The following is a 69,645-nucleotide window of genomic DNA, read 5'->3' as shown; positions in this document are numbered from 1 at the left end:
GAGGGAATGAGGGGGGTTTTACTTTGAAGGTGGAAGGGAAATAGAACATATGCAGCTCTGATGAAATATCCCTCCCTTTATCCTCTGTCTACGAGGGTTGGGGCATATATATTAACTTATTAGTACAGCTTCTTCCTCTATTGGTCAAGGTGCGCCCTATGAACATTTGGGTCTGTCACTGTCAAACCTATTGTCCTTCATCGACTTGTCTCATATTCTTAGGAATTATTCTTCCCCGGACCCTAAGATGTTTATATCTCGGCTGGTAATCAATGAAATACCAACGATCTACTAGACAGACATTCACCCACTAAAGTTCCCACTAACTCTGGGCAGTCACACTCACCGTCTCTTACACCTACAGCCATACTCAAGCCTTAAAAAAGAAAAAGGTTTCAATAAACTGAAAAACCATTTTTATTAATGCGTTTTAATAATGCTTTTACGGGGGGGGGGGCGGGGGGCGATCACGTGTCTACAGAGACCGCATAAACCCCGTTAACTACCACAAGAAAAAAAAAAAAATTTTTTCTTGGTCCCCCCCGGGGGCGGGGTTTACCATGCAACTCGCGCCCCCTCTGCTCTTAAGGCCGGCTCATTGTTTTGCCTTTTGTAGATCTTTCAGGCCCTGCAACATTTTTATCAATGAGTTTCTTAATTATGGATGAAATTTGTAATTCTGCTCTTAGGCCGCTCCATTTTTGATGAATAAGATTTTTCAGGCCCTGCCAACAATTTTTATTAATGAAGTTCTTAATATCGGAATTGAAATCGACTTTTCTTCTCTTAGGCCCGGCAACATTTTTTGCTTGGTAAGATCTTTCCAGGTCTGACAAACGTTTTTATTTAATGTTTTCTTAATCATGGATGAAACGTCTTCTGCTCTTTGCCGGCTTCCAATTTTGGCAGGTAAAGATATTTCAGGCCCGTGCAACGTTTATTAATGTTTTCTTAACATGGATTGAAAACGTCTTCTGTCTCTTATGCCGGCTCCAATTTTTGAGGTAAGATCTTGTCCGGCCCTGCACTGTTTTATTAAGCGTTTTCTTAAGCATGGATGAAACTTCTCTGCCTCTCTATGCCAGGCCTCCATTTTTGCAGTAAGATTTATAGGCCCTGCACACTTTATATCAATGAGTTCTTTGAAATATGGACGACAATCCGTGTTTCTGCCTTAGGCTCGGCTCCATTTTCCGCTGGTAAGAGCTTTCAAGGCCCTGCAACAATAAGTACATTGCTTTAGTAGTAAATACAGACAACTTTCAAGGCATATATTTATAACTACATGGTTGTTTCCCATTACCTCCCGCATACTTCTTGTCTTCTTTTTCACCCTCCCTTTTATAACCATGCACCATAAACAGATCAGCAAACCCTAATGTATTATAAGGAATAATGTTCCTCTTTCAAAAATATCATATATATGGTAAATAATCATATTTGACACAAACACACACAACTATTATAATTATATAATGTATACCACAGGGCCCGGAACATAAGGGTGTAGTCAGAAGAGGCAACTGCCTAGGCGCAACAATTTCGGGGCGCAGGGCTAGACCTTACCTCTTCTGCCCTACCCCCTAGACGCTGCTGGCTGCGCTCCTCTAACAAGGCACTTATGCGTGCATCCGCTTGGCCCTGTGAATGCACACAATTCATGTCATTGATCAATGCGCACACATAAGCAACACGCTCGCGGCGGCGTCGCGCATGTGCACACAGCCAGCGTCTCCACAAGCGTGCGTTCGCCAGCGTCAGCTCATGTCTGTGTTGCGCTAGCGTCACCACGCATCTACGAACGAGCAGGGGAAGGAGGGGGCGAGCTGGCCAGCTGGGTTGCCTAGGGAGCTCAGCCAGCCTGGCCCGCCTCTGTATATATATATATATAATTATTATTACAGAACCCCTTGGTGCCTTTGAATATCATAGAGGACACTTACTCATTTCTATTCTGACTTGAATAGTTGGCTCATTCCAAGTAAAGAATCCTAAAATGAAAAACAACAGTTAGGGTATAATACACATTCTAATAACTAGTCTGTTCAGAGATTTATTTTCATAAAATTCAGAAGAGGCATGAATATGTAAATTATATCCTCATAAATGGTGCAGAGTTATATTATCAGCTATAATCAGCGCTTAGTGATAAAATTTGTGTCAGGTGACTTATTAAAATTTGTGTATAGGTATGAGACCTATTATCCAGAATACTTGGGACCTGGGGTGTTCCGGATAATGGATCTTTCTATAATTTAGATCTTCATACCTTAAGTGTACTATAAAATCATGTAAACATTGATTAAACCCAATAGGCTGGTTTTGCTCCCAATAATGATTAAATATATCTTAGATAGGATCAAATACAAGTTACTATTTTATTATTACATAGAAAAAGGAAATCATTTAAATAATTTTGTATAAAATGGAGTCTATGGGAGATGGCTTTCCCGTAATTTGGAGCTTTCTGGATAACAGATTTCCAGATAACGGATCCCATATCTGTATTATAAAAAAATATTGAGTATATTAATAGTCATTTTGAGGTTCTATTCCTATAAAAAAGATACAGAAAAAACATTGTACCATTATTTAGGCATTGCTTGTCTCTCTTCCACCTGCCAGTGTGATTTCGAACGGCTGAAAAAAGCAAGAAATTATAGTTTCAGTAAAAATAATAAAATAATGATAAAATAGGAATAAAGTTTATAACCATTCCATTGATCTAAACAAGGGTATTGCCCTACTGTGTTAGATATAATCTGGTATTGTGTAAAGTAGATGCAATCATTAACATGATTGCCCTAAATATCTGCTATCTACGTATAAAATTCAAGATATCAGGGGTTCCTCATATATTTACTAATTTAAGTTTCACAAGACCTACATATAGAACATTCATTGTAACTACTCCTCTGCTTCACATAACGAAAAACTTAAAATATCTCACCATGGTCCAAACATTGTTGCTTCTCTCTCTTCCACTTTGGGGGGAAATCTTCAAAGGCTAAAACATCACAAGATAGTAATACAGTGTGAAATAAATGTTATTTCTGGCATATAAGCTTGTTTTAAGTTGTGGTCCAAGAACATTATAACATCAACTGGTACAGGCATGGACTGTAATACAGGAATGCTTTGGGACCTGGGGGTTTTCAGGATAATATTGTTATATAGTATGTGTCCATTTACCCTGCAGATATATCGCCTCTCTAGGGCTTTATCAAGTTAATCTACCCCCATGTGTTATTGTTCATTGGAACCTCATGCTAGGGACCTGAGGCGATTATAATCCCTGTACAGGAGTAGTAGTCCAGTAGTTACATGTCCAGAGTCCAAACAAGGATATAGTGCTGCAAGTCAACAATCCCAATCCCAATACGCCAGTTCCAATAGTTATGTGTATAGGAGGGTCATAGAGCATTAACGTCCATAATATTAAACCGTCAAGCTTTCAAATGTTTTTAGATTCTTGAAAGAAAGTGAACTATGAATTATTTAACAGTCAACAAACTTACTTATTTTTCTCCTTTTAGGCACGTCGCCTCTTTCATCCATAATCTTAGGCATACCCCCTCTTTTGTCTTTGTTTTAGGCATGCCGCCTCTTTCATCCATATTAATGTGGCCTAAAAGATAAATAAAGATATATATTATATATAACTATACATATTGAAATACTATTCAAATGTCAAGCTTCCAAATGATTTAAATTCTCTGAAGAATGTGAACTGTGAATTATCAACATCCAAGAGCTTACTCTCTTTCTCTTTTAGGCAGGGAGCTTCTTTCTTTCTATATTGATGTTGTCTAGAAGACAGATAAATATATATATGTTTATTTAGAGAATACAATGACCTATCACCACTCTAGGGTCACTATGATAAAAAGCTAATTAAAATGAGTGTAATCATGCTTGGGATCAAAACCCCCAAAAAACAATATGATAACATACAGACTACCTGCAGAAGTTTTAGGATTTAAACCCAGAACCCTCAAATCTAGTAATAGCAATCAACCTGGGTGCTATGTAGTAGTCAGTGTCATTTTTAACAGAATATCTTCTATCTTCTATAACATGATGTATTTTATAACTTATGGGGTCATTTACTATGCAGAACGCAGTGTGCAAACAAAAATACCACAATCTGCCGACATTTTTTGCCACTTTGCACACTATGTTCTGCCTTAACGGAATGGCACAGGCCTCAAACACTCAGGTCCTGGTAAAATTGGGGAGGGGCACTTTTTTGCAGGACTGGATATACTTGTAACTAAAGAATGATACTTGGTATAAATCTATTAATCCCTTACAGTCAGGCTTAAAACAAACAATGGTAAAATAGTAAAAAAAATCTACAAGACTAACTAAAAGCTTACCCATGTTTCTTTTTCTGTTCACAGGCCCATAGTCTGCTTTGGTGGTATCTAGTAGGAAAAAATAGATAGAATTAATTTAAAGAGCTCAGTACACTTAGCATATAATATAAATATCATTATGTACATGGAAGGGTATAATAATAGTATAACTTACTAGCAGTGGGGCGATGCAGCTGATCTTTTTTCCACCTTGGGGTGATATTGACAGGCCCCTTGTCTGCTTTGGTGGTATCTAGTATGAAAAAATAGATATAATTAATTTAAAGAGCTTAGTACACTTGGCATACAATATGAATATAATTATGTACATGGAAGCGTATTATAATAGTATAACTTACCAGCAGTTGGGCGATGTAACTCATATTTTTTTGCCCTTGGTGTGACATTGGCAGGCCCCATCATCTGCTTTGCTGGTATCTAGTAGGAAAATATAGATATAATTAATGTAAAGAGCTCAGTACACTTGGCATACAATATTAATATCATTATTTACATGGAAGGGTATAATAATGGTATAACTTACCAGCAGTTGGGCGCTCTAACTCTTCTTCTTTCAACCTTGGCATGATGTTTTTGGTTGACTGGATAAAAAGAAATATTTTCCCATAAAAATCATGGATAATGATTAAAATTGGAAATTATAGATTGTAAAGCTAAACATCTAACAGGGTATAATGTCAATGTTATAGGCACATGGGCAGTGAATTTGAATGCAATTCCCATTACAGCTCACTGGGGTACCACAAGCCTACACTGACATTGTCCCTATAGACAGATCAATGAAATTCCACTTACCAAAAACAAAAGTTGGGCGCCGCAACTTGGGCTTCCACAGTCGAGTGGTGTTCTGCCAAGACTGGGGAAAACATATTTATTATAAAGATCATATTTATAATGGATAAACAGGAGAAATATTATTTTATATAAACACAACGTAATCTGTATTTCTTTCACCCTCATTCAGATTATCTGGCCAGGATCCCAGGACAACCAATCAGATCACTAGCAAGCCAGTTGAAAAAAGGATTGGTTTGCTATGGGTTAATTGCCAGGTGCCAAATTTGCCCAATATTTAAATAATAAGAAACATAGGCCCAAAATCAATTGATGGAAGGGCAGACTGGTGGCGTTTAAGGTGGATATTTATCTATCTGCAGTTTTTTTTTTGTAAAAGTGCAGGCTAATGGGATAATTGGGACTCTTTGACTCTTCTGGATATTCTTAATATCTTTTTATGGGTCAAAGGGAAAGGGATGTGAGATTATGTTTGAGGCAGGTAGGGATGCACCGAATCCCACTATTTTGATTCGGGCCGAACCCCCGAATCCTTCAAGAAAAGATTTGGTGAATACCGAACCGAATCCTAAATTGCATATGCAGATTTAGGGTGGGAAGGGAAAATTATTTTTTACTTTCCTTGTTTTGTGACAAAAAAGTCATGTCATTTCCCTCCCGCCCTTAATTTGCATATGCAAATTAGGATTCGGTTCGGCCGGGGCAAAAGGATCGGACCGAATCGAATCCTGCTGAGAAAGGCTGAATCCTGCCCGAATCCCAAACCAAATCCTGATTCAGTGCATCCCTAGATATAAGAAGCAAATATTACTCTAGTAATAGCAACCAATAAACAGGTTGAATTTACTTGTCACACGTTTAAAAAGCAAACACCTCCTTCAATGCTATTGAACCTCGGCAAACCCTGCCCAATAGGCGGTACAAAGATGCCTGGCGCACACAGGTGGAGATTCGGCCACCTCTTAGCAATAGTCCAGTAAAAAAACCCAATGGCACACGTCTGTGAAACACTTTAAGGGGCAGATTTACTTAGGGTTGAAGTGAATTTCGAAGGTAAAAATGTAGAATTTCTAACTATTTTTTGGGTAATTCGACCATCAAATAGGCCTAAATTCGACTTCGATTCGAATTGAAAATACTTCGAATATTCGACCGTTCCATAATCGAAGTACTGTCTCTTCGACTTCGACATTTCACCATCTTAAACCTGCCGAATTGCTATGTTAGCCTATGACCTCCTAGAACCTATAGCCAACATTTGGCTAAATCTTTAGAAGTCGAAGTAAAATCGTTTGATCGATCGATCGATGAAATCGTTCGATACAAAGGATTTCATCAAACATTTTGACTTCGACCCTAAAACGGCCAAAATTCGATTAAAAAAAAACTTCGACTTCAAAATTCTAAGTAATCCAATTCGGTGGTCGAATTTCGAAGTATTTTCCACTTCGAAATTCGACCCTTGATAAATCTGCCCCTAAGTGTTTATTACGGAGTGCAGAGCAACTCCATAGGGAAGCCATAATGGATGTGGCTTATTCAAACCAGACAACCTAAGGGATTGAACGAAGTATACAATATGTCTTGTTTCTTGTAAAAAACATTTTTGTTAATGGATTTATTATGCATTTTTTTTCTTGCAGATAAGCAAAGTCCAACTAACAAATTAATCAGGGTCAGTTATTATATTCTTCTGCTGTCCTCATAAAGGGTAAGATTAATTATATATACCTCCTAATTTATGTGATGTTATTTATGCGGGAAATGTCGTGTTGGGGTTTCAGTTTAAAATAAACGGGTACTGTTATGGGCTTTTTATGCTATTAGCAGCTATTTTTTACTATGTTGCATCACTGATTTTTACTACTTTTTATCACCTTTTTGGACTCTATTACTTTATTTGGACACATCTCGCTTGATGGAACTATGGTGGATCAAGATTGAATATTTTACACTGCTAGTTCTTTATGCTTTTCTATGCTTTTAGATGTTCTGGTTTGTAAGGGAGGATGTTCTTCTCTGAAATCTACACTTTACTAATTGGTGGATCATTTAATTGGATGATTGTTAGCCTATTTATATGCACTACTTTGTATGTTCTGTATACTTGACAAAGGGGTACGCCCAAAAGTGTTGTACTGCACTCTGTAATAAACACTTAAAGTGTTTCAACAGACCTGTGGGTTTTCTACTCCCTACTAGAAGTCACACCAGGGACACCTGGGAAGAAGAAAAAGATGGTGGCCTAGAACTAAGTGAACATTAACTAAAGCTGATGTGCCAGCCAGGGGTAAGAAGTATGTGATTGAATTCACAGAAGTACTTAACAACTTGGCACCTCCCAGTAATAGTAATTATGAAATTTATAATAGCCAACGCTTACCAGTGTTGCCTTTTGTTGGAAGGACATCTGCTTTCTCCTTATTGATGTTATCTAGAAGATAGAAATGTATAAAACGTCAATGCTGTTTAGAAGCTGAACACACATGACAAAAACTACCATCATACAATAAATACATACCAGCATCAATGGTATATATAGAGAACCATGGGCAAGGGGGAAAATATAAACCCTATACTATAGACAGGGAGGTGCAAAACGTAGACACAACCCCCGATATGCATAGGCCCCAATACATGTAACTACTCCAATAAATGGCATTTGAATAGTCCAAAACTACCAATGAACCCACATAACCTTTCCTAATCAACTGGATCGTATGCTAAAGGATTAGACGAGCAAAGCACAATACATTAAATTATGATTCAGACCTGTCTCAACTTCCTGCTCTTTTTCTTGTATCAGATCGGTAACAGATCCCGAGCTCCTAACTGAGGCTGGGTCTAAAAAAGAAAAAGTGAAAGAATGGGTAAGTTCTCCTTATGTCTAATAGATATACCTTTGTATGAAACATTTATATATACTTGTACAGGTATGGGACCTGTTATCCAGAATGCTCCAGACCAGGGGATTTCCAGATAACAGATCTCTCCGTAATTTGGAACTTCATACCTAAACTCTACTAGAAAATCATGTGAACATTAAAAAAACCCAACAGGCTGGTTTTGCTTCCAATAAGGATAAAATATATCTTAGTTTGGATCAAGTGCAAGGTACAGTTTTATTATTACAGAGAAAAGAGAAATCAATGTTAAAAATATGGATTATTTGGAAAATAGGGAGTCTATGGGAGATATCCTTTCAATAATGCTGAGCTTTCTGGATAACAGGTTTCTGGATAATTGATCCTATACCTGTATATATAAATATAGATTATTAATTATACCTGGTTTATCATCATTCTCCTTCTCTTCCACTTTAGAATCTAGGAGATCCATTTCTGGTCTCTTGTCCTTTGCTGATAAAAAAAAGAGAGAACGAAGGGTTAGTTTTCCTTTGATCTGACGCCATATCAGCCACAGAGCCAATCATAGTATTGAAACTGAAACAATACAAATCTAAACAAAGCTCTTTTCAGCAAATAATATTATGATTTCTACCTGATGATTCTCTTTCTGCCTTCTCTCCATCCCGAGAACCTCCAAGATTTCATCACTGGGGCTTGATCTGTCAAGGAAAAGTTGAATAAAAGATTTTTAGTTGAATGAAAGTATGTTTATCTAAATTATGGGGGGAAAACTCCGGATAAGAGATCCCATAATTGTATATATATATATATAGATAGATATAATTATACCTGATTTTTTATTAATCTCCTCTTCTTCCACGTTCAAATTTGGGAGATTCAGTTTTGGTCTCCAGTCCTTTGCTGCTAAAAAAATAGAAGGAAGGGTTAGCTCTCATTAGGTCTAACAGCATATCAGCCACACAGCAAGAGGAAAAAATCTTGAATATGAAGCCATGCAAATCTATACAAAGCACTTTTCAGCAGATAATATTATGATTTCTACCTGATGGTTTTATTCCTTCTGCCTCCTCTCCATTCTGAAGGTCCATCAGAGACCCCCAAGACCTCATCACTGGGGCTTGATCTGTCAAGCAAAAGTTGAAAAGAATTTTTAGTTGAATGAAAGTATGTTTATCTAAATTATGGGATAAGAGATCCTATACTTGTAAATATAAATATAGATATCATTATACCTAATTCGTCATTGTTCTTCTCTTCCACCTCTGATGGTTCTTCTTCCACCTCCTCTACGTCTCTAAGGTCCATCAGAGACCCCCAAGATCTCATCACTGGGGCCTGGTCTGTCAAGGAGAAGTAGAGATACAGTTAGTCTTATCTGCCTTATAGTTAAAAAGAAGAGTCCTCAAACTGTACTTAAAGATACTTCTCTGTATAAAGAGCATACTAATACACAGGTTAGCCAAATGTTGCAAAGTAGGGTTGAACCCTAAACTGGATGCTGGGTTTGGTGCATCCCTACTTCGAGAAGCCAATTTTTCTAAGACATTTTAAAATTATGTCATTGTATCATTCCAAAAATACATTAAGTAACTGATAAAGTCCATTACCTAAATCTGTAAAATCCACAATCTCCTCCTCAAGATGATACTCCATTCTCTTCTAACATAGAAAAACAAAAGAAATAAAACGTTTCATGATGGCAACACTTTCAGCAAATCATTTTTATTTGACAGTTATTAAATTCATACTTGTACTACACCATTATCTTATTTATGTACAGGTATGGCACCTGTTATCCAGAATGCACGGGACCTTCCCCATAAGGGTAAACATTAAATAAACCCAGTAGGTTTGTTTTGCCTCCAATAAAGATTAATTATATGTTAGTTGGGATCAAGTACAAGTTACTGTTTTATTATTGAAGGTATGGGACCTGTTATCTGGAATGCCTGGGTTTTTTCGGATAACGGATCTTTCTGTAATTTGAATCTTCATACCTTAAGTCTACTAAAAAATCATGTAAACATTAAATAAACCCAATAGGCTGGTTTTGCTTCCAATAAGGATTAATTATATCTCAGTTGGGATCAAGTACAAGCGACTGTTTTATTATTACAGAGAAAAAGGAAATCATTTTAAAATATTTGGATTAGTTGATTCTAATAGAATCTATGGGAGACAGCCTTTCTGTAATTTGGAACTTTCGGGATAATGGGTTTCCGGGAAAATGGATCCCATGCCTGTACTAAGAAAAAGGAAATCTTATTTGATTAAAATGTAGTCTATGGGAGATGGCCTTCCCATGATTTGAATCTTTCTGGATAAAGGTTTCAGGATAATAGATCCTATCCCTGTACAATAAATAGGTTTATATATTGAACATACATTGAATTACATACATAGCAACCAATAACTGATATAAGAGGTGGGAGCCCTGCCCAAAAGATCTTATGATCTAGAAGGTGAAGGAGTTGAGTCACAAGGTGTGGGAATGGGTAAGATCAAAAGTAAGTGAGATGTAACATTGGGTATTGCATATTTTAGATGAATGCCCAGCCATGTCTTTGGGCCCCTTTTGTCTTCAGACTCCATGTCTTAGGGTAGGACTACACAATGACTTTAATGCGATCTGACTCTGGGCGACAAAACGCACACGTCAAATCGGATGCGCCAGGAACAAGGTAAGTAATATAAAGTGGGATAGTGTCGCAAAGGTAATGCGACACAACACGACTGTCAGATGCAAACGCAGCTTGCAGCATTTGCATCCGACAGTCGTGTCACGCCGGATTACTATTGGTTTTAATTTTTTATTAGTTAGTGGTTTTTGAGTTTTTTTGCTTTTTATTCAGCAGCTCTCCAGGTTGCAATTTCAGCAATTTGGTTGCTAGGGTCCAAATTACCCTAGCAACAATGCATTGATTTGAATAAGAGACTGAAATTTAAATATGAAAGGCCCTGAATAGAAAGATGGAGCATTAACAATACATTTGTAGCCTAACAAAGCATTTGTTTTAGATGGGATCTGTGACCCCCATTTGAGAGCTGGAAAGAGTTAGAAGAAGACGGCAAATAATGCAAAAATTATAGGGAAAAAATGAAGACCAACTGAAAAGTTGCTTAGAATTAGAATTTCTATAACATACTAAAGGTTATGGTGAAGGTAAAGTTCCCCTTTAAAAACTTACTGGTATTTGCAACTTTAATGGGGCAGAAAAGCAATGATTACATACATTACTAATGTACAATAATTCTATAGGCTGAGCAGCCAAAATGAACATAATCATGGGTAGGAAGCTGGAGGTTAATTGTATGTTTTATGTTTGGTGCAGCTAAATACATGCCCACCCCTAAACCTCATTGGTTATGTTCCCACCCGGGTATAAATGTAAATGTTTATTGACTTGTTTGTTTTGTGTTTTGTGTGTGAGTGTCTATATCCATGCTGCTATCAACTGACACTCTCACTCAGGCCCATTGCTAAAGGCAGTTGGTTTAGCCGGTAACAACTGTAAGAAGGGCAGCACATCTCTATACAGACTGTAATCTAGGGATCTGTTCTAATAAGAAGCACATCTATATTAAAGGTTTGTCTAGAACTCAGGCTGAATAACTCCCTTTCCCTCCAGTAAAGCCTGATGTCCTTATAAAAAGCCTGCTTGGCATACAGAGCAATAGGACAGGGCATTGCCTTTTTTCTTTCATAGTTCACAATTGTAACACATGAAAGTCCTTATTTCTCATGAAATCCACTGCTGAAGTGCAATAATAATGATATATCTAGCAGGGAGCACTAAGTGATAGTGATAGCGTGCCATGGCTACTTACAAATTGAAACAAAATTCTGATACTAATACTCAGACACTGAACCATGGAATAAGGGCTAAATATAGCGGTACCTTGTCATACTATAGGATATAATATTGTACATAAACTTACCTGAAAGCTCTCCGAAAAACAAATATCTCTCTCTCTCTCCAAAAACAAATCTCTCTCCAAAAAAAAAAATATATATCTTTTTCCAAAGAACAAATCTCTCTCTCTCTCTCCAAAAAACAAAAACAAATCTCTCTCTCTCCAAAAAACAAAAACAAATCTCTCTCTCTCTCCAAAAAACAAAAACAAATCTCTCTCTCTCTCCAAAAAACAAAAACAACTCTCTCTCCACACAACAAATCTCTCTCTCTCCACACAACAACTCTCTCTCTCTCCACACAACAAATCTCTCTCTCTCTCCAAACAACAAATCTCTCTCTCTCTCCAAACAACAAATCTCTCTCTCTCCAAAACAGCTCTTAATGGAAATGAGCCTTACACAGCACAAGATGTTATTCTTATTGTGATGTCATCGGTCTTCGGCCAATAGCAACAGAGCAGATGACTCACAAAGGTGTTATCCTTATTGTGATGTCATCTGTCTTCAGAGAATAGCAACGGAACATTTTTATTTAAAAAGTTAAAGTAATAAAATTTTAAGAAATGGTGGAATCATATACATATGCCCACAGTGCTGTGTTATTGGGGGGGGGGTTGTATATTACTTTTGGCTAAATAGGAGGTAAAGTAAATTTGGATTTTTTTATACAAATATAGGACCTTTAATCCAGAATGCTTGGGACCTGGGGTTTTCTGGATAACGGATCTTTCTATAATTTGGACCTTCATACCTCAAGTCTACTAAAAAATCATTTACACATTAAATAAACCCAATAGGCTGGTTTTGCTTCCAATAAGGATTCATTTTCCAAATAACAGATCTTCATACCTAGAAAATCATATAAGCAATAAATAAACCCAATAGGCTGGTTTTGCTTCCAATAAGGATTAATTATATCTTAGTTGGGATCAAGTACAAGCTACATTTTTATTATAAGGAAATAATGTTTTAAAGTTTGGATTATTTGAATAAAATGGAGTGTACAGGAGACTTCCTTTCCATAATTTGGAGCTTTCTGGATAAAAGATCCTATACCTGTACCTGGCTATTGCTATAATTTGGAGCTTTCTGGATAACGGGGTTCTGGATAAAGGATCCTATACCCTTTGAATACAAAGGGAAGGGTATTTCTTAATAATGTGAGAAGGCCGTTCTGTAGTTTGGCATTTTCTGGATAACAGGTTTCCAGATAACAGATCTCATACCTGTACCAGGAACATACCTGCAGGGTCAGACAGGCCTACCAGCAAAGATTTTTATTTTTCCCATAAGGCCCTGCCCCACTGGAGCTCTCAATTACAGCAATGCCGTCGTCCAGAGAGTCCATTTTAAGCCAATAATTCAACATTTTTTAAATGAATGAATAAAAAGAAGACAATAAACTTGTATGTAAACTAAACTAACCCCCACATGATAGTGAGATGATATACTACTGATATAATTCTCATGGCATAATCTCTTTGCATGAAAAATTAAGCTTGGAGTGCCTTCCTAAGAAACCTAGGAGTTGAAATTGTAGTGTTATTTTTAAAAGGAATATGTTTCTGTCCCCTTTATTATGCCAGGGTCATCCTCATTAAAGAGGTGGTTCACCTTTGAGTTAACTTTTAGTATCCTATAGAATGGGTAAATCTAAGCAACTTTTCAATTGGCCTTGATTTTTTCCTTTTTATAGTTTTTAATTATTTGCCTTCTTCTTCAGATTCTTTCCTGTTTAAAACGGGGGTCACTGACCCCCATCTAAAAACAAATGCTCTGTAAGGCTACACATTTGATGGCAGATTTATCAAAGGTCAAGGTGGATTTTCGAATTGAAAAAATTCTAATTTCGAGCTATTTTTTGTGTACTTCGACTATGGAATACTCCAAATTTGATTTAAATTTGCAAAAAAAATCAAAAATTTGAAATTTGTAATGTACTGTCTCTTTAAAAATTCCACTTCGACCATTCGCCATCTAAAAACTGCGGAATTGCTGTTTAAGCCTATGGGGGACCTCCAAGAACCTACTCGGAGTCAATTGGTGGACTTCAAAAAATCAAAGTTTTGTTTGGGAAAAACTTTGAATCAGATTCGTTCGAATACGCTATTCCTTCTTTTGGAATTTGGCTGAATATGGACCAATTTGATCGAAAACGGACCTATTCGACTCCCAAAAAAACTTTGACTTAATTTCGGTTGGTCTTTTCGAATTCGAATTTCGAAGTTTTTTCTATTCGAAATTCGACCCTTGATAAATATGCCCCTTATTGTTATTGCTACTTTTCATTATTCACATTACTATTCAGGCCCTCTCCTATACTGTACATATTCCAATCTCTTACTCAAATCAATTCATGGTTGCTAGGGCAAGCTAGGCCCTAGCAACCAGACTGCTGAAATTGCAAGTTAGAAAGCTGCTGAAGAAAAAGGTAAATAACCACAAATAAAAAAACAATGCAAACTGTCTCAGAATATCACTCTCTACGTCATACTAAACATTAATTTAATGGTGAACAGAACAACCCCTTTCAAGTTATTTGGGGGAAGAGAGTAAATGATGCTGGTTGGCAGACGAGGCCTCAGTGCTTATATACATATATATATATATATAGGTGAGGCCACTATGGGTGTCAGGCAAGGTGAAATATACTTGCTAGGTTTGACATATTCAGTGTAAGAGACAAATGTCCATTACAGTCCAGAAAAAAGACAGAAAGGCAGTTTCAGACTAAAGCAGATGGGATGGATACATATTAACATATTCCTTCATGTAAATAAACTAGACACACCCAGCAGCTCAGATTTCTGGTAGAGCGTGAAGCCCACCCTAATATCTTGTGTACACCAAGGTAGGCCCTGATCTCCTCCCAAAATAATGAGCCAGATATAGCTGCTAATAAACTAAACAGGAGAGATCAGGGAGTACATTTTTACTATAGGGATTTCACTTCACCAAGTCGCTAAAATTGTAAATACAGGTATAAAATCTATTATCCAGAAACCCATTATCCAGAACGCTCCAAATTACGAAAAGACTGTATTCCATTTTATCCAAATAATCCAAATTTAAAAAAAAAAAAGAATTTCCTTTTTCTCTGTAATAATAATAAACTGGTGTATTCCACATAACAGATCATTCCGTAATTTGCATCTTCATACCTTAAGTCTACTAGAAAATCATATAAACATTAAATAAACCCAATAGGCTGGTTTTGCTTCCAATAAGGATTAGTTTGGATCACGTACAAAATACTGTTTTAGAGAAAGAGGAAATCATTAAAAAAAAATCGGATTCATTTGATAACATGGAATCTATGGGAGACAGACTTTCCGTAATTTGGAGCTTTCTGGATAACTGGTTTCCGGAGAATGGATCGCATAACTTTATGGCTCATTGAAACTTTTCAATTGGTCGTCATTATTTAATTTAATTATTTGCCTTCATCTTCTGATTCTTTCCAGCTTTCAAATGGGGCTCACTGACACTGAAAAAACTGTTTTATTGCCATTGCATATAGCGTGTTCGCTAATTGTACTGCGCAATACCTTTTGTATGTTATTTCGGTGATTATACTGCAATTTCAATGATTTTGGTGCATTTTCAGCTTGCGCAGGTGTTGTTACCTTATTTCTGTCCATAAAAACTATTTGGACATGCTAAAATATTTAAACTGTGATTCTGACTGCTGATTACACTAGGCATGAAATTTGACTTTTGTGGTTTTGTTGGATTTTAGTGATTTTATTATATTTCGCTCTGTTCTTTGTTACTTCATTTTGCCCATGGAAAGTTTTGTCTGCTATATATCCATTTGGGGGTTTCTGTGTGCAACATAGTTTGGTTTATCTGTGCATATCATGCATCAAGTTGTTCAGTAGACCACTGGCATTACTATTTAGGATTTCTTTTGCTGGCACATTACGAAATATGTGGTATATAATGGGCTATAATGAAAGCTTTGTGAAATCTTTCATAAATTTCATAAAAAGCGTTATGTTTAGCATAGCTTTGCAGTTTGGTAGTTTGCAGTAGAAAGACATATTAACCATTTTAGATTCGTCGGAATGTGTACTTTCAGAAAATATATGGTTTTCTAGGGTCTCCATACTGTTAGGGGGGTTTCATAGCACATTTTACACATACCGGGTGCTTATATTTTATTAGCCAGAGTATCATACGTGAGAATTCATATGCACTATTTGGATTTGGGGGTCTCTGTATATCACATAGTTTGGTAAATCTTTGCATATTGGGCATTAAACTGTTTAGTAGACCCCCGGCGTTCATATTTAGGATGCTTTACGCTGGTAATTATACATGGACAATAATACAATGCTGGAAAGTTGAAGTTTTCAGGTATTTCACAAAAACCGCCAATTTTGGGAAAGACTTGCGACTCGGTAGTTTGGAGCAGAAAGACATGGGTACCAATTTTAGATTCGGTAGCATGTGTACTTTCCAAAAATATATGGTTTTGTGGGGTAAACATATATTTCTGTGTTTTCACCACACATAAAATGCTGTAAATGTGTTGATTTTTCATTAGCTGAAGTTACCCACAGGCCTATTTGTATGCGCTAACTTTATTTTGGGGCCTCTAAATGCCAGATACTTTGGTAATCCTATGCACAATGGGCATCAAACTGTTTGGAGGACCCCTGGCAATCATATTCAGGGTGCCTTTTCTTGGTATGTAATGATACATGGGCGATATGATGCGACTCAGTAGTTTGGAGCAGAAAGGCATGGGTACCCATTTTAGATTCAGTAGAATGGGGGGGGTAAACATATATTTCTGTGTTTTTACCATACAAAAAATGCAATCAATGTGTTGGGAGGGGTGGGGTGCAGGAGGTCTCAACACAGAGGAGTTTACAGCTGGGGGCTCAGGTGATGTTGTTGGGAGCCCCTGAGGCTGCAGGCCCGGAGCCCCCTGTCCAACTCTCGTGCCCAACCTTTACTAAGGAATAAAAATGAGTGTATGGATTGTGTCACATGGAAAATTGGGCTTACCACTAATTTTTAAACCATTAGATGGGGGTGACCCACACAGAGTGTCCAACTACCTTACCTCTGGTACAGGTCTCTTATCCTAGCCTTTGGTGCTCTATATTAACCACCCTAGGATGAAGGGTACTTCATGTGCATGTACCTGCTAAAGCCTTGGAGGAGGAGGAGGTACTTAATGGGAACCAACCTGTGGATCATAAACAAAGATCTCTGGTGTAGTGTGGTTAAAGAGTACATCTGCTATTCATCTATAATCATTAGGTTCTTTGATGGAATGCCGTCTCTTTGTATCCTCTGTGTAATTCTAAATATGTTTCAGACTATTGGGACTCTATCCTCTAAGACTATTGGGACTCTAAAAAAGATAATTGCTAAAATGCTGTATTTTGTATTGTAAACTTACTGTACCAACTAATCTATCTAATTATATATATTTACACACACACATTGGTACAAGAAGGCTCTTTGGCAGAGAATGGGGGGCTGTACATATTAAATGACAAGTTACAATTCATGCTTGAAAAATCTTTAGATTTAATCTCTAAAAACACAATTACAGGCAATGCAACAGGTATAAAAGAATTCCTGAGATACAAGCATAAAAAAGATAAAAAAAATTAAAAGGACAAGTTTCTAAATCCCTGGTGGGTCCATTGACCTCTGATGCTAATCTGGTCCAGAAAGGAAAAAATCTGAAATGTTCCAGAGCATCTATCTGCTCTTCCAGCAGCGGAACGGATTCCATGTACTTAACGGAAGCAAGGGCAGCTTAATTGGCTGTACCACATATAATATTAGACAGACGATGACTAAGAATTATTCTACTTTAGTATAAAAGTTAGCATTCCATTATTCCAAGACATTTCAAAACAGATTTTCAATAAGAGTTCAGTGGAATGTAATTTATGGAGAGTGCTGCTCCTTTGCTGCAGATGAAGTTTCAACAGATTTCAACTGACTGGTAAGTAAATATATTTATGTCTCCACCTACATTTACACACAGTTTATTCTTCGGGCAGGAAGCAGCAGTGAAGCATCTGGCACAGCACGACAAGAGTAAAAGTGAGCCAGATACTTCACTCCCATCTGCTACACTGCTCTCCTTATTAAGGAATTATTAAGAACCCCATTGCTGTTTATAGGTAGAAGTTTACATGATTATATATATGTTCAGAAATGAGTGATCATAGCAAGAATGTGAATGAGTATAAATAGAATGAAATGGTTATACCATCTATGTAATTCGTGACCTAAATTTAAAAGTTTTGGAGGAATGTATCATTTCTTTGCCTTTCTATTGCACCTTTAACCCACTCGCATAATATATGGGTTTATGTTCCCTTGATGCACTCAGTACTTATCATTGGTTGGTAGCCAAGGCACTGTGAGAATGCTGGTACCCCAAACGTTAAAGCATTTGATGAGTACGCAGATGATGGTGAAACAATGGGGTGCACTGTAGGCACATTTTGAACATTCAACCTATCAAAAGCTTCTAGGAAGTGATATTCAAGGGAGGCACCACTGATATAAAGTTCAAAGCTGGACGGATGGTGTCCTGTAGAGATAGTGACACATCATTGTTCCTTTATACATTAAGACATGATGTAAGATATGACATTCAGTAACAATCACCAGGTCTCCCTCCCCTCATTCTCCTGGTCTCAGTTTCTCATACAGCAAGCAGGGCCATTTCTCGACCGTCGGGATCCGTACCATTTCCTATGACTTTTTTGGCCCATTTGTGGAGACGACTATACAATGGGAAGCCCTTGTTCTCCTGATAAAGGTACACTCCAGTGATCTCCTGCCACTCAGGGCTTGTCTGGGCCTCGTCCACTGGGTACTGGCTGACTACTTCCTTTTCATCTTTGTCCAAAGCCACAAAACCAAAAAACTCTTTAACATTATTGGCAGGAAGGACTTTCGCATGGACCTCAGCAGTACGATTGAACAGATCTTTTCCAGCATAACAGTAGTGTTTCCAATAAGCCTCTTGATGGTAGCTTAAAGGGGAACAGCAATGATGCAAGCAATTGAGCAGAAAGGCAATTACAGCAATCAGTATCCAACCAAGGAACTAAAATGGAAAGAAAAGAGTGAAGTTTAAGTTCAAACACAAAAACGTATCATCACAACATAGAGTATTGGTGCTCATTTGTGTTACTGCATAAATGTCTGTACTACATGGAAAAGAGATCCCATACCTGTGTATATTTTAGAAGCATATTTGCATTGTAAAATTATCATTAATTGCATTCTGATTTGTTGGTAAAACCACTCATACATGGATTACTTCTTATGGGGCCAATTTATTAAGCCACGACTTTTTCAGGTCAGGCTTTTTGAAGCCGAAAAAGTTGCTGGAAAAAAAGCAACAATTACGACACCCTCCCTTTATCAGAAACATCTCACCATAAAGTCAACCCAGGAAAGCCATCTCACATAGACTTCATTATGAGCAAATAAGTCACATTTTAAAAAAATATCTTTTTCTCTGTAAATATAAAACAGTACCTTGTACTTGATCCCAAGTAAGTTATAATCCTTATGGAAGGTAAAAAAATCCTATTGGGGTTATTTAATGTTTAAATGATCTTTTTTTTCAAATTAACTTAAGGTAGGGGGATCCAAATTACAGAAGGATCCCTCATCCAGAAAACCCCAAGCATTCAGGCCCAGGTCCCATACCTGTATGCAATTTTTTCTTCTTTGACTGATATGTAATAAGAATATGGTTCTTTTTCCTTTTTCCTTTTCCTTTTTTCATACAAACTAAGACAACGGGGTCCTCTGCTCTTGTCCTGTTCTGTTTTGCCTTCCTTCAAACTGTGATCTCTGTCATCAGAAAGTATACACTGACTGATGGTATTTGATATTTTCATTGTTTATTTTTGTTTCAACAACCTCTCCTAATCATCTCATTCATTCACAAAAAGCCCTGGTCCATTACTGTGGTCAGTGTGCCTAGCAACGGTATAGCAAACGTACGGTCTGTTGAACCCACATGTAAAGTTTTGTAAAATAGTTTTGTTGAGTCTTAAGGTGGCCATGCACATGTCAGATCTGAGGTCTACAAACAAGGGGATCTTGACATTATTTGCTGCCTATGTGCTGGGCCAAAGTGGACTGATCTGATTATTGGTTCTAGAGTCAATGAATGGATTATAAATTATTATATAGGCAGCTGAATGGGTCAATGGGCCAATGTGCCTGTGTATGGTCAGTCTCCATTTTGTATAAAGAAACAACTTCCATGTCCAAGTTGCAGGGCTCAGGGCAGATTCTGACACTGGTTTCTCTTTCTGCTTGCAGATGTTGATGTGATTTCCAAGTTTGCCCAGTTAGAATTTCAGCTGGGAGACACTGAGCGGGCCAAAGCCCTGTTTGAGAGCACGCTGAGCAGCTACCCAAAACGTACAGACCTCTGGTCTGTTTATATTGACATGATGGTGAAACATGGCAGCCAAAAGGAAGTGAGGTAAGTACTTCCATGTATAGCTCTCTGTAACAATAACCAACATTTGTCTATTAAAAGAGCTCATTGGTAGGGTTTAATTTCCGATGTGTGTAAAATGTATCCTTATAAAATGTTTCTAAACTTTATCCGTTCTAATCATTCACTGCACCAATTCTTGTGTCCTACACACGTAGAGTAAGTGAGGCTTTTTTATAAATGAATTTAGGTCATTTTCATTTCCTGTTATCACTTGCCCTTTAAAGCATTCTTTAGAGCAGGGATCCACAACCTTTATTAACCAGTGAGCAACCTTTAGATACAAAAAGATTTGAGGAGCAACACAAGCATGAAAGTCTCTGGGGTGCCAAATAAGGGCTGTGATTGGCTATTTGGTAGCCCCTATGTGGACTGGCAGCCTACGGGAGGCTCAATTTGGTAGTACAACTGATTTGTATGCAATTAAAATTTGCCTCTAAGCCAGGAATTCAAAAATAAGCACCTGCTTTGAGGCCATTGAACGCAACAGTCAAGGGGTTGGTGAGCAACATGTTGCTCACGGGCTACTGGTTGGGGATCACTGCTTTAGCGCTTCTAAGCCGTGGCACCCATCACTTGTTTGTCAGGCTGATTAATAAGCCGTTTCTTCCAACAGGGACATTTTTGAGCGTTTGATTCATCTGAGCTTGGCAGCTAAAAAGATCAAGTTCTTTTTCAAGCGCTACTTGGAGTATGAAAAGAAATATGGAAGCACGAGAGCGCCCGGGCCGTGAAAGAGAAAGCGATGCAGTACGTGGAATCTCAGAGTTCTCTGGTGGCCACATAGTGCCCTGTGCTTAGAGACTGCTTTGATTAATGTTTATATACATTGTCTACAGATTGGATGCAATAGAGAGTTATTATATGAATGCCGGGAGAGCTGCCACAGGAACACAGACTCTGAGACTTGGGCATTTGCCCTTCAGAGACGGATCTTCATTTTAAATCCTTCTCCACTGATTTGTTTTGTGTGCTGCGTTGTGTTGTTCTGCGTGTGTGTATATTCATATGCAGAATTGATACATTAAAATAAATGCCAATCTTGATTTGTTGTCGTCTCTTCCCTATTATCCCTTGCTGTGTGATATTAGGCCAGTGGCACCCCAACCTACCTGCTGCTGTATATGATTTGTTTCCTGAAGAGCCACAAATCATAAGCTGGCCATACACATACCAATATGTACAGTATAGCCCCTGCTTGGTTGATGATTACATGTTATAGTGTGACCACATGTTGAATAGAGGTAGCTTCTACAGGCACTGGTCTAGTTGGGCAAACCCCTGCCCCAGCCAGACCATCTGACTTAAACCCGGCTCTCTGCTTTTCCTTTTACCCTCTTTCCCTCTTTCCCAGACCTGCTACCAGACCCTGCTGGGGGTGTAAAATTACTCCAACTGGGGAACCACACAAACACCATGAATGAGAAGTGATGTTTATCTGTGGATGGCAGATCAAACAGGTCAGAAATTAAAAAAAAAAAAATCCTCTAGAGAATGTGTGGTGGGGGGATGTGTAAGGGGGTAGATCCAGATTAGACCTTGCATTTTAACCAAGTACCCTTGCAGGATAACTGTGGACTGCCCACACTGCCAGGGAATAGGGTATTTTCTGCCGAAACCATCTGCTTTACGTGTATTCCACGGGAAACCGATCTGATAACATTACGGGATTTGATGGGGAAAACAAACTAGGGATGCACCAAATCCAGGATTCAGCCTTTTTTTTTTTTTTTAGCAGGATTAGGATTTGGCTGAATAAAAGTGCATGGACAAACAATCCGTCACCTTGTAATCACGTGACATTACACCACACAACCATTGAGCTAAAAAAAATCTAGCCACTCCTGCAGCACACGGTTCTTTCACCCTTCCCTGGCCTAATTTGCATATGCAAATTAGGGTTCCGTATTCCATTTAACTTTTCACGAATCATTCAGCTGAACCCCAAAATCGTGGATTCAGTGCATACCTAAAACAAACAGTTTGGCACAGATATCACATCTGTACTGTAAATAGCAGTTGGCAGCATCCAGTAATTTTATATTAGGCACACAAAAGCATTGCCCCTTTCCTGGGGCAGCCCGCCCTGTCAGTGCAGATGTCTGGGGTTTAACCTTGATACCTCTGGAGGCAGGACAAAAGAATTCTGAATTGTAGCTCCTCCTTTCTTGGTAATAACTGGAGTTCCCGCCTCACACTGGCAGTTCCTTTTGTCCTGCTACAGGAGGTTGGACACTGGGCTTATTCCCCAGATTTAAAAAAAAATAAAAAAAAGACAATGTCAGTTAGGTTTTAGTTTTTATTTCAGAGGGGATGCGCTGGTCCATTCTCTAGGGGTCTGGGCTGGGCTACCCCTCCTTGCCAGTTGCCTGCCAGGTGGGGCGTACCAAGGCACCTTTTAGTTTGGTCACAAGGGGTGTGCCCAGGACAGTCAGGCCCTAAGGGGCACAAAGAGGAGACTGGCAATTCCCTCCGTCAGTGACTGAGGATGTATTGCTTCAGATACCTGAGGCGCTTCACAGAGACAGACCGCCTTATAGGTAGTAAGGGTTTGAAAGTCTTTCCTCCTTTAGTACAGAAGCGCCCTTCCAAAGCTCGCGCCTTTTTACTGCTCGGTTGCTAGGTTATGGCGTGCTCAGTATTGCGACTCTCATTCTCAGCACGGAGGCGGGACTTCCGGTATTTCCGGGCCTTCGTACCGCAGCGCGCTTGTAATTCACGCCATTCCAGGAGTTGGAGAGCTGCTGTAAAGGCGCATTCTAAAATGCCAGGTACAGTTTTATTTTGATCGGGTCTCATAGTAATGGAGGTTCCTAAGGGGCTCTTAGAATTAATCCAAGACATGCCACCCGCAGAGATTAAGACCAAAAAGTCAAAGGCAAAATATAAAAGGGTCAAAAAGCGTAACTTGCCTGACCTACCTCCAACGCTTAGCCCACAACCCTTTTCCACCAATGAGCCAGAACTCACTAGACAAGAGGACACCAGAGGTGAATTAAGTAATACAATTCAGCAAGCAGACTTAGACCCAGAACAATCTCAGTCTTCCTCAGATGGGCAATTTACAACAAAATCAGCTTACTGACTTGGTAAAGTGGGTTAAAACGACCATCCAACAGTCTATGAATTACAGGGCACTTCTCCCTCCTTATCTTCAGACCCAGATTAGTCCTCAGAGGAGGACGGGGCACTCTTCACTTTCACAAGATTCAGAAGCTTCCTTATCTGAGGGGGAGTGCACATCGTGTATTACTTCTGAGAAAGGACGCAGAAAACTAAGGGACATGCTTCAAACCTTAGATTTAAAAGATACATCTGCCCCAGTATCAAAAGTATTAGGTATGCACACAAAGAAACCAAAATGTTTTCCAGTGTTTAAGTCCATAGCTCAAAGTATTGAGACGGAGTGGCGTGCACCTGAAAAACGCATGAGCATTAGGAAAAAATTTTTTTTGTAAATACCCAGTACCACAAGAGTTCGGTTCAAAATGGGACAAAGCTCCCAGACTGGACTCTGCAGTATCCCGCCTATCCAAATACACTACCCTTCCAACAGAAGATGCAATGGCATTTAAAGACCAAATGGATAAGCGGATGGAAAATAATCTCAGGAGAGGCATTACCAATACAGCAGTTATACTCAGACCAATAACAGCAGCCGCAGGGCTAGCAAGAACAGCGAAGTTCTGGACTCAAGAGGTCCTACAACATTACGGGCAAGATTCATTTTTACAAGTTGAACTTGACCGCATTGCTACAGCTTTTGATTTCCTAAGCGATGCAGCCATGGAAGTTATCCATTTAACTAGGGCATCCGCTAACCTTGTGGTAACTCGCAGGGCACTCTGGCTACGCCAATGGAATGGTGATAATGCATCCAAAGGAAAACTTTTGGTCCTGCCTTTTTCAGGAGAACACCTCTTTGGACCAGAGCTTAACAATTAATCACTGGGGTAACAGGCGGAAGGCAGGAGATTTCGTCCTGAGCCGCAATGCAAACAACAACAGAGGTCTTGGGGGCAGGGCCGTCATTAGAAATCACGGGGCCCCGTAGAAAAAAAATTGGGGCCCCCAAGCCTCAGATCCCGCCCACTCCCCAGGCCACACCCCTAATCCACCCCAGTAAAGGATATAAGAGCTACAGAGGTTAAGATCAAAAGAACATTCAAAAATTAAGCAGGAACTGAGAAATCAATTGCCAGCTCAGACAAGGATACAATGTGTAGACAATGTCTGTCCCCTTAAACACAGTGCTGCCTACGTGTAACATTCTAGCAGGCAAGAACCCAGAAGTAGGACAGCCGGCACAAGTCTGGCACTTCCGTAAAGCAGAAAGACCCCAACTAGACATGGTCTTCGCCAATACCCTTTAACTGTCTGCTGTGGAGCTAGATGGAAACTTACTCACTTCAAAGAACAGACTGTGTGAAACGAGATACAGATGAGGATCTGAGGCATGGTAACGACAGGCAAAAGATAAAGGCAGGTAGCAAGTATTGAAGTAAAAATAACAGGACCTGGCAAGCCCCGCTCCCTTGCTGCTGCCCCTCGCCGACGCGCATGCGCAGACGGCGCAGCACGCCAGATAAGTTTATTTTTTTTTAAACATCTCAAGGGGGAAAGGGGCGAGACTGCCGGCTGTGATTTAACGGCGGGCGGTGCATATGCATAGCCAATAATGTAGATGGATGTAGAGCAGGAAGAGGCGGGGTGTACTGAGGGAGGTAGTGTGTGCCATTGGGGACAGGCCAGACGGGAGCGCTCCGGTGCCCAGGATTATCACTCTCCTTTAAGGGTGGCCCGGCTCTTTTGAAACGTGCAGCACTGCTGGGCCCCCTGTGCACCCCTGATGGTGGCCATGCTTGGGGGACTCCCCCAAACTCCTTGGTTACAGAAGCCAGGGCCGAAACCAAACATCAGTTTCTCAGTTTAGCAATAGAAAGAGAACCACTTGGCCCTCCCAACAAAAGCAAAGTAGGAGACCAGGTGGTCAGAAGCCCACAGAAGCATGAAGGTCCATCCACACCAGAGACCGAGTAGGCTGTGGGAGGCAGGCATCTCCTTTTCTCTCAGGTGTGGCAGAACTCAGTCACAGACAACTGGGTTCTTCAGGTAGTTCAAAGCGGCTACAAGATACTTTCCGATTCCCTCCCATCCAGACGAGCATTCTTACCATCATCAATACCCCGCAACCCAAAAAGAAGAAAAGCACTCTTGACCTGTGTACAACAGATGTTGCAAACCAAGGTTATTGCACCAGTGACTCAGCAGCATCGCTTCAGGGGGTACTACACAGATCTATTCTTAGTAAACAAACAAGGAGGTCAATTCAGACCAGTCCTAAATCTCAAGCCTCTCAACAGATTTATCAAAAAGACAAGATTCAGAATGGAGACCCTCCGTAATCAATACAATACAATGGAGCCAAATCACTTCATGACAACCATAGACCTCAAAGAGGCCTATCTCCATATCCCAATACACCCAAATCATCAAATCATCAACGTTATCTGCGTTTTGCAGTAGGCCAGGATCACTACCAATTCACAGCAATGCCGTTCGGGTTGACCACAGCACCGAGGGTGTTCACAAAAGTCCTGGCACCTGTCATTGCCATCCTAAGAAAAATGGGAATACCATCAGTTCCATACCATCAGACGATATCCTCATAAAGGCACCATCGTTTTCTCCCGCAACACGCCACACCGAACACGCAATTCAGATCTTACAAAAATTTGGGTGGTTAATCAACCACAAAAAAAACAACCTCCGACCTACTCAAGAGATAAAATTCTTGGGAAAGATGTTCAACTCAAAGTCATGCAGAATCTCACTCTCGAACGACAAGGTAGTCAAGTTACAACTCAACCAAGCGATTTCTCTGTCAAACTGTAACGACAGCGGAAGATTGCCTCAGACTCTTAGGCCTTATGGTGTCATCACTAGAGGCATTATCTTACGCACATTTCCACATGCGCCCATTGCAGACGGAGTTCCTTCGTCACTGGAACAAAAAGCACGACGATCTCTCTGTCAAGTCATACAAATCAGCAAGGCAACTCAGAACTCAGCTGGGGTGGTGGACGAACAAAAGCAACCTCACACAGGGACACCTTTGGTCTCTCCCCCCATGGAGAGTGATCAGCACAGATGCCAGTCTCACAGGGTGGGGAGAAGCCATGGAAAACTTGTCTTGCCAAGGACAATGGTCAAGAGAGGAATTAGAGCTCCACATCAATATACTGGAACTCAGGGCCGATCGCAATGCTCTACTACATTAGGCTCCTTTACTCGTCTACGCCAATCCGAATCCAATCCGACGTCACGACAACGGTAGCGTACCTAAATCACCAAGGGGGAACCCGCAGCAAAGTAGCAATGGAAGAGACTTATCAGATATTCCAATGGGAGGAGTCCAACATTCTGGCATTATCAGCAATTTACATACCAGGGGTGGACAATTGGGAGGCCGACTATCTCAGTCAGAACAAGATAGATCAGGCGGAATGGTCCCTTCACCCAGACATCTTCCAAGCAGTAGTAGCCCAAATGGGGTGTCCAGTGATAGACGCCATGGCATCCCACAAAAACAACAAACTACCCAGGTACTTCGCTCGCACTAGTGGTTCCATGGTCATTTCGGATGATTTACATATTTCCACCATTTCCTCTGTTACCACGAGTCATCAAAAAGATAAAGGTGGAAAAAGTGGCGGCCATCCTGATTGCGCCAGACTTACCGAGAAGGTTGTGGTACACAGACCTTGTCAACATGTCAGTGGGTCCCCATGGCGACTGCCTCTCAGACCAGACCTTCTGTCTCAAGGTCCAGTGTTTCACCACAATCTGGATATGCTACACCTGTCGGCATGGCACTTGAAGCCCAGCTATGGAGAGAAAAGGGTTGCTCAGAACAAGTGATTACAACACTTCTTAAAGCGAGAAAGCAGTCCACGGCCAAATCGTTTCATAGGATATGGCGTATATTCAAAGCATGGTGTTCAAATATGGGATTTTATTGGCAGCATTGCTCTTTGACCCAATTTCTCAGTTTTCTACAACGAGGCCTCGATAAGGGCCTTAGCTTAGCAGCATTAAAAACTCAGATTTCAGCCCTTTCTACTCTTTTCCAATTCCAATGGGCACTCCTACTGGAAGTGAGACAATTCTTCCACACTGTACTGCACATCAGACCGCCCTATAGAGACCCAACCCCCCCATGGGGGACCTGAATCTTGTTCTCAAGAGCCTGCAACGACATCCTTTTGAACCATTGGAATCGTGTGAGCTCAAGTATCTCACGTGGAAAGTGAGTTTTTTTATCTGCTCAGCTCGCAGAGTTTCAGAAATTCAGTCTCTGTCGGTAAAGGAGCCATGGATGATATTCCACAAAGATAAAGTGGTGCTCAGAACTCCACCTACATTCAGACCAAAAGTAGTATCGGCTTTCCATGTTAACCAAGAGATCGTATTGCCATCACTATGCCCAGATCCCAAGAATGAGACAGAAAAGACACTACACACTTTGGATGTAGTTAGAGCACTTTGAATCTACGTAAAACGCTCCGCGTTTCGGAAATCAGATAGCCTTCTGGTGACTTATGGGACTGCAAAAAAGGGGCTTAGGGCATCTAGCCGTACTATTGCCAGATGGTTAGTAGAGACTGTTTCCTGCGCCTACAAACCGGTGGGAAAATCAACACCACTAAAGCTGTGATCCAACTCTACAAGAGCAGTCAGTACCTCTTGGGCTCTCAACAATTTGGCCTCTCCAGAGCAAATATGCAAAGCAGCCACATGGTCCTCAGTGCACACTTTTACAAAATTTTACCAACTTCACACTTTTGCTTCAGCTGAAGCGGCATTTGGGAGGAAGGTTCTACATGCAATGGTTACTGGAACTTCTTGAGCCCTCCCAGTCTGGGTACATGATGGCTTTTGAACGTCCCCAGACGTTGCGCTGACAGGACGGGCTGCCCCAGGAAAAGGGGATTTGATTTTTATGGAGGTGTTGGTGATATGCCAAGGGTCCTTTTGGCCCAGTTACTATTATTACTAGTTGATAACAAAAAATAAAAGTGTTGTTACAATGTTCTACTGTTACGGTTATGCTCCAATGTTCCCTAGTATTGTATTTTGGATAGGAAACTGCCAGTGTGAGGCAGGAACTCCTTTATTACCAATGAGGGAGGAGCTACAATTCAGAATTCTTTTGTCCTGCCTCCAGAGGTATCAAGGTTAAACCCCAGACGTCTGCACTGACATTACAGACCCAGGAGTAAAGGATTTACCGGTAAGAAAATCCCCTTTTCAGGCACGTACAAAAGTTATGGCACCTGTCCTTTTTGGATTCAGCCAAATAATAGTACCAGCCTGAACCTTAAAAGGCCATGTGAACCCTTCAAACAAGTAACGTGAAATTGCTCAGAGCCCTAAGCATTCTATATATCATTTTTACATTTATAACAGATAATAATGACTTTTCTCTAATACAAAGTTAGGGGGCTTTAGAAACAGGTGTGAAGAAGAGAAATCAGCTGCTTCACATCCAACTTTTCTTCAGTAGAGGGGGCAGGAGAGCAGCTTCTGTGCTCCATCTGCCAGTATGGTTCCAGACACACTGTGTTAGGAAACAAGCATTGAACTTCTTTACCCCTGCACAATATAGATTAAAGTACATTTACACATAAGGGAGCTGGCAGCACAGTTGCTATATGGTACTCCGGAACATGGTGCCAATTTGGGATGAAAAAAAAGGATGCCCTGTTATTACCCTCCCAAAACTTAACAGCCGCCAATGATCATTTAGTAGATCTGTCCCTTTGTGACTTTTCTATGCAATGCTGCGTTACTGAGATGGCACCGGAAATCTGACGAAGTTCTGGCGTGTTCCATCTGTGGAATTAGTGAGCAGCTGTTCCCTATATATAGCACTGACTTGGCTACATTTTCCATCTACTGCTGCCTCTGAAGTGCTGTAACCTTTTCACAACCCAAATTATCTTCTGTATGTACATATGGGAGATCTGAGCTGCAGGTCAATGTGCCTATGGAGTGAACTGTAGGAATAAATTCCCTTTAATTAGATTTAAATTTCCCCCCATCTACATTTTTTGAGGTTGTGGAGCAAGGAGCATCTTCATGTATATCTGGTGGTGTGCATGGTCCATAGCCTGGTAGTACTTTTACAAAACCCATAATGGACAAATCGCATAAAGATCTGCAAATGTACTGCTTTGCTCCCTTGATGTTTATCTCATTCTTGGCTGAACATTGGCTGTAAGAGTTCTTATAAATAATATCGGCATGGAACTTGGCACAGTGAATGAGAAATCTGCAATAGTTGTCCCCAGGCTCTGCCCCTATGGAACTATGCTGCCCGGGTCATTTTCTTTTTAAGAGAACACACACTTTTTTATTATAGAAGGTTCAGTTTGGATCCAGACTTCTTCTTTCATATTAATCTCCTTTTTTTTATTTTCCATCGGTCATTGGAATTAGGACAAATGTCTAGAAAAGCTAGTGTAGCATAACGTGAAAACCAAGGTTTAACACCACCAGAACAGTACAATGGCTCCGCTATTCAGTCTTAATTTTATCAGGCCATTGCAGTGACCCATGTCCCTGACTCTTCTCTGCTCACATCACAGTAAGAGACAAAGCTGCAGAACTGTTTTAATCACAAATGCTCATTGACAGCCAACTGAAAGGCAATAGCGGCATAGAATAAGCAGTTCTAGTTCTGCTAGTGGAAAGAGCCTGTGGCCCCTCTAACTCATACACACTAAGAACCATGAGTCCAAGTGATTATTACCCTTAGGGATCACAGAATGGCCTGTCCAGACAACCTACTGAAGTGCCCATAGATCAGTGTTTCTTATATTTTTCTTGTACTTAACACTTTCCTTGTTTTTTTTTGTTTTTTTTATTTTTTTATTTATTTTTTTAAATTTTTCATATTAAGCAAAGCAGAGTAACATAAGAGAGAAAAAATGAAGAAAAAGGAAGTTAGGTAGAGGTTCACATCTTCGTATTTCACAATAGGAAGCAGATACAATAAGACATGGTGTCAAATTTCTCTGGGCAGCCTCTCGCCAAATAGGTCAGTTTATGAATAGGGAGGGAATCATTTACTGAAGATCATAGAAACAGACCTTCCACGTCTCCTCTGTCTCTGCCACGTAATCCTGGTTTTCTCTAGGGGACAGGGCCCAGTTATAGATAGTATAGTCACGAACCAAGACAGGGATTGTGGCAGGTCCTGTGTTGAGTTCCATGCTTGTTTCAACTAGGCCTTGATGGGAATTGTACACAAAAGGCACAGTGAATCTGTAGGTACCTAAACAACATAGTTCTCTCTCTTGGGGCCAGTTTCTGACATTTTTAAAAGGCCTGTATTGCAGTAGCCATCGAAGATGTAGATACATAATAGGTGGAGGTTCATTGATAGGGAAGCCTATATGGGGCTTCTAAGGAGCCCACAACAGCAGCATCTAGAACCACAGCTGGATTAGTTTAGGGATCAGCCACCAGTGAGCCAACAATAGAGCTAAAATGTAAAAGCCCTTCCAGTTTTGAGTGTCTGGTTCCTTGCCCTTTAATTGTTTTTACAGTGTTTTAAAATAACCAAATCCTACAAGAATCAGTTCATCCTGTAGAGCTATACAGTATTGCCTTTTCAATATGCCCAAATGCCTGTCCAGGTATTAATGCATTGGCTTGATTGATTGGTGCCAAGCAAATAAGCCTGTGTGTTACAGAGTACTTATACGTTTGTCATGAGTCTTAGGTAGACAATACATAGAGATGCAAACCCAAATCAATTAAGATCTAGTTGTGTGTCTCGTCCTGCCTGCCCCATGGCCAAGCACACTCCTGATCCAATCTACCACCACCTCCAATCTACCCAGGACACACCCCTCGACTGTTCTTAAAGGGGACCTGTCACTCAAACATAAAAAATATATAATAAAACTCCTTTGCAAATAAAACACAAATTCCCAATTAAAAAAAACATCTGTACCTGTTGTAAAGGTATTTAAGTATCTCAGCTGTCAATCACATATTACCTGCTCTGCCTCTCTGCCTCGGGCACCTCCTCACCTCCTAATTGTGTAGCCAGTGGATGGACATGGCATCAGGTCTCCCAATCTGGTGCATATGTAAAATTCTGGCATGATGCAAAGCTTGTCTTATAACTGTGTGTGTGTGACTAATTACAGCAGTTGGGCGTCTAACTCTTCTTTCTTTCAACCCTTCGGCCATGATGTTGTTGGTTGACTGCGATTAAGAAAGAAATATATTTTCCATCAAAATACTTGCATAGGAATGATAAAATTGAGAATTAATAAGTTGTAAGCTAAAACACCGTAACAGGGGTATAGATGCATGGTTCATAGCACAGGCAGTGGAATTGGAATGCATTCCCAATGTAAGCTCACGCGGGTACACAGAGCCACACTGCATTGGTCCCTATAGGACAAGATTCAAATGGACAATTCCACTTCAAAAAACAAGAAAGTTGGGCGGGGCCGCAAAGCTCTGGGCTCTACCACCTGGTCGAGTGGTGTCGCACAAGACTGGGTGAAAAACATATTAAGTTTATAAAGATCTAGTTATATATGATATAACAGGAAAGATATTATTTTCAATATAAACACGAACGATACATCTGTATCTCTAATTTCGTCAACGCCTCATTCAGAATTATCCTGGCCAGGATCCCAGGACAGACCAATCAGATCACTCAGCATAGCCAGTTGAAAAAGGATTGGTTGCTATGGTTAAATGCAGGGGTGCAAATTTGCCCACGATATAAAATAATAAGAAACCATAGGGCCAAACCATCATTGATGGAAGGGCAGACTGGTGCGATTTAAGGTGATATTTATCTATCATGCAGTTTATATTTTTTTTGTAAAAGTGCGCTAACGGGATGAAATCTGGGAACACTTTGGACTCTTCTGGATATTCTTGCTTCTCTTTTTATGGGTCCAAAAGGGAAATGGGGATGTGCGAATTAAGTTGTTGACGGAGTAGGGATGCCCGAATCCACATTTTGGATTCGGGGAGCCGACCCGAATCTTCAAGAAAGATTTTGAGGTGGAATAAGCCGAACCGAATCCTAGATCTGCATATGCCAGATTAAGCGAGTTGGGAAGGGGACAAATTCATTTTGATCCTTCCGCCTTGTTTTGTGACAAGAAAGCTCATGTCATTACGATCAACCATCCCGCGACTTCAATTAGCAAATTGCAAATTAGGATTCGGTTTAGGCCAGGGCAGAAAGGATCGGCCGAATCCGAATCTGCTGAGAAAGGCATGAATCCTGCCGAATCCTGAAACCAAATCCGTGATTCTGGTGCATCCTAGATGATAAGAAGCCAATATTACTCTAGTAATAGCAACAATAGATATATGTGTGTATATTCTTGTCACAGAGCCGTAACCGTTAAGAAGCAAAACACTCTCAATGCTATTGAACTTCGCACCCCTGCCCAATAGGGTATATGAGGACTGTGTATCACCGCGCTGTTGTATCGCTATCGTAAGTCTGAGCACGAGGATCCGTCATTAGCAGAGGAGCTATAGTCTGAGCACACATCGCACCCAGAAGACGAAACTTTGAAGGAGGAGCGGACAAGAGGAGAATATAATGAGAGGGTTAAAGGACTATGATGTTCCGAGAGGTAAACAAATGTAGAATTCTAACTATTTTTTGGGTAATTCGACCATCGAATAGGCCTAAATTACGAACTTCGAATTCGAGATTGAAAATATTCGAATATCTTCGAGGAGCCGTTCCATAATCGAAGTACTGTCTCTTTCGACTTCGAACAATTTTCAACATCTAAACCTGCCGATGCTATTGTTAGCCTATGACCTCTAGAACCTATAGCCAACATTCTGGCTAAATTTTTAGAAGTCGAAGTAATCGTTTTGATCGATCGTCGACTGAAATCGTTCGATACAAAGCGATTTCATCAGACACTTTTGCTTCGACCTCAAAGGCAAAATTCGATAAAAAAAAAACTTCGACTTCAAAATTCAAGATAATAGCCAATCGGTGGTGCGAATTTCGAGTAATTGTTTCCACCTTCGAAGATTCGAAGCCTTGATAAATTGACCCTAGTGTCTTATTAACGGGAGTGCAGAGCAACTCATAGGAGGGAAGCCGAAGTGGGGATGTGGGATTATCTCAACAGACAACCGTAAGCGGAATAAACGAAGTATATCAATATGTCTTGTGTTTGTAAAAGACATTTTTGTTAATGGATTAGTATTATGACATTTTTTTTCTTGCAGATAAGCAAAGTCAATAAACAAATAATCAGGGTAAGTTATTATATGCTTACTGCTGGTCTCAAATAAGGTAAGATTTAATTTAGTACTTACCTCCTAATTTATGTATGTTATTATATTGCGGGAACTGATACGTGGTGTGGAGTTTGCAAAGTTTAATAATAACGTACTGTTATGGGCTTCTTTTATGCTATATTAGTACTTTTTTCTATGCGTTGCCGGCTATCAACTGATTCTTTACTAACTTTTATCACCTTTTGGAATCTATTACCTGTTATTATGGACAGCATCTCGCTGATGGAACATGGTGGACTCAAGGATTGAATATTTTAAGCTGCTAGTTCTTTATGCTTTTCTATGCTTTTAGATGTTCTGGTTTGTCAAGGGAGGATGTTTTGGCTCTGATCTAGCATTTCCTAATCTGGTGGATCATATTAATTGATGATTGTGTAGCCCTATTTTATGCACTACTTTGTAATGTCTGAGGTAGGACCTGAACAGAGGGTGACGCATCGGATCAAGAATGTTGAGTCGTATGGAGGAGGACAGGTCACCGGCAGAGTGATGGCACAGAGCAACGATGAGAGTGTGTTGTAACGAGTCTCCTGTGGGTTTTGTGCTTACTCCCACTAGAAGTCACACCAAGGAGACACGCTCTGGAGAGGCTGGAGCTGAAGTACAGGAGGCGCGGGTGGATGGGCGTAGCGGGTGGCGTGAGTGTACTGAGTAGTAGACAGCGCATATAAGCGGATAAGGAGGTGTCAGGCGGCCAGGTGGAGTGAGACGGTGAAGTGGAGAGATGAGTGGACGTCAATAGCAGAGGAGGAGTATAGACACACTGCTTGGCAGCTCAGCCAAAGTCAAGATTCCGTAATCCAGACGGATCTACAGTAATGGGTTTCACAGGTGAGCATGTATGAGGGAAAGAGTAGCCCGTAGGCGAGGTGAACACGATATGTCACGGCCGAAGAACGTCAATGAAGGGTAGTACCGCTGGTGCCAGGACATCGGTGAAGTAGGAAGGAATCCGGCAAACTCTTAAGGGTGAGATGATCAGCTGGTGTTACGAAGACAACTGCATTAAAAAATTTGCAAGGGCTTTGCCCTGCCGCTTCAGAATCCTGGTGTGCCGGTGGTGCTTTTCGTAACCTCAGTAATGAGGTAATTAGAATTTATATATAGCCAACGCTTACCAGTGTTACCTTTGGTTGAGGCATTGCTTTCTCCTTTCGATGTTACTAGAAGGTAGAATGTTATACAACGTCAATGCTGGTTTAGAAGCTGAACACACATGACAAAGAACTACCTGATTAACACAATAATATCATATCAGCATCAATGGCTATATTAGAGTGAGAACCATGGGCAAGGGGGGAAAAAGTATAACGCCTATAGACTGATAAGACAGGGAAGGTGCAACAACTAGTGGAAACAACCCCCCGATTAATGCCAGTTATGGCCCCCATACTGTAGGTATTACTCCAGATAAATGGCATTGTGAATGTAGTTGCCCCACTACACAAATAACAACACATAACCTTTTCCTACTCAGAAAGACGTGGAGGTCGTGATGCTAAATGGATGTACGATACGAGCAAGAGCACGAATAGACTTCAATTATGATTCACAGACCAGCGATGGTCTGCACTTCGGCGCCGGTTTTCTCTGTATCAGATAGTAACAGATCCCGAGTGCTAATCTCGAGGCTGGGGCTAGAACAAAAGGAAAAGTGAAAGAATGGGATAAGTGGCTGCCTAATAGTCTAAGAAAAGACTCACTACCCCCTACAACATTTGGTAAATGAGAAACATGAGTTACTTTTTGGTACCAGGTGAATGGAGCACGTTAGAGATCGAAACGCCACGCGAGCGAGATTTGGGATGCCAGTACCAGGGATTTCCAGGAATACAGATCTCTCTGCTAATTGTGAGGAACTTCATACCTATCTAACTAGAAAATGAGTGTGAAATTAAAAACCAGACAGGGTGGTTTTGCTTCCAATAAGGTAAAATATATCCTTAGTTTTGGAGCAAGGTACAGTTTTATATTATCAGGAGAGGGGGAAATCAATGTAAGGACTATGGATTATTTGGAAAACTAGGGAGTCCTAATAGGAGATATCCTTCAATTAAGTGCTGAGCTTTCTGGATCAAGAGGTTTCCTGGATAACTTGATTCCTATACCTGGATAAGTATAATAGCACGGAAGATGCATCGGCCTATGTTCTGTAGATGAGCTCGCTTAGTACTCTTTTACACCAACTTAGAGTGTAGATGCTAAGAGATACGCATATTCAGTGTGACTAAGCATGGTCTTGTCGTAGCTGGAATGCATGGAGCGAGTAGGAGGGTCGCTACAGGAGAGAGAAGCACAGTTATGAAGATGGTCGAAGAGAGAAGCTATGAGCTATGGGGACAGCATGGAGGGGCTGAGTATATGCGCTCGGATGCCAGACAAATAATATTATAGTAAGTATCGTTAAGTAGTGATGGCACAGCACCGCACTGTATTTGAGGATGACGTTATCGCAGCCAGATCACAGGCTGATAGACCGCTCGCGACAAGGATTCTCATGTCACCCAGGTGTATTGCGCGGTAGAGGCGCTCGTGCATATGACATCTGTCAAGGAAAAGTTGAATAAAAGAGTGAGCGTTAGTGTGAAATAGGGACCCGGGGTCGCACGGAAAGTAGTTATCTAACATTATGGGGGGAAAACCTTTCCGGGAGTAAGAAAGATCCATAAGGCTGTATAGTATGATAATAAGGGATAGGTGAGAGAGCAGTAAATCCGGATGAATAAGTACTAGTCGGAGGAACTGATTATTTTATTAATCTCCTCTTCTTCACACGTTCAAATTTGGGCGATCAGTTTTCTGGTCCAGTCTTATGTTGCTGCCTATAGAAAACAGAAAGACTGACATGGAAGGGTGATAGCTCGTCATTGAGGTGTCTAGACATGCAGTATCACCACCGCGCGCGAGCACCGAGCTGGTATCGGGCAGCAGAAGAAAAAATCTTTGAATATGAAGCGCGATGCAAACTACTACAAAGCACTTTTCAGAGCAGATATATATATGATGTTTTCTACCTGAGGTGGTTTTTTCTTCTGCCTCCTCCCATTCTGAAGGTCCATCAGAGACCCCCAAGACCTCATCACTGGGGCTTGATCTGTCAAGCAAAAGTTGAAAAGAATTTTTAGTTGAATAAAAGTATGTTTATCTAAATTATGGGATAAGAGATCCTATACTTGTAAATATAAAATATAGATATCATTATACCTAATTCATCATTGTTCTTCTCTTCCACCTCTGATGGTTCTTCTCTACCTCCTCTACGTCCCTAAGGGTCCATCAGAGACCCCAAGATCTCATCACTGGGGCCTGGTCTGTCAAGGAGAAGTAGAGATACGGTTAGTCTTATCTGCCTTATAGTTAAAAGAAGAGTCCTCAAACTGTACTTAAAGATACTTCTCTGTATAAAAGAGCATACTAATACACAGGTTAGCCAAATGTTGCAAAGTAGGGTTGAACCCTAAACTGGATGCTGGGTTTGGTGCATCCCTGCTTCGAGAAGCCAATTTTTCTAAGACATTTTAAAATTATGTCATTGTATCATTCCAAAAATACATTAAGTAACTGGATAAAGTCCATTACCTAAATCTGTAAAATCCACAATCTCCTCCTCAAGATGATACTCCATTCTCTTTCTAACATAGAAAAACAAAAGAAATAAAACGTTTCATGATGGCAACACTTTCAGCAAATCATTTTTATTTGACAGTTATTAAATTCATACTTGTACTACACCATTATCTTATTTATGTACAGGTATGGCACCTGTTATCCAGAATGCACGGGACCTTCCCATAAGGGTAACATTAAATAAACCAGTAGGTTTGTTTTGCCTCCAATAAAGATTAATTATATGTTAGTTGGATCAAGTACAAGTTACTGTTTTATTATTGAAGGTATGGGGACCTGTTATCTGGAATGCCTGGGTTTTTTCGGATAACGGATTTTTTTATAATTTGGATCTTCATACCTTAAGTCTACTAAAAAATCATGTAAACATTAAATAAACCCAATAGGCTGGTTTTGCTTCCAATAAGGATTAATTTATATCTCAGTTGGAATAAAGTACATGCGACTGTTTTATTATTACAGAGAAAAAGGAAATCATTTTAAAAATATTTGGATTAGTTGATTTTAATAGAATCTATGGGGAGACAGCCTTTCTGTAATTTGGAACTTTCGGGATAATGGGTTTCCGGAAAATGGATCCCATGCCTGTACTAAGAAAAAGGAAATCTTATTTGATTAAAATGTAGTCTATGGGAGATGGCCTCCCATAATTTGAATCTTTCTGGATAACAGGTTTCAGGATAATAGATCCTATCCCTGTACATAAATAGGTTTATATATTGAACATACATTGAATTACATACATAGCAACCAATAACTGATATAAGAGGTGGGAGCCCTGCCCAAAAGATCTTATGATCTAGAAGGTGAAGGAGTTGAGTCACAAGGTGTGGAATGGGTAAGATCAAAAGTAAGTGAGATGTAGCATTGGGTATTGCATATTTTAGATTAATGCCCAGCCATGTCTTTGGGCCCCTTTTGTCTTCAGACCCATGTCTTAGGGTAGGACTACACGATGACTTTTATGCGATCTGACTCTGGGCGACAAAACGCACACGTCAAATCGGATGCGCCAGGAACAAGATAAGTAATATAAAGACGGATAGTGTCGCAAAGGTAATGCGACACAACACGACTGTCAGATGCAAACGCAGCTTGCAGCATTTGCATCCGACAGTCGTGTCGCGCTGGATTACCATTGGTTTTAATTTTTTATTAGTTAGTGGTTTTTGAGTTTTTTTTGCTTTTTATTCAGCAGCTCTCCAGGTTGCAATTTCAGCAATTTGGTTGCTAGGGTCCAAATTACCCTAGCAACAATGCATTGATTTGAATAAGATACTGAAATTTAAATATGAAAGGCCCTGAATAGAAAGATGAAGCATTAACAATACATTTGTAGCCTAACAAAGTATTTGTTTTAGATCTGTGACCCCCATTTGAGAGCTGGAAAGAGTTATTAGAAGAAGACGGCAAATAATGCAAAAATTATAGAAAAAAAATGAAGACCAACTGAAAAGTTGCTTAGAATTAGAATTTTTATAATATACTAAAGGTTATGGTAAAGGTAAAGTTCCCTTTAAAAACTTACTGGTATTTGCAACTTTAATGGGCAGAAAAGCAATGATTACATACATTACTAATGTACAATAATTCTATAGGCTGAGCATCCAAAATGAACATAATCATGGGTAGGAAGCTGGAGGTTAATTGTATGTTTTATGTTTGGTGCAGCTAAATACATGCCCACCCTAAACCTCATTGGTTATGTTCCCACCCGGGTATAAATGTACATGTTTATTGACTTGTTTGTTTTGTGTTTTGTGTGTGAGTGTCTATATCCATGCTGCTATCAACTGACACTCTCACTCAGGCCCATTGCTAAAGGCAGTTGGTTTAGCCGGTAACAACTGTAAGAAGGGCAGCACATCTCTATACAGACTGTAATCTAGGGATCTGTTCTAATAAGAAGCACATCTATATTAAAGGTTTGTCTAGAACTCAGGCTGAATAACTCCCTTTCCCTCCAGTAAAGCCTGATGTCCTTATAAAAAGCCTGCTTGGCATACAGAGCAATAGGACAGGGCATTGCCTTTTTTCTTTCATAGTTCACAATTGTAACACATGAAAGTCCTTATTTCTCATGAATCCACTGCTGAAGTGCAATAATAATGATATATCTAGCAGGGAGCACTAAGTGATAGTGATAGCGTGCCATGGCTACTTACAAATTGAAACAAAATTCTGATACTAATACTCAGACACTGAACCATGGAATAAGGGCTAAATATAGCGGTACCTTGTCATACTATAGGATATAATATTGTACATAAACTTACCTGAAATCTCTCGAAAAACAAATATCTCTCTCTCTCTCTCCAAAAACAAATCTCTCTCCAAAAAAAAAAATATATATTTTTCCAAAAAACAATCTCTCTCTCTCCAAAAAAACAAAAACAAATCTCTCTCTCTCCAAAAAAAAAAAAATCTCTCTCTCTCTCCAAAAAACAAAAACAAATCTCTCTCTCTCTCACACAACAAATCTCTCTCTCTCCACACAACAACTCTCTCTCTCTCTCTCTCTCTCTCCAAACAACAAATCTCTCTCTCTCCAAACAACAAATCTCTCTCTCTCCAAACAACAAATCTCTCTCTCTCCAAAACAGCTCTTAATGGAAATGAGCCTTACACAGCACAAGATGTTATTCTTATTGTGATGTCATCGGTCTTCAGCCAATAGCAACAGAGCAGATGACTCACAAAGGTGTTATCCTTATTGTGATGTCATCTGTCTTCAGAGAATAGCAACGGAACATTTTTATTTAAAAAGTTAAAGTAATAAATTTTAAGAAATGGTGGAATCATATACATATGCCCACAGTGCTGTGTTATTGGGGGGGGGGGTTGTATATTACTTTTGGCTAAATAGGAGGTAAAGTAAATTTGGAATTTTTTATACAAATATAGGACCTTTAATCCAGAATGCTCGGGACCTGGGGTTTTCTGGATAACGGATCTTTCCATAATTTGGACCCTTCATCTCTTTCAAGCCGTTACCTACTAATATTACATCACCTCTTACACATTAATAAACCAATAAGGACGCGGGTTTTGGCTTCCATAAGGATATCATTTTACAAATAACAGACGCTTTCATACCTAGAAAATGCATAATAGAGCAAATAAATAAACCCAATAGCCTGGGTTTTCTGCTTCCAATAAAGGATTGATTATATCTTAGTTGGGGATCAAGTACAAGCTCACATTTTTATTATAAGGAAATAATGTTTTAAAGTTTGGATTATTTGAATCAACAATGGAGTGTACAGGAGACCTCCTTTCCCATAATTTGGAAGCTTTCTGGATAAAAGGATCCTATACCTGTACCTGTCTATTTTGCTATAATTTGGAGCTTTCTGGATAACGGGGTTCTGGATAAAGGATCCTATACCCTTTGAATACAAAAGGGAAGGGATTTCCTTAATAATAGTAAGAAGGCTGTTCGGTAGTTTTGGGCATTGGATTAACAGGTTTCCAGATAACAGATCTCATACTGTACCAGGAACATACCTGCAGGGTCAGACAGGCCACCAGCAAAGATTTTTATTTTTCCCATAAGGCCCTGCCCCAGTGGAGCTCTCAATTACAGCAATGCCGTCGTCCAGAGAGTCATTTTATGCCAATAATTCAACATTTTTCAAATGAATGAATAAAAAGAAGACAATAACTTGTATGTAAACTAAACTATCCCCCACATGATAGTGAGTTGATTTACAACTGATATAATTCTCATGGCATAATCTCTTTGCATGAAAAATTAAGCTTGGGGTGCCTTCCTAAGAAACCTAATAGTTGAAATTGTAGTGTTATTTTTAAAAGGAATATGTTTGTGTCCCCTTTATTATGCCAGGTTCATCCTCATTAAAGAGGTGGTTCACCTTTGAGTTAACTTTTAGAATCCTATAGAATGGGATAATCTAAGCAACTTTTCAATTGGCCTTGATTTTTTCCTTTTTATAGTTTTTAATTATTTGCCTTCTTCTTCAGATTCTTTCCTGTTTAAAATGGGGGTCACTGACCCCCATCTAAAAACAAATGCTCTGTAAGGCTACATATTTGATGGCAGATTTATCAAAGGTCAAGGTGGATTTTCGAATTGAAAAAATTCTAATTTCGAGCTATTTTTTGTGTACTTCGACTATGGAATACTCCAAATTTGATTTAAATTTGCAAAAAAAATCAAAAATTTGAAATTTGTAATGTACTGTCTCTTTAAAAATTCCACTTCGACCATTCGCCATCTAAAACCTGCGGAATTGCTGTTTTAGCCTATGGGGGACCTCCTAGAACCTACTCGGAGTCAATTGGTGGACTTTTGGAAAAACTTTGAATCAAATTCGTTCGAATACGCTATTCCTTCTTTTGGAATTTGGCCGAATACGGACCAATTTGATCCCAAAAAAAACTTAATTTCGGTTGGTCTTTTTGAATTCGAAATTCGAAATTCGACCCTTGATAAATATGCCCCTTATTGTTATTGCTACTTTTTATTATTCACATTTCTATCAGTCCCTCTCCTATACTGTACATATTCCAATCTCTTACTCAAATCAATTCATGGTTGCTAGGGCAAGCTAGGCCCTAGCAACCCAGACTGCTGAAATTGCAAGTTTTGAAAGCTGCTGAAGAAAAATGTAAATAATTAAAAAAACACAAATGCTGGGGTGGCAGGCGAGGCCTCAGTGCTTATATATAGTATAATATTATATATATATGTGAGGCCACATGGATGTCAGGGCAAGGGTGAAATATACTTGCTAGGTTTGGCCATATTCAGTGTAAGAGACAAATGCCAAGTTACAGTCCAAAAAAGACAGAAAGGCAGTTTCAGACTAAAGCAGATGGGATGGATTACATATTAAACATATTCCTTCATGTAAATAAACTAGACACACCCAGCAGCTCAGATTTCTGGTAGAGCGTCGAAGCCACCCTAATATCTTGTGTACACCAAGGGTAGGCCCTGATCTCCTCCCAAAATAATGAGGCAGAATATAGCTGCTAATAAACAGGAGAGATCAGGGGAGTACATTTTTACTATAGGGATCAACTTCACAAGTCGCAAAATTGTAAAGACAGGTATAAAATCTATTATCCAGAAACCCATTATCCAGAACGCTCCAAATTACGAAAAGGCTGTATTCCATTTATCCAAATAATCCAAATTTTAAAAAAAAAAAGAATTTCCCTTTTCTCTGTAATAATAATAATAAACTGGTGTATTCCACAACAGATCATTCCGTAATTTGCATCTTCATACCTTAAGTCTACTAGAAAATCATGTAAACATTAAATAAACCCAATAGGCTGGTTTTGCTTCAATAAGGATTAATTATATCTAAGTTTGGATCAAGTACAAGATACTGTTTAGCAGAAAGAGGAAATCATTAAAAAAAAAATCGGATTCATTTGATAACATGGAGTCTATGGGAGACAGACTTTCCGTAATTTGGAGATTTCTGGATAACTGGGGTTTCCGGGAGAATGGATCGCATAACTTTATGGCTCATTGAAACTTTTCAATTGGTCGTCATTATTTAATTTAATTATTTGCCTTCATCTTCTGATTCTTTCCAGCTTTCGAATGGGGCTTCACTGACACTTGGAAAAAACCTGTTTTATTGCCATTGCGGTATAGCGTATTCGCTAATGTACTGCGCAATACCTTTTGTATGTTATTCTCGGTGATTATACTGCATTTTCAGCTTGCGCAGGGTGTTGTTAGCTTATTTCTGCCCATAAAACCTATTTGGCCATGCTAAAATATTTAAACTGTGATTCTGACTGCTGATTACACTAGGCGTGAAAAATAGATTTTGTGGTTTTTGTTGGATTTTAGTGATTTTATTACATTTCGCTCTGTTCTTTGTTACTTCATACTTTACCCATGGAAAGTTTTGTCTGCTATATATCCATTTGGGGGTTTCTGTGTACAACATAGTTATGGTTTATCTGTGCATATCAGGCATCAAGTTGTTCAGTAGACCCCTGGCATTAATATTTAGGATTTCTTTTGCGGCCACATTACGAAAATATGTGGTAATATAATGGGCTTATAAAGGGCAAGCTTTGTGAAATTTTTCAGAAAATTCCATAAAAAGCGTCATGTTTAGGCATAAGCTTCTGCCAGTTTGGTAGTTTGCAGTAGAAAGAACATATTTATCCATTTTAAGACTCGTTAGGAATGTGTACCTTCGGAAACTAATTAGGTTTTCTAGGGTCTCTCAGTACTGTTAGGGGGTCTCATGGCACATAATGACTCCATTACCGCGGTGCTTATACTTTTAGCTAAGCCGGAGTATCATACGTGAGAATTCAATGCCACTATTTGATTTGGGGGTCTCTGGTGAATTTCCACATAGTTGGTAAATCTACTGCATTATCTGGGCATCAAACTGTTTTGCAGGACCCCCGGCGTTCATATTAGGGGATGCTTTACGCTCGGTAATGATACATGGAAATAATACAATGCTGGAAAGTTGAAGCTTTCAGGTATTTCACCAAAACCCGCCAATTTTGGTAAAGCCTTGCGACTCAGTAGTTTGGGAGCAAAAGGCATGGGTACCCATTTTTAGATTCGGTAGCATGTGTACTTTCCAAAAATATATGGTTTTGTGGGGTAAACATATTATATATTTCTGTGTTTTCACCACACATAAAATGCAGTTAATGTGTTGATTTTTCATTACCCAGCAGGACTAATTTGTATGGCACTAACTTTATTTTGGGACCTCTAAATGCCAGATACTTTGGTAAATCCTATGCACAAGGGCATCAAACTGTTTGGAGGACCCCTGGCAATCATATTTAGGGTGCCTTTTCTTGGTATGTAATGATACCATGGGCGATATGATGCTGTAGAGTTGAAGCTTTGAGGCAATTTCAGATATTTCACCAAAACCGGCAATTTTGGGAAAGCCTTGTGACTCAGTAGTTTGGAGCAGAAAGGCATAGGTACCCATTTTAGATTCAGGTAGAAGGAGGGGAGGGGTAAACATATATTTCTGTGTTTTTACCCAACAAAAATGCAATCAATGTGTTGGGAGGTGTGGGGTGCAGGAGGTCTCAACACAGAGGGAGTTTGGCGGTTGGGGGCCCAGGTGATGTTGGTTGGGAGCCCCTGAGGCTGCAGGCCAACCCCCCCCCCCATCCAACACTGGTGCCCAACCTTTACTAAGGAATAAAAATGAGTGTATGGATTGTGTCACATGGAAATTGGGGCTTACCACTAATTTTTAAACCATTAGATGGGGGTGCCCCACACCGATGTGTCGAACTCAGGGCCGGGAACTTAGGGGTAGGCAGAAGAGGCACGGGGCCTAGGCGCAACGAAGTGGGGGTGCCAAACACAAACTTTTCCTTCAGCCTACCCACCTTGTCCGGGACCCTTTCTCTCCCATCGACACTGTCTTCCCCATCCAGGAATTTAAATATTGTGCACACATGCGCACTCTGGGACTTGCGTACACCGTTATGCGTGCTTAGTGCGCGCATGGGCACTCGGAGCTGTGCTGGCAATGGGGTAAAGCGGCCAGTTGGGGTTGTTTTGGGCGCCCAACAGGCTTGGCCCGGGCCTGCCCCCATAATGTAAAACGAATGCTATTTAATACAGTAAATATTGTATCTCAAAGTAAACAGACTCCTGTACATAATTCCTTTTAGTACTTGAAGAAAAGGTAAATTTAACACATTTTCCTGGTTTTTTCTTGGTCCCCTGAAAAATGTAAAATAGGGGTTCTACTATACTCTGCATAAGGTAGAACCAAAAATATGTAAATTCCTCATACCATTGCGAGTAAGTAAACAGCATTTCTAAAATCCCAGTGATTGCATCTTAGTACACTGAACTGGAACAAAAACTACGAAACCAATGATTTTCCATAGGTCGTAGTGTTTATGTTTATTTTAATTGAAAAGTGGAGCCGCCTGTAAGAAGACTGATGCAAAGGTAGATTTGATAGTGTCAGACAGACTACAGAGCACCCAGCAGTATTTAACATGGGAAATGAAATGTCATTTCATTGTCATTTGATGTTTATGATGACACCTCCCTCCTAATTGGTGTCATTTTGCAGATTTATTGCCCTTTCATGTAACCAGTGAGGGCACGCTTGAATGTCTGCCAAGGCGTATATGGTATAAAGGTATGATGCCCTGAGTAAATCGAGGCCCAAGGTGCAGTGTACGTGTATCCGATGCACAAGGGTTAATCATCCCGCGCGCCCTATCAGTTCGTGACCCTGTGACCTTAGCGTGCCGTGGACTAGCCACTTCAGCACGCGTGTGACCCCCTGACACCTCTGCAGCTCGGCGCTGTGCCTGAATGTGTATGGGAGATACCGGGCGTTGCGTGCGAGTGGGAGGGGACACTACATGTCGTGAGAAGGGCCCACAGCTCATTACAACAGACGGCACCAGTAAGATATCAAAGCCTGTGTGGCGAGAGAAGGTGGAGCGAGGTTTGGGAAACCTGATCTTGCCACAACTACACCCTGTCACTGACACAACTTTGCATGTGAAATGTAAGGGTAAAGATAAACAGCTGGAAAATCACACACTTCCGAAAGCTTGAGCTTCTGTGCCGCGAGCTGCTTCTGTGAGGAGTGGTCAGCTCTTGCCGGCCACCTTCCTTCTGTAAACCACACTGCCGCCATTAGAAATCCCTAATTGGCGCTCAGCAGCTGTTCCAAGCGCTGCTAACCACCCTCCAGCCACTCCACACTAATGCTGGAAGACTACCCAAGCAATGAGTAGTGCATGTCGGGACAGCACAGCCAGTCTGGCTCTTCTGGCATTTGTCTCTCATATTATTATTGGCTTGCCAGTTCAGGTCTGCCTGTAAATATATAGTGAACAGGGCCAGAACTAGGGATAGGCAGAGTAGGCACGTGCCTAGGGTGCAAAACTTGGGGGGGCGCCCAGGCACGTACCTTTAACTGCTGCCTACCCCCGTCTGATCTTCATTCCTGCTCTGTGTGCACATGCGCACGCTCCTATGTGACAGGAGCGTGGCGTGGCAATGTTACTTCTGTGCGCGTGCGCGTGTGCCTAAGTGATTGAGAGTGGCGTGCGATGTGATGCTTTTGTAAGCGTGCATGCGCGCGCTCAGTGTAGGGGGCGACGCGGCAGGTCGGGTTGCCTGGGGCGCCCAGGCTGGCCCGGCCCTGGTCCAACTACCTTACCTCTGGTACAGGTCTCTTATCCTAGCCTTTGGTGCTCTATATTAACCACCCTAGGATGAAGGGTACTTCATGTGCATGTACCTGCTAAAGCCTTGGAGGAGGAGGAGGTACTTAATGGGAACCAACCTGTGGATCATAAACAAAGATCTCTGGTGTAGTGTGATTAAAGAGTACATCCACTATTCATCTATAATCATTAGGTTCTTTGATGGAATGCCGTCTCTTTGTATTCTCTGTGTGATTCTGAGTGTGGTTCTGAATATATAATGACTATTGGGACTCTATACTCTAAGACTATTGGGACTCTAAAAAAGATTATAGCTAAAATGCTGTATTTTGTATTGTAAACTTACTGTACCAACTAATCTATCTAATTATATATATTTACACATATGCTTTTTGCAGGGCCGGATTTACATAGTGGGCACCCCTAGGCCCACTGCCATTCGTCACCCCTGTTCCCCCCCTTTATTTGTGCAAATTTTCATCATCAATGGGGATTGGCGCATGGGAAATTTAAAAAATTATTGTATCTCCATCACATCCCTGGTGTTTTTGAACACCCCAGTGTTTTATGCCGCCCCCCTAGGCCCGGGCCTAGGTGGCCTTTCCACAAATCCAGGCCTGGCTCTTTGGCAGAGAATGGGGGCTGTACATATAAAATTACAAATTACAATTCATGCTTGAAAAATCTTTAGATTTAATCTCTAAAAACACAATTACAGGCAATGCAACAGGTATAAAAGAATTCCTGAGACACAAGTATAAAAAAGATAAAAAAAATTAAAAGGACAAGTTTCTAAATCCCTGGTGGGTCCATTGACCTCTGATGCTAATCTGGTCCAGAAAGGAAAAAATCTGAAATGTTCCAGAGCATCTATCTGCTCTTCCAGCAGCGGAACGGATTCCATGTACTTAACGGAAGCAGGGGCAGCTTAATTGGCTGTACCACATATAATATTAGACAGACGATGACTAAGAATTATTCTACTTTAGTATAAAAAGTTAGCATTCCTTTATTCAACATTTCAAAACTGATTTTCAATAAGAGTTCAGTGGAATGTAGTTAAGGAGAGTGGGGTCCTTTGCTGCAGATGAAGGTTCAACAGATTTCAACTGACTGGTAAGTAAATATATTTATGTAGTCATGTCATTGTCTCCACCTCCACGTTTATTCTTCGGGCAGGAAGCAGCAGTGAAGCATCTGGCACAGCACGACAAGAGTAAAAGTGAGCCAGATACTTCACTCCCATCTGCTACACTGCTCTCCTTATTAAGGGATTATTAAGAACCCCATTGCTGTTTATAAGCACAAATAAAAGGGAGCAGCACCTTCGCTAACATGAGCACTAGATCTCATCATCCCTTTTTCTAAAAATGCTTCATAAACATCATTGGGGCAACTAAGATCTACCAGGTGAGTAATGAAGTTTACATGATTATATATATGTTCAGAAATGAGTGATCATAGCAAGAATGTGAATGAATATAAATAGAATGAAATTGTTATACCATCTATGTAATACTTGACCTAAATGTAAACTATTGGGAGGAATGTATCATTTCTTTGCCTTTCTATTGCTTTTTTCACCCACTGCTAAATTCAAGTCTTATCCCTTCACAAACATGCTGGAGACTGCTGCTCTATCGCTGTAATGGAGTCCGAATTCAGCTTACAAAATGGTGGCCAAGATGGCGTCCAAGATGGCGGCTCCCAGGTTCCTCACGGACGCAGTCGGATGACGACGACCTCTTCTCGCAATCTGATTGGTCGCCGGCGACGGAACGGACGTCGGCGTCAATAATGGGCGCCGGCGTCAGTCGCACACGTCAGCGCGTCGGTCGCTGACGCCAGCGCGTCCGCGCGCACGTTATGACGCCGATGCGTCCAAATTGGCGCCAAACCTGGGACTATATTAATGAGCTCTGGGAATTCACCTGTGCCCAATTATAGGTTTTAGCTTGCTACTCCTGGGTGTGATCTTGTGAAATCTTTGTTATCCGTGTACCGACCTTTGCCTGAATTCCTCGACCTTGAACCTCTTCTGCCTGGACTGATCTTGTTGCCTGTTTGACCATTCTCTCGTCTCATCCTTATCTGTACTGCGAACTTGGACATTGTTATCTCCTCCCTTGGTCCTCACTACCTCTGAGGCCTTTGGGCCTTACATTATAATTGGGCCATGGACCCTTCGGAGGAAAACCCAGCGCCACCTGATGTCGGTGGAGCGCTTCGTGGTCTGGCTTCCCGGATGCAGTCCTATGAGGTACAGCAGTCTCATTTTTGTCAGGCCCTGGAAACTGTACTGGCAAAGTTGTCGGCCCCTAACACCTGCTGATCCTGTTCCTGTACCTGTACCCGTGGCTCCTCTCCAGGTCTCCGAGCCCCGCATTCCGGCTCCCCCACTCTACAGTGGTGACCCCGCAGCTTGCCGCGGGTTTATCAACCAGTGCGAGGTCCACTTTACACTCGCACCCAGCCAATTCGTCTCTGAACGTGCCAAGGTGGGCTTCATATTCTCCCGCCTGCAAGGGAAGGCATTGGAGTGGGCTTCACCGCTATGGGAGAAGGAAGATCCTATTATTGACAATGCCAGACTCTTTGTCCGCGAACTTCGTGTTGTGTTCGATGCTCCGGGTCGTGCCACAGCTGCTTCCGCACGCCTGTTCCATCTTCAACAGGGAACTCGCTCTGTATCAGAGTACGCCATCGAATTTCGCACCCTGGTTGCAGAAAACTTCCTGGAATAATGACGGGTATCACGCTGCCTTTTACAACGGCCTGGCGATACGTATAAAGAATGATCTGGTGTCCAGGGAAATTCCATCCCGCTGGGAAGATCTAGTCGCCTTGGCCATAAAGGTCGATACTCGGCAGAGGGAGTTCCAAGCTGAGCTCGACAGAGAGCGCTCCCCAACCAAGAGATTCCACAGGTTTCAACCTACTCTGGCTCCTCGTTTTCAAAGACCCTTCCTTCCCAATCCGGCTCCCACCTTGCCTTCTCCAACTCCTGCGGCTTCTGCTTCTTCTTCCCTGCCTACGGAAGAACCTATGCAGATCGGACGGGCCCGTCTAACCGAACAGGAAAAGCTTCGGAGAAGGGCTGCTGGACTTTGCCTCTACTGTGGTGGAAAATCCCACTTCGCCTATGAGTGCCCAGTGAAGCCGGGAAACGCCAGCACCTAGGTAAGACTGGGGAGACTTACCTGGGTGGAATTGGTCCTTCTCCCCATTCTTCTGCTCAACGCTTCCTCCTTCCTGTGCAGATTCGTTTTGGAACCCAGACGATTTCTTCCGAAGCCTTCCTTGATTCCGGCGCAGCTGGGAATTTCATGGATAAAGTCTTCGCTGAAAGTCACTCCATTCCCCTGCAATCTCTGGCTGTTCCCCTGCGTGCTTTGGCGATTGATGATCGACCATTATCTTCTGCTATTATTTCTCACTCCACCGATGAACTTTCTGTTATTGTGGGAACCATGCATCTAGAAGATTGTCTTTTCTGTTAATTGACTGTCCTTCCACTCCCATTGTGCTTGGTCTGCCCTGGTTGAATACCCACAACCCAGTAATAGACTGGGCTTCGTCTCAAATCTCCCGTTGGAGTCCTTTTTGCCAACAAAATTGTTTACCCACCAAATCCATCATTAAAGTTTCATCTGTGTCTCCAAACTCTTCTCTGCCCTCTGTTTACCAAGCCTTTTCTGATGTCTTCAATAAAAAGTCGGCCGAAGTTCTGCCTCCCCATCGCCCCTATGATTGCCCCGTCGAACTTCTTCCTGGAACCATGCCTCCCAGAGGCCGCACCTATCCGCTTTCCCCTGCTGAAACCCGTGCCATGAAGGAATACATCCAAGAGAATCTGCAAAGAGGTTTTATTCGTCCTTCTTCTTCCCCGGCTGGAGCCGGCTTCTTCTTTGTAGAAAAGAAAGATGGAGGTTTGGCGGCCCTGCATTGACTATAGGGGTTTAAACAAAATTACAATTAAAAATCGTTATCCCCTTCCCCTCATCTCTGAACTGTTCGACCAACTCAAGGGGGCTTGTCTTTTCACCAAATTAGATCTTCGTGGGGCTTACAATTTAATCCGGGTCAGAGAAGGAGACGAGTGGAAGACTGCATTTAACACTCGTGACGGGCATTACGAGTATCTTGTGATGCCATTCGGCCTCTGCAACGCCCCCGCGGTCTTTCAGGAATTTGTAAATGACATTTTCAGAGATTTGTTGGGTCAATACGTGGTGGTGTACTTGGACGATATTCTTATTTTTTCCAAGAACCTTGCTGAGCACCGTCTTCAAGTCCAAGAAGTCCTTTCCCGTCTACGGAGAAATAATTTATTCGCCCAAATTGGAGAAGTGTTCCTTTGAAGTTTCGTCCATCTCCTTCCTTGGTTACATCATTTCTCAACAAGGCTTCAGAATGGATCCTGCTAAAGTTTCCGCTATCCAAGACTGGCCTCTCCCCACCAGTGTTAAAGCTATCCAAAGATTCATTGGCTTCGCCAACTATTACAGACAATTCATTAAGGGGTTTTCGTCCAAGGTTGCTCCCATTCTTTCCCTCATTCGAAAAGGGGGTAAGCCTCAGCATTGGTCACCTTTAGCTTTGGAGGCATTCAAGACTCTTAAAACTTCTTTTTCTTCCGCTCCCATTCTCAGACACCCAGAACCTCTCCAACCATTCTTCATTGAAGTGGATGCTTCAGATGTCGGTGCTGGAGCAATTTTGTCTCAAAGAGCATCTTCTGATGGAAAACTACATCCCTGTGCCTTCTTTTCGAAAAAATTTTCCTCTTCTGAACAAAATTATGATGTGGGAAATCGTGAGTTACTGGCCGTCAAGCTTGCTCTAGAAGAATGGAGACATTTGCTGGAGGGTTCTTCTGTTCCTGTGACCATCTATACAGACCATAAAAATCTAGAGTATATCCAGACACTCAAACGCCTCAATTCTCGTCAAGCTAGGTGGGCACTATTCTTCTCTCGCTTTAATTTCATTTTAACCTTTCGGCCTGGTGCTAGGAACAAGAAGGCGGACGCTCTTTCCAGAAGTTTTCTTCTCGAAGATCTCAATTCTGCAGAACCGGAATCCGTTGTGCCTCCTACAAAGATCATCACTGCTCTATTTCCCTCTTTGGCCTCTCAATTATTATCTGTTCAATCTTCTGCTCCTGTTGGAACTCCTGTTGGTGTTGCCTTTGTCCCTCCGGAACTTCGTCATTCCATTCTGGTCCAGTCCCACAGCTCCAAACAGGCCGGTCATCCAGGAATCAGAAAGACCACTGAACTCCTGTCTCGTCTTGTATGGTGGCCTTCTTTAAGAAAAGATGTCAAAGACTTTGTTTCTTCTTGCTCTGTGTGTGCTGTATCCAAGTCTGGACATTCCCCTCCTAAGGGGGTACTTCTACCACTACCTATTCCTTCCCGCCCATGGACTCATCTATCTATGGACTTCATTGTGGATCTCCCTAATTCCTCTGGTTACACAGTTATTTGGGTGGTCATTGATAGATTCAGCAAAGTGGCACATTTTACTCCTCTTCGGAAACTCCCCTCTGCTCCCGAACTTTCCTCACTGTTTATTAAACACATTTTTCGCCTCCACGGTTTCCCTGCCGAAATTGTCTCTGACCGTGGATCGCAATTCGTTTCCAAGTTTTGGAGGTCCCTGTGTAAAGCCCTTGGTGTTTCTCTTCAGTTTTCCTCTTCTTATCACCCACAGTCTAATGGAGCGGCAGAGAGGGTTAATCAGGCCCTTGAACAATTCCTCCGATGCCACGTATCTTTGTGCCAGGACGATTGGGCTGATCTGCTTCCGTGGGCTGAATTTGCGCATAATAATGCCTTACATGTTTCTTCTGGAAAATCTCCGTTTTTCTGTATGTATGGTCTTAATCCTTTGGCTTTTCCTCAGGACTTATTACTTACCAATGTCCCTGCCGCCAATGACCAAGCTGCCCACATGTCGGCCATCTGGCACGCCACTGTCGTCAATCTGGGAAAAAGTTCCTTGGTCCAGAAGAAATTCGCTGATCAGAGAAGAATTCCTTCCCCTCCGTATGCACCCGGTGACAAGGTTTGGCTGTCTACACGGAACATTCGTCTCAAAGTTCCCTCCCCTAAACTTGGTCCCAAGTTTATTGGTCCCTTCCCCATCGCTGAGGTCATCAATCCGGTGGCGGTCCGTTTGCAACTTCCCCCGGAAATGCGGATTCCGAACGCCTTCCATGTCTCCTTGCTCAAACCTGCAGGTACTTCTTCTTCTTCTTCCTCCTCAGCTCCTGTCCTGGTGGACGGTCATCAGGAATTTGAGGTGAAAAGAATCCTGGACTCCCGGGTTTCGAGGGGTACTCTACAATACCTCATCGAGTGGAAGGGGTTCGGCCCTGAGGAGTGCTCCTGGGTAAGAAGTTCGGATGTCCATGCTCCTCTCCTGGTCCGAAAATTTCATCGGCAGTTTCCTTCTAACCCAGGTGGTCCTGAGGCCCCCCCTAGGGAGGGGGGTACTGTAATGGAGTCCGAATTCAGCTTACAAAATGGTGGCCAAGATGGCGTCCAAGATGGCGGCTCCCAGGTTCCTCACGGACGCAGTCGGATGACGACGACCTCTTCTCGCAATCTGATTGGTCGCCGGCGACGGAACGGACGTCGGCGTCAATAATGGGCGCCGGCGTCAGTCGCACACGTCAGCGCGTCGGTCGCTGACGCCAGCGCGTCCGCGCGCACGTTATGACGCCGATGCGTCCAAATTGTCGCCAAACCTGGACTATATTAAGGAGCTCTGGGAATTCACCTGTGCCCAATTATAGGTTTTAGCTTGCTACTCCTGGGTGTGATCTTGTGAAATCTTTGTTATCCGTGTACCGACCTTTGCCTGAATTCCTCGACCTTGAACCTCTTCTGCCTGGACTGATCTTGTTGCCTGTTTGACCATTCTCTCGTCTCATCCTTATCTGTACTGCGAACTTGGACATTGTTATCTCCTCCCTTGGTCCTCACTACCTCTGAGGCCTTTGGGCCTTACAATCGCATAATATATGGGTTTATGTTCCCAGTACTTATCCATTGGTTGGTAGCCAAGGCACTGTGAGAATGCTGGTACCCCAAACGTTAAAGCATTTGATGAGTACGCAGATGATGGTGAAACAATGGTGTGCACTGTAGGCACGTTATGAACATTCAACCTTTCAAAAGCTTCTAGGAAGTGACATCCATGGGAGGCACCACTGATATAAAGTTCAAAGCTGGACGGATGGTGTCCTGTAGAGATAGTGACACATCATTGTTCCTTTATACATTAAGACATGATGTAAGATATGACATTCAATATCAATCACCAGGTCTCTCTTCCCTCATTCTCCTGGTCTCAGTTTCTCATACAGCAAGCAGGGCCATTTCTCGACCATTTGGATCCGTACCATTTCCTATGACTTTTTTGGCCCATTTGTGGAGACGACTATACAATGGGAAGCCCTTGTTCTCCTGATAAAGGTACACTCCAGTGATCTCCTGCCACTCAGGGCTTGTCTGGGCCTCGTCCACTGGCTACTGGCTGACTACTTCCTTTTCATCTTTGTCCAAAGCCACAAAACCAAAAAACTGTTTAACATTATTGGCAGCAAGGACTTTCGCATGGACCTCAGCAGTACGATTGAACAGATCTTTTTCAGCATAACGGTAGTGTTTCCAATAAGCCTCTTGATGGTAGCTTAAAGGGGAACAGCAATGATGCAAGCAATTGGAGCAGAAAGGCAGCAGAGGCAATTACAGCAATCAGTATCCAACCAAGGAACTAAAATTGAAGAAAAGAGGTGAAGTTTGAGTCCAAACACAAAAACATGTATCATCACAACGTAGAGTATTTGTGCTCATTTGTGTTACTGCATAAATGTCTGTACTACATGGAAAAGAGATCCCATACCTGTGTATATTTTAGAAGCATGTTTGCATTGTAAAATTATCATTAATTGCATTCTGATTTGTTGGTAAAACCACTCATACATGGATTACTTCTTTATGGGGCCAATTTATTAAGCCACAACTTTTTCAGGTCAGGCTTTTTGAAGCCGAAAAAGTTGCTGGAAAAAAAGCAACAATTACGACACCCTCCCTTTATCAGAAACATCTCACCATAATGTCAACCCGGGAAAGCCATCTCACATAGACTTCATTATGAGCAAATAAGTCACATTTTAAAAAAATATCTTTTTCTCTGTAAATATAAAACAGTACCTTGTACTTGATCCCAAGTAAGTTATAATCCTTATGGAAGGTAAAAAAATCCTATTGGGGTTATTTAATGTTTAAATAATCTTTTTTTTCAAATTAACTTAAGGTAGGGGGATCCAAATTACAGAAGGATCCCTCATCCAGAAAACCCCAATCATTCAGGCCCAGGTCCCATACCTGTATGCAATTTTTTCTTCTTTGACTGATATGTAATAAGAATATGGTTCTTTTTCCTTTTTTCTTTTCCTTTTTTCATACAAACTAAGACAACGGGGTCCTCTGCTCTTGTCCTGTTCTGTTTTGCCTTCCTTCAAACTGTGATCTCTGTCATCAGAAAGTATACACTGACTGATGGTATTTGATTATTTTCATTGTTTATCTTTGTTTCAACAACCTCTCCTAATCATCTCATTCATTCACAAAAAGCCCTGGTCCATTACTGTGGTCAGTGTGCCTAGCAACGGTATAGCAAACGTACGGTCTGTTGAACCCACATGTAAAGTTTTGTAAAATAGTTTTGTTGAGTCTTAAGGTGGCCATGCACATGTCAGATCTGAGCTCATGGCAGCCAAAAGGAAGTGAGGTAAGTACTTCCATGTATAGCTCTCTGTAACAATAACCAACATTTGTCTATTAAAAGAGCTCATTGGTAGGGTTTAATTTCCGATGTGTGTAAAATGTATCCTTATAAAATGTTTCTAAACTTTATCTGTTCTAATCATTCACTGCACCAATTCTTGTGTCCTACACACGCAGAGTAAGTGAGGATTATTTATAAATGAATTTAGGTCATTTTCATTTCCTGTAATCACTTGCCCTTTAAAGCATTCTTTAGAGCAGGGATCCACAACCTTTATTAACCAGTGAGCAACATTTAGATCTAAAAAGATTTGGGGAGCAACACAAGCATGAAAGTCTCTGGGGTGCCAAATAAGGGCTGTGATTGGCTATTTGGTAGCCCCTATGTGGACTGGCAGCCTACGGGAGGCTCAATTTGGTAGTACAACTGTTTTTTATACAATTAAAACTTGCCTCCAAGCCAGGAATTCAAAAATAAGCACCTGCTTTGAGGCCACTGAACGCAACAGCCAAGGGGTTGGTGAGCAACATGTTGCTCACTGGCTACTGGTTGGGGATCACTGCTTTAGCGCTTCTAAGCCGTGGCACCCATCACTTGTTTGTCAGGCTGATTAATAAGCCGTTTTCTTCCAACAGGGACATTTTTGAGCGTGTGATTCATCTGAGCTTGGCAGCTAAAAAGATCAAGTTCTTTTTCAAGCGCTACTTGGAGTATGAAAAGAAACATGGAAGCACCGAGAGTGTCCAGGCCGTGAAAGAGAAAGCGCTGCAGTACGTGGAATCTCAGAGTTCTCTGGTGGCCACATAGTGCCCTGTGCTTAGAGACTGCTCTGATTAATGTTTATATACGTTTCCTACCGATTGGATACAATAGAGAGTTATTATACTGTATGAATGCCGGGAGAGCTGCCACAGGAACACAGACTCTGAGACTTGGGCATTTGCCCTTCAGAGACGGAGCTTCATTTTAAATTCTACTCCACTGATTTTTTTGTATGCTGCGTTGTGTTGTTCTGCGTGTGTGTATATTCATATGCAGAATTGATACATTAAAATAAATGCCAATCTTGATTTGTTGTCGTCTCTTCCCTATTATCCCTTGCTGTGTGATATTAAGCCAGTGGCACACCAACCTACCTGCTGCTGTATATGATTTGTTTCCTGAAGAGCCACAAATCATAAGCTGGCCATACACATACCAATATGTACAGTATAGCCCCTGCTTGGTTGATGTTTACATGTTAAATTGTGACCAAATGTTGAATAGAGGTAGCTTCTACAGGCACTGGTCTAGTTAGGCAAACCCCTGCCCCAGCCAGACCATATGACTTAAACCCGGCGACCTGCTACCCGACCCTGCTGTAAAATTACTCCAACTGGGGAACCACAGAAACTCCCGGTCGGGAGTAATGTTTCTGTGGATAAACATTTTTTTAATTCCTCTAGAGAATGTGTGATGGGGGGATGTGTAAGGGGGTAGATCCAGATTAGACCTTGCATCTTACCCAAGTACCCTTGCAGGATAACTGTGGACTGCCCACACTGTCAGGGAATAGGGTATTTTCTGCCCGAAACCCATCTGCTTTACGTGTATTCCACGGAAAACTGATCTGATAACATTACGAGATTTGATGGGGAAAACAAACTAGGGATGCACCAAATCCAGAATTCTGCCTTTTTTTAGCAGGATTAGGATTTGGCTTAATAAAAGTGCCTGGCCAAACAATCCTTGTAATCACGTGACATTACGCCACACAACCATGGAGCTAAAAAAAATTCTAGCCACTCCTGCAGCACACGGTTCTTCCACCTTTCCCTGGCCTAATTTGCATATGCAAATAAGGGTTCCGTTCTGTATTCAGTTTAACTTTTCACGAAGGATTCAGCTGAACCCCAAAAAAGTGGACTCAGTGCATCCCTAAAACAAACAGTCTGGCACAGATATCACATCTGTACTGTAAATAGCAGTTGGCAGCATCCAGTCATTTTATATCAGGCACACAAAAGCATTGCCCCTTTCAGGCACGTACAAAAGCTATGGAACCTGTCCTTTTTGGATTTAGCTAAATAATAGTACCAGACTGAACATTAAAAGGCCATGTGAACCCTTCAAACAAGTAACTTGAAATTGCTCAGAGCCCTAAGCATTCTATATATCATTTTTACATTTATAACAGATGATAAAGACTTTTCTCTGATTACCAAATTCCCATTTGTAAGCAGAGCAAACAGATACAAAGTTAGGGGGCTTTAGAAACAGGTGTGAAGAATTGAAATCAGCTGCTTCACATTCAACTTTTCTTCAGTAGAGGGGGCTAGAGAGCAGCTTCTGTGCTCCATCTGCCAGTATGGTTCCAGACACGCTGTGTTAGGAAACAAGCATTGAACTTCTTTACCCCTGCCACAATATAGATTAAAGTTCACTTACACATAGGGGTGCTAGCAGCATAGTTGCTATATGGTACTCGGGAACATGGCGCAACTTGGGCTGAAAAAAAAGGCTGCCCTGTTATTACCCTCCCCAAACTTAAAAGCCGCCAATGATCATTAGTAGATCTGTCCCTTTGGGACTTTTCTATGCAACGCTGCGTTACTGAGATGCACCGGAAATCTGACCGTTTATTAATTGAAGTTCTGGCCTGTCCATCTGTGGAATTAGTGAGCAGCTGTCCCTATATATAGCACTGACTTGGCTACATTTTTCCAATTACTGCTGCCTCTGAAGTGCTGTAACCCTTTTCACAACCCAAATGATCTTCTGTAGGGTACATATGGGAGATCTGAGCTGCAGGTCAATGATGTGCCTATGGAGTGAACTGTAGGAATAATTCCCTTTAATTAGATTTAAATTTCCCGCCATCTACATTTTTGAGGTTGTGGAGCAAGAAGCATCTTCATGTATATCTGGTGGTGTGCATGGTCCATAGCCTGGTAGTACTTTTACAAAACCCATAATGGACAAATCGCATAAAGATCTGGAAATGTACTGCTTTGCTCCCTTTGATGTTTATCTCATTCTTGGCTGAACATTGACTGTAGAGCTCTTATAAATAATATCGGCATGGAACTTGGCACAGTGATTGAGAAATCTGCAATAGTTGTCCCCAGGCCTCTGCCCCTATGGAACTATGCTTGCCTGGGTCATTTTCTTTTTAAGAGGACACACACTTTTTATTACAGAAGGTTCAGTTTGGATCCAGACTTCTTCTCATCTTTCATATTAATCTCCTTTTTCTTCCCCATCTGTCATTGGAATTAGGACAAATGTCTAGAAAAGCTAGTGTGAAATACCAAGTTTTAACACAACCAGAACAGTACAATGGCTCCGCTATTCAGTCCTTAATTTTATCAGGCCATTGCAGTGACCCGTGTCCCCATGACTCTTCTCTGCTCACATCACCAGCTAAGAGCACAAAGCTGCAGAACTGTTTTAATCCCACAAATGCTTCATTGACAGCCCAACTGAACAGGCAATAGCAGGCATAGACATACAGCAGTTCTAGTTCTGCTAGTGGGAAAGGCCTGTGGCCCCTCTAACTCGTACACACTAAGAACCATTGAGTCCATAGTGATTATTGCCCTTTAGGGATCACAGAATAGCCTGTCCAGACAACCTACTGAAGTGGCCATAGTATCAGTGTTTCTTATATTTTTCTTGGTACTTTACACTTTCCTTGTTCTTTTTTTTTTAAAATTTTCATATTAAGCAAAGCAGAGTAACATAAGAGAGAAAAAATGAAGAAAAAGGAGTTCAGTTAGAGGTTCACATCTTCGTATTTCACAATAGGAAGGGCAGATTACAATAAGACATGGCGTCATATTTCTCTGGGGCCAGCCTCTCGCTAAATAGGTCAGTTTATGAAGTAGGAGGGAATCATTTACTGAAGATCATAGAAACAGACCTTCACTGCTCCGTCTGTCTCTGCCATGTAATCCTGGGTTTTCTCTAGGGGACAGGGCCCAGTTATAGATATGTATTAGTCACGAACCAAGACAGGGATTGTGGCAGGTTCCTGTGTTGAGTTCCATGCTTGTTTTCAACTAGGCCTTGATGGGAATTGTACACAAAAGGCACAGTGAATCTGTAGAGGTACCTAAACAACATAGTTCTCTCTCTTGGCGGCCAGTTTCTTGACATTTTTAAAAGGCCTGTATAGGCAGTAGCCATCGAAGATGTAGATACATAATAGGTGGAGGTTCATTGATAGGGAAGCCTATATGGGGCTTCTAAGAGAGCCCACAACAGCAGCATTCTAGAACCACAGCTGGATTAGTTTAGGGATCAGCCACCAGTCAGCCAACAATACAGATTAAAATGTAAAAGCCTTTCCAGTTTTGAGTGGCCTGGTTTCCATTGCCCTTTAATTTGTTTTTACAGTGTTTTAAAATAACCAAATCCTACAAGAATCAGTTCCATCCTGTAGAGCCATACAGTATAGCCCTTTCAATATGCCCAATCGCTGTCCAGGGTATTAATGCATTGGGCTTGATTGATTGGTGCCAAGCAAATAATCCTGTGTGTTACAGAGTACTTATACGTTTGTCATGAGGTCTTAGGTAGACAATACACAGAGATGCAACCAAATCAATTCAGATCTAGTTGTGTGTCTCGTCCTGCATGCCCCATGCCAAGCTCACTCCTGATCCAATCTACCCACCACCTCCAATCTACCAGGACACACCCCTCGACTGTCTTAAAGGGAACCTGTCACTCAACATAAAAATATATTATAAAACTCCTTTGCAAATAAAACACAAAATCCCAATTAAAAAAAACATCTGTACCTGTTGTAAAGGTATTTAAGTATCTTCAGCTGTCAATCATATATTACACCTGCTCTGCCTCTCTGCCTCGGGCACCTCCTCACCTCCTGTGAGCCAGTGGATGGACATGGCATCAGGTCTCCCAATCTGGTGCATATGTAAAATTCTGGAATGATGCAAAGCTTGTCTTATAACTGTGTGTGTGTGTGTGTGTGTATATATAGTATATATATATATATATATATATATATAGTATATAGTGAAGGGAAAAACCGGCACTCACCGAAAATGGTCGTCAATTATGCCTGGGTGCAGTCCTGGTTGAAGGTTGAATGTAAAGCTGGGAAATAGATATCGCACTCACAGGTTTAGAAGAGTTAAATGTCTTTATTCAGTGGACGATCGCTGCGGATTTTCGGCTGACACGTTTCGTCTGTGTGTCACCCGAACGTCAGCGATCGTCCACTGAATAAAGACATTTAAGACTCTTCTAAGACCTGTGAGTGCGATCTCTATTTCCCAGCTTTGATATATATATAATATATATTGTAGTATATATATATATTATTATTGTAACAAAAACCGCACTCACTGTCTTGAAAAGCAAGGACGGCTAAAGTTGTAGCTGAAACGTCGGAGAAATAAATCACAGCCTTTTGCGGTTTTCTTTTGAAGACCTGTGAGTGTGTTTTTTTGTTACAATATAATACTATCTGTTTACCAGCACCTAGGCAGTTACGTTCAGGGAAGGTGTGCACCTCTTTGGACTCTATAGTTTATTTTGCTTGTCTAACACAACAGAATGAATTTGTAATTATTACTTAAGGTGATGGGTCTCTTTAATGCTCGACTGTGGGTGCAACTTCTATGCATTTCAAAGCAGGGTAAGCAAAGGGTTCAGGTGCAAATTACAGACATCAGGTGACTGGGTTTTTTACTGTGGGGAAGAAAGGTTTAAATCTGGGTGAAAATTCCAGGTGAGCTGACCATGCCTATATACAAATTATATTTATATAAATATCCATACTATGTTATTATTTTTTTTAGGATTTCCAGTAAGTTGTCTCTTTCATTTCAGTAGGCTGCAATATTTTCTCTTTCCTCATTTGTCACAAATATGTGAAGTGTAACAATACCAGTGAAACTATACAGTATCTACATGTAATTGATCATGAATGTGACGTGAAGTAATCTCACAAGAAAGATGATCAGAGATGAGAGCTCAGAATATCTTAAGGCTCATCTTTAAAAAGGTTCCATAGGCAACGTGAATGCTAATGGCACAGTTTTTGCATAATGAGTAATATCCCTTACGTCTGGCATTAATAAAGGAGCCCTCACATCTCAACCATTAGTTCAACTGCAGCATTGCAGGGAGCGACTCAATATTTCTATTATCAGTGCAAAGTGAGACATAAGTAGAATTCTATATAAAGCTCACAGGCAACTCCCCAGAAGCTCATCGATACAATATGTGACTGTTCCGCTGATCCATTAACGTGATGGCGTCGTACCTGGGCTTTATCATATGCCGCAGAGACCTACTAAACAGGCAGTTCAGAGACCAATTTAATCTCATTGCTTTCTCCAGACGTTTGCTCAGTTCTTCCTTTTCCCCTCTTTATTTAATGTTATTTTTATCTTGGACGCCCACGCATGGTGATTCAGATGACGATTTCCCCACCATGGACTCAACTCATGTTTTATTTGCCGAATCCAGAAACTTGGGAAAACAAACGTTCAGATTCCAAACACGTTGCAGTTGTTATACAAGAGTCTTGCCTTCTCTAGTTACAGAACTTGCATGACTGTGTCAATGTGCTGTGAAAAGGGATGTGTAAACATGTTTAAAAACCAGCCAATATGAGTTGTACAGGTATGGTCCTTTGCCCAAAAAGCTCCAGTCTCCCATAGACTCCATTTTATCCAAATATGATGATTTCCTTTGTCTCTGTAATAATAAACAGTAGCTTGTACTTGATCCCAACTAATGTTTACTTGATTTTCTAGTAGACTTAAGTTATGAAGATCCAAATTACAGAAATTTTAGTTATCTGGAAACCCAGAAGTCACGACATTTTGGATAACAGGTCCCATAACTGTATTTGAGAGTTTTATTTGCATTGTCATTTACTTTCCAGCACACAGCAGCAACACAATGTTTAAATTTGCAGCTCCTACTATCTTCTCCTGGCTTCACCACACAATTTTACATGGGTAGTAGGACTATGTGTTTTGTCCAGAGCATAAAAGAAAACATGGTGAAGAATTCACAGGGCGATGCAATTTTAATAATAATGCCATAAAACCAATAAACTAACAGTTACCCTTTAAATTGAAACGGATATTTAAAGGATACTGTCATGGGAAAACATGGCACCTAGGTTTAAAAATTGGCACAGAATTGCTCTGGCTGAAATGCCAACTTAAAGGGGACATCAACACTCTTTGAGCAACTGCACTGATTGTGTTGGACTACAATTCACAGCATACACTTTATCATTGGTTTAAAGGGGTTGTTCACCTTTGAGTTAACTTTTAATATGGTAGTATCGGTTAGCGGTGGTTCATGGTTCCTCTGTGTCGGTAAGTGCAACTTTGCTCAATTCTGAATGGGATGCAGTCTAGGCGGTAAAACACCAGCTAAGGCTGGTAGCTGCCGGTAAATTTGTAATACACCTAAAAAAAGTCGTGGCTGCCCCAGCCTGCTCAAAACTAACCATTTTTCCTGGGCTTCTTGCCAAATACGCGATTGGCTCCGCCCTTTTGATGTCACACCCCAGCCAGCATTGCCCGCCCCTTTGGCCGGTACCCTTTAGCGTCACAACCCGCCCTTTTAACCCGCCCTCCACTTGCGTGCACAAGCGTTTGCCCGGACTAGCATCCATACTTTAGCCACAACCCGTCCCTTTAGCGTCACAACCCGCCCTTTTAACCTCACTTGCCGGTTTTTTTTAAAAGGTGGCAACCCTAGATGCAGCAAGGACTGAGAGCTGCTCAGCACAACTGTATAATGAAGTCCAAAGAGTGAAATTTGATACATGTACATTTAATGCATGTGGTTTAATGCACTATATCGGGAATTCTACTGTGATATTTCCAATGCCCATATATGTACTTATGTATATGTTACCCGCCTGTTATCCAGAATGCTTGGGACCTGGAGTTTTCCGGATAAGGGATCTTTCTGTCATTTGGATCTCCATCCCTTAAGTCACTTAAATAATTAAAATAGGCTGGTTTTGCTTCCAGTAAGGATTAATTGTATCTTAGTTTGGATAAGTACAAGGCACTGTTTTTATTATTACAGAGAAAATGGAAATCTTTTTAAAAAAAAATTATTTGATTAAAATGGAGTCTATGGGATATGGCCTTTGCATAATTCATTGATTTCTATATAACGAGTTCCGGGATAACAGATCCCATACCTGTAGTATTGTGGCTGGGATACACAAAGTAGAGTCCAGATTTTGAAACTGGGACCTGACCCAAACCTGCATTTTTACCCAGATGAGACCAACCCACTGACCACCACAACCAGAAGTGTTGCTGCTGAAAACCAGAAGTGACACCATCTGAAGTGGGAAGGAATTAAAAAAAAAGGGGGGGTAAAAAGGAATTTTAAGGTGTAAAAGGTGCTCATAATTGAGACCCTCAAACCCCACCATGAGACCCACAGATAAACCTACTTACACCCACACCTGCACGGTAGGCACCTGGCTAGTCACCTCACTATCCAACCCACACCCTGACATGCATCTCTCAACATTTGAAAGATGGAGTGAGGGACAGAAAGTTAAGTCTCGCTCAGCACAGAGAATTATATGGACACGACCATCGTATGGCCTACCCTAAATACTTTTCCAATTGCAAAATTTGGCAGGTTAAGAAAAGTTTGAACACATTTCTGATGGTTTTAGGATCAGGTTTATTCGTTATTAGAATTTTGCTAATAAAGATGAAATTGCCCTTTAAGCAGGTTATCTTATATTAGTTACAATTATATCACAATGCAGGTGCTGAGTATTCTGGCACTCCTCTGCCAAAAGCCTCTTCTTCAATTAAATTTCAGAACATTGTATCTTTTTCTGTCGTCATTGGCAGGAGATCAAAGAGAAATGCGGGACACTTCAGTATGAAACCGGACTGTGGGCTGAGGTGTCAAAATCAGGATCAGGACTGTCACGCAGAAACCAGACAGCTGGAGGTGTGCAATGTGTGCAATGAACGAGCACTTGTACACATATGACAATGTGGAGTTTCTGGATTATTGGTCTCTGGGTAACAGGTCCTATAACTGTATAATAGTGGATCTTGCATTTCACTCAATTTCCCACCACATGCCTGTGCATGGCTTGTACTGAGAGGGAATGGGTGGGTTAATAAGAAGGTGGAAGGGAATAAACATATGCACTCTGATGAAATATCCTCCCTTTATCTTTGTCTAGCAGGTTGGAGCATATATATAACTTATAGTCAGCTTCTTCTCTATGGTCAGTGAGCCCTATTGAACATTGTCTGTCACTTCAAACCTATTGTCCTTCATATGATTGTTCATATATTTAGGAGGAATTTTCTTCCCGTACCCTAAGATGTTTATATTTCTATATCAATGAATAACGATCTACTGACATTCACACTAAAGTTCCCACTACCTCTGCAGTCACACTCCCGTCTCTTACACCTACAGCCACTACTCAACTAAAAAGAACAGTTTCAATAAACTGAAAAACATTTTATTATGCATTCTTAAAATGGAAAAATCGTCTTGCTCTCTTAGGCGGCTCCATTTTTGATGATAAGATTTTTCAGGCCCTGCAACATTTTATTAATGCGTTTTTAAGTGGATGAAATCGTCTTCTGCTCTAGGCCGGCAACCATTTTTGCTGTTAAGATCTTTCAGGCCCCTGCAACATTTTAATGCGTTCTTAATATGGACGAAATATTTTGCTCTTAGGCGGCTCCATTTTTTTGCTTGTAAGATCTTTCAGGCCTGCAACATTTTATCAATGAGTTCTTAATAATGGATGACATTGTCTTCTGTTCTTAGGCCGGCTCCAATTTTTGCTGATAAGATCTTTCAGGCCCTGCAACATTTTATTAATGCGTTCTTATATGGATGAAATCGACTTTTTCTCTTAGGCCGGCAACATTTTTGCTGGTAAGATCTTTCAGGCCCTGCAACGTTTTTTAATGTTTTTTAATATGGATGAAAACTTCTTTCTGCTCTTTGCCGGCTCCATTTTTGCAGGTAGAGATCTATCAGGGGCTGCAACTTTATATCAATGAGTTCTTAATATGGACGAAATCGTGTTCTGCCTTAGGCTGGCTCCTTTTCGCTGGTAAGAGCTTTCAGGCCTGCAACATAAAGTACATTGCTTATAGTATAAAACAGACAACTTCAGGCATTAATATTTATTACTACATGGTTGCTTCCATTCTCCCCATACTTCTTGTCTTCTTTTACCCTCCCTTTATATCTCCGCATAACAGATCAAAAACCCATATGTATTATTAAGGAATAATGTTCCTCTTACCAAAAAATCTGATATAATATGGTAATATAATATATGACACAACACACTCACACAAGCGTGCGTTCGCCAGCGTCAGCTCATGTTGTGTTGCGCTAGCGTCACCACGCATTGCGAACCAGCCAGCTGGCCGCCTCTGTATATATATATATACTAATTATTATTAAGAACCCTTGGTGCCTTTGAATATCATAGAGGACATTACTGCATTTTATTCTGATTGAATAGTTGGTCATTCGTAAGAATCCTAAATGAAAAACAACAGTTAGGGTATAATACACAATTCTATAACTAGTCTGTTTAGAGATTTATTTTTCATAAAAATTAGAAGAGGCATGAATATGTAATATATCTCAAACACCAGTGTGACAGAGTTATATTTCAGCTATAATAGCGCTTGTGATAAATTTGTGTCAGGTGATTATTAAAATTTGTGTCATAGGTGATGAGACTTATTATCAGGAAACTTGGGAATGGGGTGTTTCCGGAATAATGGATTTTCTATAATTTAGTTTCATACCTTAAGTGTACTATAAAATCATGTAAAACATTGAGTTAACCAATAGGCTGGTTTTGCTCCATAATGATTAAATATACTCTTAGATGGATCAAATAGCAAGTTTTTATTTTTATTATTAATAGAAAAGAAATCATTTTAAATAATTTTTGTTATAAAAGGAGTTATGGGAGTGGCTTTCCCAGTAATTTTGGAGTTTTGGATAACAGATTTTAGATAAAGGATCATATCTGTATATAAAAAAATATTGAGTATATTAATAGTCATTTGAAGTTTCTATTCCTATAAAAAGATATAGACAAAAACATTGTACCATTATTTAGGCATTGTTTCTTCTCCACATGCCAGTGTGATTTCGAAGGCTGAAAAAAGCAAGAAATTATAGTTCAGTAAAATACTAAATAATGATCAAAATAGGAATAAAGTTTATACCATTTCAATTGATCTAAACAAGGGTATTGCCCTAAACTGTGTTGGATGTAATTTGGTATGTGTAAGTAGTGCAATCCTTAACATGATATGCCCTAAATTTGCTATGCTACGTATAAAATTAAGATATCAGGGGTTCTCATTTTTTACTAATTTAAGTTTCGCAGACCTCATATATGAAATTCCATTGTTAATACTTCTCTGCTTACATTACGAAAAACTTAAAATATCTGCACCTGGTACATTGGTTGCTTCTCTTCTCTCTTCATTTTGGGGGGAATCTTCAAAGGCTAAAATCACAAGTGTAATGGCAGTGGTGATAAATGTTATTTCTGCATTAGCTTGTTTTAAGTTGTGTCAAGAACATTATAGCATCAACTGGTAAAGGCTGGGACTTGTAATCAGATTGCTTTTGGGACCTGGGGTTTTCCGGATATATTGTTATATAAGCATGTGGTCCATTTACCTGCAGATATAATGCTCTTAGGCTTTATGTTAATCTTCACCCCTTAGTTATTATTTTTTTTTATTTGGTTTTTATGCTTGAACCTCATGCAGAGGACAGCATAATAATCCTGTACAGAGAGTAGTAAGTCAGATAGTTTAATAGTCGAGTCAAACCAAGGATTATAGTCTGCAAGTCAACAAGTCCAATCCCAATAACGCAGTTCATAGGTTTGTGTATAGGAGGGGTCATAGAGCAAATTAACGTCATAATTTTAAACCTCAGCTTCAAATGTTTTTAGATTCTTGAAAGAAAGTGAACTATGAATTATTAACAGTCAACAACTTACTTATTTTTCTTCTTTTTAGGCAGTCGCATCTTTCAAATCCATAATCTTAGGCATACCCTTCTTTTGTCCTGTTGTTTTAGGATGCGCATCTTTCATCCATATTAAATTGTGGCCTAAAAGATAAATAAAGATTATATTTTATTAAACATACATATTGAATATATTCAAATGTCAAGCGTCCAATGTATTTAAATTTCCGAAGAATGTGAACTGTGATTTAAATCAAGAGCTTCCCTCTCTTCTCTTTTAGGCAGGGTAACTTCTTTCTCTATATTGATGTTGTCTAGAAGACAGATAAATATATTATGTTTATTTAGAGAATTACAATGACCTATCAACACTCTAGGGTCACTATGATAAAAAGTAATTAAAATTGAGGTGTAATCATGCTGGGATCAAACCCAAACCAAATGATTACATTACAGACTAGCCTGTAGAGGTTTTTGGGATTAAACCAGAACACTCAATCTAGTAATAGGCAGCATGTTGGTGCTCTGTAGTAGTCAGTGTCATTGTTAACGAAGAATCTTCTATTTCTATAACATGATGTATTTTCTACTATGGGGTCTTATATACAGACGCCAGTGTGCAACAAAATACGACAATCTGCGACAATTTTTTGCACTTTGGCACATATGTCTGCCTTTCAAAGGAATGGACAGGCTCAACACCAGTGTCCTGGTAATTGGGGGAGGGGCACTTTTTTGCAGGACTGGATAATACTTGTAACTAAGAATGACTTGTATAAATTCTATATCTTATCAGTCAGGCTTAAACACAATTGTAATATGTAAAAAAAATCTAGAAGACTAACTAAAAACTTACGCATGTTTCTTTTTCTGTTTCACAGGCCCATAAGTCTGCTTTGGTGGGTATCTAGTAGGACAAATAGATAGAATTAATTTAAGAGCTCAGTACACTTAGGATATAATATAAATTAATATTATGTACATGGAAGGGGTATATAATAGTATAATTACTGCAGTGGGGCGTTTTTCAGCTGATCTTTTTTCCACCTTGGGGTGATATGTGACAGCCCTTGTCTGCTTGTGGTCTCTAGTAGGAAAAATAGATATAATTAATTTAAAGAGCTTAGTAACTTGGCATACATAATAAATATAATTATGTCATGGAAGGGTATAATATGCTATAACTACTAGGCGTTGGGCGATGTAACTCATATTTTTTCGACTTGGTGTGACTGGCAGCCATATCTGCTTTGCTGGTATCTAGTATGAAAATAGATATATTATTTAAGCGTTGTTTAACTTGGCATATATGAATATAAATTATGTTAATGGAAGCGTATAATAATAGTATAACTTACCAGCAGAATTGGGCGATGTAACTCATGATTTTTGTCCTTGGTGTGATATTGGCAGGCCCATCATCTGCTTTGCTGGTTCTAGTAGGAATATAGATATAAATTAATGTAAAGAGCTTCATACAGAACTTGGCATACAATATTAATATCAATTAATTTACATGGGAAGGGTATAGTAATGGTATAACTTCCAGCAGTTGGGCGTTAACCTTCTTCTTCTTTCATTCAACTTGGCATGATGTTTTTGGTTGACTGGATAAAAGAATATTTTCCATAAAAATCATGGGATAATGATAAATTGGAATTATTTAGATGTAAGGCTAAAGCATCTAACAGGTGTATAATGTCAATGTTATACGCCATGGGATGAATTTGAATCAAATTCCGCATTAAGCTCAATGGGGTAACACAAGCTACATGACATGGTCCTATAGACAGTCATGAAATTCCACTTACAAAAACGAAAAGTTGGGCGCCGCAATTGGGCTTCCAAGTCGGTGGTTGTTTGCAAGATGGGAAAACATATTTATTATAAAGATCCTATTATAATGATAACAGGAGAAATATTATTTTATATACACAAGTAATCTGTTTTTTTCACGCTCATTCAGATTATTGCAGGATCCAGGACATACAATAGATTATACTAGAGCCATGTTGAAAAGGTTGGTTGCTATGGGTTTAAGGGTTGCAGGGTGCAGAATTTGCCCAATTTAAAATAATAAGAAACTAGGGCCAATCAATTGATGGAAGGGCAGACTGTGGGCTTTAAGGTGTATTTATTATCTGCAGTTTTTTTTTGTAAGAGTGCAGCTATGGGATA

The 69,645-nt window shown here is 40.6% G+C and overlaps 1 long non-coding RNA gene across 1 annotated transcript; it reads left to right on the top strand.

Moving 5' to 3' along the window:
* The first annotated feature begins 19,857 nt into the window (after window positions 1-19,857).
* Window positions 19,858-56,531, top strand: LOC121395343. Its single transcript, XR_005962415.1, has 2 exons — window positions 19,858-20,454; window positions 56,097-56,531. It is a non-coding gene; the product is annotated as an uncharacterized LOC121395343 (long non-coding RNA).
* The last annotated feature ends 13,114 nt before the right edge of the window (window positions 56,532-69,645 follow it).

This window comes from Xenopus laevis, chromosome 7L (genome assembly GCF_017654675.1).
Source record: "Xenopus laevis strain J_2021 chromosome 7L, Xenopus_laevis_v10.1, whole genome shotgun sequence".
Lineage (NCBI taxonomy): Eukaryota > Metazoa > Chordata > Amphibia > Anura > Pipidae > Xenopus > Xenopus laevis.
The sequence above is the reverse complement of the archived record's forward strand: the minus strand, read 5'-3'. Positions and strand labels throughout refer to the sequence as shown.